The following is a 72,089-nucleotide window of genomic DNA, read 5'->3' as shown; positions in this document are numbered from 1 at the left end:
CACGTCATGGCCTTTTTCGGCCAATGCTTTTAGCAACGGTGAAATAAAAATATATTGCGATGGTCCGGGATAAGGGAATACCGATAAGATTTTTGCCCCATTGCTGGCACCTAACAACAGTAGATTAGTGATTAGCACGAACATTAATTTCATTGTTCCGTCGTTGACAAAGCTACTGTACGTTAGTTGCGAGTACGATTTAAATACTGAAAGCGAGTATGGGAAAATGTTTTGTTTACCGCCTCGTAAGGGGTAAACAATCAGTTTCATCGATTTTAGAATTTGATAAGTTAAAATGTTTCTTATCTCTAGCAGTATTGTTTGTCTAGTGACCAGATATTTTTTATAATACAATGTCACCATCCAATGTCATGACTTGCAAAATTTTGGAAAAGAAAAAAAATTATAATGTTAAATAATTCGTTCACCAAAAATATGGGGTAATGATGACTGAGTAATAATTCAAATGCCAGACAAAGTGACTGAGCCAAAAAAACATGAAATATACAATTGGATTTAATATTGATAAGGAGGGGTGAGATCTTGATCTCGAACAAATTTGGGAAAAGTATATAAATGGTGTATCTGATATATTGTGCCCAATGTCATTCTTATGAAGTGCATCTTACGGATGTGGGGGATTTAAATATCAAATCGTATAAAACATATATATTGGAGATATAGCTATACTTGGATCGATTTTCACCAAATTTGACAAACATTTTTCTAGGCTAAATTCGGTCGGAGCCTATTTGGGCTCATACCACACACAATAAACTTGAAATCGGCTTATGAAGCGATTACAATGAATTTCACTAGGGCTCGACCTTAGGCCAAACAAAAGGGTTGTGTAAATATGTGTGTCAAATAAACAATAAATGTCATTGCTCACAAATATACTTGGACTGACTGACCAACAAGACGGATTGTAGGGTGGACATGCATAAATGAACTTGAAAGTTATGTGTCCATCTCTTGATTGTTGCAATAAAATGCACAAATAAATTTTAAACTGTACTACAGTGAGGTATAAGGTATAACATTTATTCAGAAAGTAGTTCAAAAAGTAGAAGAATAAACTAAATAAGCCTAGTAAGAATAGAGCTAATATTTGGATTGAGGGCACAAGTGGCAAAGTGTAGCAAAGATGTTTCAAAGAGTTGTTAGGAAATAGGAACTTGAGAAATCCAGTGGCTTTAGTGTGATTTTATGTTTTTATTGAGGAATAAACTTATACTATGATTATTATATGGTAAATAAAAAATGATCCTAATAGTCTGTGGTCTTAGATGGGAAGTGGGTCTTCAATTCGAGACCTGGATAAGTACTCTAGACACGGGACAGGAACATAAGATTTGGGTGCTCAAGAGTCGGGATGGATTCAGTGCAAGGGACCTTAATAAGTAGTCAAGCAGGCGGTTGTAAGATAATAAGTACTCAAGCAGACTACAAAGATCTAGGATACGGTTGCAAAATACCCTAGTAAGTACTCAAGCGGACTACAGGATATTCAAGGATACGTTTGCAAGAGACCTTAACAAGTATTCAAGCAGACTACAGGATATTCAAGGATATGGTTGCAAGAGACCTAAATATTCGGATATTGTTGCAAGAATCCTTAATAAGTTCTCATGCAGTCTGCAAGGATACGGTTGCGAGAGATCTAATAAATACTCAAGCAGACTACAAAGATCTAGGATGCGGTTGCAAATACCATAATATGTATTCAAGCAGACTACAGTAAATTCAAGGATGCGGCTTTTCATGGACATGGTTGCACAGACCTTAAAAAGTACACCAGCAGACTACAAGGATATTCAAGGATACGGTTGCAAGAGACTACAAGGATATTCAAGGATACGGTTGAAAGAGACCTTAACAAGTACTCAAGCAGACTTCAGGATATTCAAGGATACGGTTGCAAAAGACGTTAATAAGTTAATAGGCACTTGGCGGCTCGATCCTGCCATCGCGGTACGGTACGCGACCAATGGTGGTCATGTGTGAAGTTGTCTGTTGTTGTGATAACGGTTCACCTTTATTGAGTGTGTTTGCTCGCTAGAATTAAGCTTGGTGCAAGCAAAAATGCAATTTATCATAACCTTTCGTTGAAATTGATACAAATAGTTTAAATGGGGCTTCTCTCCCGCAAGGGATCAAACATTTGAATAATTTAAAATCTCATCTTGTAGTAGTACTAATATCTGTCAAAGCTCAGGAACAATGATGGATACAACTGGTCCACTTGTTCTTGTACCTCTCCTACAAAGGGTCAACGTTTTGAATAATCAAAACACACATAAAATGGAAAAATATATGCGTTTGTCTTTGTTGCAGTTTTTTTTTTATCTCACCCTGATTTAGATACACCAAGTTGTAAAGAGTCGCTGATTTGTTTCGCAAGTTATGCCAGATAAAAGTATTGGAAATTGTAACCCTTTGTGGGTGAGGTACCAGAAGTGGTTCGTAGATATATACCATCATCACAACAGATCTTGTGTTAGCAAAAATGTGAAATTTGAATGGAATCGGATTTTAATTACGCATGAATTTTCAAAATGTTGACCCTTTTGGGGAGAGGTACGAAAGGAGTGGACCGATATCTACCATCTTCACACCATACCTTTTGATAATAAAAGTATTGTGATTTGTATAATTTGAAGACAATCGGACTCTTGCATTACATTTTATGAGAGTTATAATTATTCAGAATGTTAACCCTTTATGTGGAAGGTACTTGATGATAGACCGATATTGTCCATTTTCGCAAATGTTTGGGTTTGCAAAGTTGGAGCAAAATCGGATTATCCTTTCTCTTTCTGTTAAGTTTTTTTTTTATGAAAATTTCGGAACTCGACATAAGTTTGATAATAATATTCCGATGTACCAAGTTTGGATCAAATCGGATACTCCCTTCGAGACTTCGCGCACCAGCCAGCCATCGCTAGATCGACTCCAAATGTCCTGAAACCGATTTGATCCAAAGAGATCTAGGATCTAAACCCGTTATTTCGAACAGGCGTGTTTTGGCCGTATCAAATGATACCCTATATAGCCACATTATTAAGGGTATAAAAATGTTTCACAATAATTCGCGAATGCATTTATCTAATGCATTTCTTCAAAAAAGAAAAAAAAACAGTGCAACCGACTTACCATCATACATTTGGGCATTTTCCATAACAGCAATATCGCGGAAATTTTTAAACGGCTTCTATTGGGGAAATGTTGAAATCGACGTCACGTCATGGCCTTTTTCGGCCAATGCTTTTAGCAACGGTGAAATAAAAATATATTGCGATGGTCCGGGATAAGGGAATACCGATAAGATTTTTGCCCCATTGCTGGCACCTAACAACAGTAGATTAGTGATTAGCACGAACATTAATTTCATTGTTCCGTCGTTGACAAAGCTACTGTACGTTAGTTGCGAGTACGATTTAAATACTGAAAGCGAGTATGGGAAAATGTTTTGTTTACCGCCTCGTAAGGGGTAAACAATCAGTTTCATCGATTTTAGAATTTGATAAGTTAAAATGTTTCTTATCTCTAGCAGTATTGTTTGTCTAGTGACCAGATATTTTTTATAATACAATGTCACCATCCAATGTCATGACTTGCAAAATTTTGGAAAAGAAAAAAAATTATAATGTTAAATAATTCGTTCACCAAAAATATGGGGTAATGATGACTGAGTAATAATTCAAATGCCAGACAAAGTGACTGAGCCAAAAAAACATGAAATATACAATTGGATTTAATATTGATAAGGAGGGGTGAGATCTTGATCTCGAACAAATTTGGGAAAAGTATATAAATGGTGTATCTGATATATTGTGCCCAATGTCATTCTTATGAAGTGCATCTTACGGATGTGGGGGATTTAAATATCAAATCGTATAAAACATATATATTGGAGATATAGCTATACTTGGATCGATTTTCACCAAATTTGACAAACATTTTTCTAGGCTAAATTCGGTCGGAGCCTATTTGGGCTCATACCACACACAATAAACTTGAAATCGGCTTATGAAGCGATTACAATGAATTTCACTAGGGCTCGACCTTAGGCCAAACAAAAGGGTTGTGTAAATATGTGTGTCAAATAAACAATAAATGTCATTGCTCACAAATATACTTGGACTGACTGACCAACAAGACGGATTGTAGGGTGGACATGCATAAATGAACTTGAAAGTTATGTGTCCATCTCTTGATTGTTGCAATAAAATGCACAAATAAATTTTAAACTGTACTACAGTGAGGTATAAGGTATAACATTTATTCAGAAAGTAGTTCAAAAAGTAGAAGAATAAACTAAATAAGCCTAGTAAGAATAGAGCTAATATTTGGATTGAGGGCACAAGTGGCAAAGTGTAGCAAAGATGTTTCAAAGAGTTGTTAGGAAATAGGAACTTGAGAAATCCAGTGGCTTTAGTGTGATTTTATGTTTTTATTGAGGAATAAACTTATACTATGATTATTATATGGTAAATAAAAAATGATCCTAATAGTCTGTGGTCTTAGATGGGAAGTGGGTCTTCAATTCGAGACCTGGATAAGTACTCTAGACACGGGACAGGAACATAAGATTTGGGTGCTCAAGAGTCGGGATGGATTCAGTGCAAGGGACCTTAATAAGTAGTCAAGCAGGCGGTTGTAAGATAATAAGTACTCAAGCAGACTACAAAGATCTAGGATACGGTTGCAAAATACCCTAGTAAGTACTCAAGCGGACTACAGGATATTCAAGGATACGTTTGCAAGAGACCTTAACAAGTATTCAAGCAGACTACAGGATATTCAAGGATATGGTTGCAAGAGACCTAAATATTCGGATATTGTTGCAAGAATCCTTAATAAGTTCTCATGCAGTCTGCAAGGATACGGTTGCGAGAGATCTAATAAATACTCAAGCAGACTACAAAGATCTAGGATGCGGTTGCAAATACCATAATATGTATTCAAGCAGACTACAGTAAATTCAAGGATGCGGCTTTTCATGGACATGGTTGCACAGACCTTAAAAAGTACACCAGCAGACTACAAGGATATTCAAGGATACGGTTGCAAGAGACTACAAGGATATTCAAGGATACGGTTGAAAGAGACCTTAACAAGTACTCAAGCAGACTTCAGGATATTCAAGGATACGGTTGCAAAAGACGTTAATAAGTTAATAGGCACTTGGCGGCTCGATCCTGCCATCGCGGTACGGTACGCGACCAATGGTGGTCATGTGTGAAGTTGTCTGTTGTTGTGATAACGGTTCACCTTTATTGAGTGTGTTTGCTCGCTAGAATTAAGCTTGGTGCAAGCAAAAATGCAATTTATCATAACCTTTCGTTGAAATTGATACAAATAGTTTAAATGGGGCTTCTCTCCCGCAAGGGATCAAACATTTGAATAATTTAAAATCTCATCTTGTAGTAGTACTAATATCTGTCAAAGCTCAGGAACAATGATGGATACAACTGGTCCACTTGTTCTTGTACCTCTCCTACAAAGGGTCAACGTTTTGAATAATCAAAACACACATAAAATGGAAAAATATTGTTCGATCTTTTTCAAAATTTGCACATAGCAACTTTTCTTGTAACGTAAGAGTGCCCCTCCAAAGTTTGAATAACCATAACTCCGCGAAAAGTATTAAAAAATACTATATTTGGTACAGTTTGCTATTAGCTTAGCAGATTGTGCCTACACATATGTAGGTGGTTTCGGAAATGTGTACTATTATCGTACGAAAAGTACTGAATCCATTTCAGGACATTCATTCAGTGTGTATCTTATTTGATACAACTTGTTACATTGTAATGTTATTGATCGTGTTCGAGATGGGCACTTCCCGTCCACTCCTTCTATTACCTCCCCCACAAAAAGTCGAAATTAAAAAAAATATATATTTTTCTGCACAGAAAGAAAAAGGATAATTCGATTTTGCTCCAACTTTACAAATCCTAATATTTATATCAGTGCTAGGTCAGGTGTGAAAATGGAAAATATCGGTACAAAGGGTCTAAATTTTTAATATCCATGGAGTTCATAAAACGCAAAGCTAACATCCGATTCCATTCAGACTTGGTACATCTCAATATTTCCATCAACACAAGATCTGTTATAAAGATGGTAGAGATCGGGCCGTTCCTTCTGGTGCTCGCCCACAAAGGGTCAAAGTTTTAAATAACCAAAACAATTATAAAATCCGAAATAAGCATCCGTTTCTCTTAATATTTCACACGTGCCATTATTATACCCTCCAACATAGTATGGAGGGTATATTAAGTTTGTCATTCAGTTTGTAACACCTCGAAATATATATTTTAAACCCCACAAAATATATATATTCTTGATCAAGTCGCTATGTCGATTTCGCGGTGTCCGTCCGTTTATCCGTCAGTGGAAACACTCTAGCTTCCGAACGAAATGAAATAGGTTGATACAATTTTACTCAAATGTGTATTATGTTCGCAGGACTTTTTGTCTTGAAAATGAGTCATGTGGGTCCACGATTTGGTGTAGCCCTTATATAATGGTACCTCCATTTTTTGGTGGCGATTTAAGCGATATTATTCACCGGAATTGTTTCAAATTTAGTATTTGAAGTTCGTAATGGGTACTACAGCCTATGACAGAAAATTGTCTGTGCAGGTCCACGTCTTCGTATAGCCCCCAAATAATTGTTCGTCCCTGTATTTGGTATTTTGATGATTTTAGCTACGTTATTCACCCAATTTTTTTTCAAGTTTTGTATTTGAACGTTCTAATGGCTTATGACAAAAGTTGTCTATGAAGGCCCACGTCGTCGTATAGACCCTAATATAACGGCTACATTCTGTATTTTTAAGATTTTAACAGAATTTTTAACGAATTTTATTTTTTTTTTTTGAAAATTGACAAAGTCTTCCATATATTGGAAACTATTTAAAGATCGGCCCGGCCGAACTTACAGCTTTTTACTTGTTTTTATAAAATATGAAAATATTATCAATGAAAAAATGTCAGCAAACCGACTCATAATTTTTAAATTGTTTTTCATTTCATTTCGAAAAATCAAGATTGAATGCACTCATCCGAACCTATGAGCAATGACAATATTAACTTTCCTTAAATTAAAACAAGTAAGCAAAGGTTATAGTCGTGCGGGGCCGACCATGTGATACCCTACAACACTACCATATGTTAGAAGCCCCCTTATATGCAGATCGATTTTTGAAGATTTCGCTTTTGAAATTATGTCACGGAGCACTGACCTGACCGGGGACATTTGCCCAATATTTAGGCAGTCCGTCATGCAGTTAGTTGTTGTGGTCCATTTTCCATCCAAAATGCTTGAATCCTTCCCTATCCTAAACTCTCTTCTCAAGTGTGTCGATTGGCTTCAAATGTGTGATCTAGCATTTTTTTCTGTATTTTGGTTCATTTGAACCCCTAAATATTTTGCGATCATCTCCAAAAGCAAGAGTCCCCTCTGTATCTCTAAATTAAGACTCATCTACATGATTCTGTATGATTATATTCGTCAATGAAATCAGCATAAAAAAGCCAAAAGTTCGGCTTTTGTGTATTTCGGATATCACTTGTAAGTAGTGCTGGTATTTTTCACACAAAAGTAGTGGTCCATTCTACTCGCTATCCTAAACTCTAATTTCATGCGATATTTCGTGTCCTTTGGTTTCTATTTGTGACCTTTATAACGGCTGCAAAATCAGGAAAATTTTTAGTTGTCAGTCCATTTCAACCCCCAAATATATTGCGGACATCTTTAAAACCAATAGGCCTATCCCTTCTGAGCCATACCCAACCGGTGTTGTAATGTGAAAAAATGTTACAAAATATACACTTCAATATTTTAAGTCAAATTGAAAAAATCGCATGCGATAAAAAATATGAAAAAAATATAAATATGTTACAAAATACCAACAAATCTGCGATGCGATTTTTTTAGATTTTATTCTTTTATGCCAAGAGGGCATTCTGAATTGACAAAATTTGTCAAAATCGCAGCAGCCATTCTTAAGATATAAGATATCTAGCTAACATCCCCTTCCTTTGTATATATACATTGCATATATTTCGCTATATATATCCGATATATTTATTATCGGCATCTACGTAACGGTCAGAATTGACCTGTTCGTCCATTTTTTGATTTTGTCGGGATTAAAAATATTCGCGATTTAATGGAAAATTTGACTTTTATTTAACACAAATGTTGTGGCCTATTTCACCCACTAAATATTACCCGATGACCATCAAAATTGGAAGACTTCTGACCACCCCTAAGCTCTAGCCCCATGCTAACTTCCGCTTTGGTTGGTCCATAATTGCGACCTGTAGAGCAACTGCAAAATCAGGAAATTTTTCAGTTTTTGGTCCATTTCAACCTCTAAATATTATGCGATCATCTCCAAAAGAAATAGGGTTCTATTCTGACCTTAACCCCACATCCATTTTCAATTTCGTGAGGATCGGACCCTAATTGCGATCTGTAGAGGGATTACAAATTAACATGGACAGACGGACAGACGGACGGACGGACATACATAGCTAGATCGACTCAGCTCGGCGAGATAGGAAGATCCATATATACTTTCCTATGTGGGAAAACAATATTTCGAGGTGTTACATAATTTTTGGCCCAATCAAACTTATAATACCCCCAACGAATAGTGTTGTAGGGTATAAATAGATATAACCCTAAAGAACCAAATAAAATTTCCTTCACTTTGTATTATTTAATTCCCATCAAACTCCCAATTTAAAGGCTCTATCAATTTAGTTGGTTGAAACCGAATATTCAATGTCAAATAAAGTTGACCTTTGATGTTGACACGCGCTAAAAATGTTTTTGTAAAAAAGGGATCAATTCCACAATAACGGTATGTAACCAGATATTTTGGCTATAATTGAACAAATGGCAATGACAGTATACAACCAAAAAAAGAAAAAAATACCCACCAAAAATCAGTGAGAGAAAGGTAATCCAAAGTTGACATAGGTTTGTGTTTTTGTAACACCAAGTTTCCAATAACATTTTGTTGGTCTTTGAACGGCAATTACCATTTATTTTTGGGGGTGGATGGGAATAGTTTTTTCTGTTTTTGCTGCTGTCATTTTACCTGACATCTGGGATTTGGTTTATGAATTCTTTTGTTCGATTTGTTTGTTGTTCTTTCTTCAATTTTATTATCCCAATCTCCTCCACTTTCCTCTGCACGTTGATGTGCGGTGGTGACCATCGTTGACTTACTTTAATGGTTGGATTAAGACACGACACGACAAGGTCCAACATCGCTTATAGTCAATAAATTCCTTTGGCAAACATTTTTTCAGAAATGTGTTGAACATGAATTCCCGACTTCATGTGGCTGTGGAGATGTGTGTGGTGACATCTTCCACTTGAGTGCCCACACGCACACACACTTACCATACACGCTAAGTAAAGGTCTTTTCGCATCCTATTGACATAATTCCGCAGAGAGCGAGAGCGTCTATGTTCGTTGCGTTTGTGTGTGTGTGTGTCATCTTCCTTTAATGTAACGAATAAATATTTGTTGATGGAATTCAAAGAAATGTTTTTTGGTTTTCGTTATATTTTTTTTTCTCTTTTTTTGGGAGGATATCAAGTTGCCGGAAGATATCCTTAAGGTATTTAGCAAGTGTCGTTGTTGGCATTTATTTGTAGTTTATGCGGCAAAATGTACCTTTGTATGGCATTAGGTTTGTGTAGTTTCATGCATTTAAGGTATTTTGTCTTGTGTTTGGGATATATTACTTTATGCGGAAACTTAAGGGAAGTTAGTTTAACATCCTATAAATTTATAACAAGACACTGGGAATAATTTTGTGTTTAAAAATTAATGCAAACGTCTTGCATATCTTTCGTAATACGGGACTGGCTAATAAATTTATTGGGGCTTACTTAGAAATTATGTTGTTTATATCCTTCAAACAGGTAGATAAAATGTGTGTAATGTAATATATTCAAATAAAGCTATAATAGAATAAAATGTTGTTATGTGTATTCTCGATGAGAGTAACTTTTAATGCCAGTAAGGTATGTCCTCATCTATTACAATAACTTATGTGAATGCTAATTCCATTATTGTCCCCTGGCAGTATTTTGTTGGGCATTTTGAGGGTATCTTTAAAAATACATATTTTTTATCCTCCACCTTACAATGGAGGGCATATTAAATTTGTCATTTCATATGCAATACCTCGAAATATTCATCGGAAACCCCAAAAAGTAGAAATACTTATAACGAGTGGTTTTATCTGGTGCTGATAAGAATTCGGTCTTTTCCAGAATCAACCTTACCTATTATTTTAGGGGTTTTATTATAATCCTCTGGTATTTATATTACGACTAATACAGCTTGAGATAAAAAACTGCAACAAAGTCAAACATCATAATTTAATTAATTTTTTTTTTTATTAAATGAAAGCAAAAAATGTCGGCACGACGAATTATGGCCTTCAAACGGCCACGCTGCCCGAGTGTTGCTCAGCGGTATTTTGACCCATTCCCGGCGAAGCGCTTGCATTGAGGTGATCGACACTTTGGTATTTTTTAGTTCAGTATTTTGCAGTTTTTCATCTCACCTTGTATATACCCTCCACCACACAGGGGAGGTCATATTACGACTAATATGTGATGAACATGGGGTGATTTTGATGTTGGCTGGTCAGTGTTCGTGAGGTTGTCGTTTCAGGAGTATTTGGGTCCTCTGAAGTTATCGTAAGTATTCAGGTTGATGTCGGCTCGAAAGTATCCGGGTTGATGCCGACTTGGAAGTTGTTGGATTGCTGTCGACTCAAGAGTACTCCGATTGATGGCGATTCGGGTTCTCCGAAGTTTTCGGGTTGTTGTCGATAGAAAATTTGAATAGCGTGGAGCTTGCTATGAGCATGGTCGATGTGTTTGCTAACGGGTACCAGTTTCCGCGGATTCTAGCTCTATGCGAAGATCCAATCCCAACTTTATTACCATTCTTTTCGTGCAGTGTAAACGCAACACACCCACAGTGACCTCATTACCAAATTTCAGAATTCCATCTCTAACCTAACATATAACGGTACATTTTGTGACATTTTGCACACTGATGTTAAAATCAAATTTCAAGATTAAAGGTTAGGATTTTAGTGGATTTGATACTCAAATCCAAAACTGGCTCCTTCTTTCAACCAATGATATTAATGTTAAATTTCAGGATTTCAGCTTTATTCCTTCGCCCAATACTAAGTTTAGTACTTTTCGTACACATTTCCAGAACCACCTGCATATCTCAATTCCTGATACCAACAGAGACTTTAATATCAAATTTGAAAAATCCAGCCCTATCCATTTACTCAATTCCCAATTTAGTACCCTTTAGTATTTTTTGTACAAATACTGAAGCAATTCGCTCAGGTAGTATGTATTTCCCACACCACTTTAATATATCAAATGTACTTTACAACCCGGATTCTCACACAAAATGTTAAGTTTTTAGGGCTATCCGTTCACATAATACCAAATGGTACCAAATGGAGTACACATAATACCAAATGGTAAAATTTTAGAAATTTAGAACATTTCGTAAATTTATAGTTCGAATTTCCAACAACCCTTTGCACAATTTTCCTGCACTCCTTCGGTGTCTCTCATTCTAAATTTCAGAATTCCAGCTCAATTCGTTTGTCCAATAAGAAGTACTCAATTTTAAGTACATTTTAGTACTTCTCGTAATAATTTAACTCGAATTTCCAAAAACTCAGCCTTATCACACGCCTACATAGCAAGACTGACCCTCGAGCATAATTCAAAGATTCTAGCTTCAGTCGTTTTTTCGGAGCAATGATTCTAAATCGGTCAGTCAACCAATTATTTCAATACTCTTTTTATACCCTTATGGTTAGAGATGGTATGATTCGATACCGCCAAAGTGAGCCTCGTCGAAATAACTCTTTTAGACTCCAGTTCTCCTTGGACCAAATCCGTTTTAGGACATTTCGAGGGAGTATCACAATATTTTTTATTAACCCGAGGTCTGGTGTGAAGGTGGGTTATATCGATCCACTCCTTCTGGTACCTCATCCACAAAAGGGTCAATGTTTTGAAAATAAGCATTCGATTCTCTTCACATTTCACATATTCCAATATTCCTACTAATGCAAGATCTGCTGTGACGATGGGATATATCGGTCCACTCCTTCTGGTATCTCCACCACAAAGGGCCAAAAGCTCATAAAACGCGAAATTAACATCCGATTCTATTTAGACTTGACACATCTCAATATTTCAATCTTTTAAAAAAATCTTTTAAAACTAAATATTTCTCTCAATTAGAAACTTGGGATGAATATGGAATTTATGATTTAACATAAAATTGGATATAAATGTTCGATTCTTTTGTAATTTTGCCCCAACCAAAGGTTTTATTAGTATTAGACGAAGTATGAAAATGGAACACTCGGCGATTATATCAAGTACCTCACGCATATTTTAATATTTTCTAGAAATTATAACATATCTCATGTAAAGTGAAGGAAGTAACCAATATAGTCGAAACCGGGCACGTCCCAATGTGTATATATATTATTTAACTAGGTCCGATACGAAAAGGACAATATTGGTCCATTCCTTCGGAACGTACTCCATAGAGGGTCAACAATTTGAATAATCATAACAGAAGTCAAAATATATTTAAACCAGTAAAAAAAGTCTTAAAGTCGGGCTTTATGATACCCCACCCCACTTTGCTAATTTAGCAGAGCTCCACATAACAATTAAAAGTTTTTATGGGAGAATTCAATCATACACGCTACGATTATAATTATAATTTAAAGTTCAAAAGACTCAATATGCCGAAGCATTTGTATCTTTTAAATTCGGACTTGTATTGCCCATTTGGTGCACAATTAATTTGAAATCGGATAAAGATATATATGGGAGCTATATCCAAATCGTAACCGATCTCGATAATATTTGGCAAAGATATTTCTGAGCTGTATTTGATGCATTTCCCTGAATATCGTTGTTACGGAGTGCATATTACGGATGTGGGTAACAAATATGACAAATCGGATGAACATTATATATATGCGAGGTATAGCTATATCTGAACCGATCTTCACTAGCTCCTAGACTCAATTCGGTCGTAAGTGCCAAAATCCATCCCATTTGGACAAATATTAGACGTTTGGTGCACAATCAAAGGTAAATCGGACGTAGTTATATATGGGAGCTATATCCAAATCTGAACCGATCTCGATAAAATTTGACAAAGGTATTACTGAGCTGCATTTGATATACTTCCCCAAATATTGTTGTTACAGAGTGCATATTACGGCTGCGGAGGACAAAAATAACAAATCGGATGAACAATATATATGGGAGCTATGGCTATATCTGAACCGATTTCGATCAAATTTGGCATACTTATTTTCAGGGCTAATTTGGTTGTATGTGCAAAATTCCATACTATTTGGGCAATAATTAGACGTTTGGTGCACAATAAAAGGCAAATCACACGAAGATATATATGGGAGCTATATCTAAATTTTTACCGATTATCTCCAATTTCAATAGGGTTCGTCCTTGGGCCAAACAAATGATATGTGCAAAATTTCATCTGGATAGGGCAATAAATGCGAACTGTACTTTGTTTACAAAAATACGTGGACAAACAGACGGACGGACGGACGCACGGACATGCATAAATCGACTCAGAATGTGATTCTATGCAGATCATCAAAAGGAACTATGGGTCTATCTCGTTTCCTTTTGCCTGTTACAAACAAATGCACAAAGACATAATACCCTGACCACCTTGTGGTGTAGGGTATAAAACTTTAAAATTGGCTGACAGTCGACCGATACTTTTTAACTTGTTACATATAGATGTTGTCCTTCAGATTAAATTCCTTCGAATTCTAAATTCCTTCCATATTATTTTTTGGGCCGCATTAAAAGTTGCGTACAATAAAGTTATTTGAGACGGAAATATTCTACAAGACAATGTTCTAAATTTTTTTTATATTTCAATACATTAAATATAAGAAATCAATGTTGTCATGCTTTCATTGTCTTTTCTCACTTTTATCTGAACTTTACTCAAAGTTTAAAAGAACTTTACTCGTGATTTACATAGTTTAATATTCTGTTTATTGCATGTAAATATTGAAAACATATCTTTGTGTACGTAAAAAATCCGATTCTCTTTGAAGCAATCACTTCTATTTGATTTGGCTTTAAAGAGCATATGTTACCAAATTTTCCGCTCTTCTCATAATCTGATTCCCTTAGGTACCCATTGAAGACACGTTGTGGGATAATAGTTTTTTTTTTCGTTTTCTTTTTCCTCATTTTCTGCCTTTTTGGTTTGGTAAATATTACATTTATAAGTTAACAAGTTGTAGTCGTAGGTATATGCTATCTGACAATTATGGGGTAAATGTCAATAACAATTATCCGGACACACAAAGTAAAAAAAACGGCAAAGCAACAGAACCTATATTTACTGGCATGTGTACGTTTGTTTTATGAAACAAAGCCAGAAGAACAAAGACATTTGGAAATGCTAGGATTACAGTTGTTTTTTACATTTATGTGTGTAGGCAGAAGAGTTGTGACGAAGACAAAAGGAAGATATTTTTGGGATATTTGTGTACCGCTTTGATATTGACTTTTACGGTTCATAATTGCAAACGAGATACTCTTGAGAATATTAGGAGATAATTGAATAGTTTCGTATGTATCAATTTAGTATTTTCGGAACATTTTGATATTCCATATGTGAATGATGGCATTTTGGTAGATAGATAATTTCTAATTGAAGAATAACTCATGAAGCTTTTTTAAATTTCACTGATGAAAAATACAACTTAAGGCATAAAGTAAAAATCTATCTATCACAATCAGCATAAAATTCTAAGTCGATTTAACGATGTCCGTCTGACTGACTGTCTGTTGAAATAACGATACAGCCCACATTATTTGACGTAAAGCTTAAAAATTTGGCACAAAAATTTGTATTGTGTCTAAGATGGTTGGTATTGAAAATGAGATACATCAGTCCACGTTTTGCAATAGCCGCCATATAACGTTACCTCCCAATATTCGGTATTTTAATGATTTTTGCCACATTTATCCACCGATTTGTCTAAAAATTGGTATTTGTAGTTCGTAATAGGTTCTAGCTCCGTTGGCGTAACGTTGTATGCATAGGTCCAAGATTTTGATATGTGACAAGGATACATTACCCACGAAATTGTTTCAAATTTGGTATTTAAGGAGATTTGGTAGAAGTCAAACCTTGATGTATAAAACTGTTTGTGGAAGATCCTGTTTAGGTATGACACCATACAACGGCCTCACCCACTTTAAGGATTTTTTAAAAAGTTTAGCAGCATTATCCAAATGGTCTTACTGGTATTTATCGTTTAAAGTAAAATTCAGATACTTTATATATAAAATTGTTTTCTTTACCCAAAGGTGGAGATTATTAAAAGTTCGGCACGGCCGAACTCAATTTTTTTATACCCTACACCACAAGCCTGTCAGTGTTTTATGTCTTTGTGCATTTGTTTGTAACATGGAAAAGGAAACGAGATAAACCCATCCTTTTGATGACCTGCATAGAATCATATTCTGAGTAGATTTATGCATGGCCGTCCGTCCGTCCATCTGTCCATGTATTTTTGTAAACAGAGTTCAAGTCGCATTTATTGCTCGCTCTATATGATATTTTGCACAAATCATTCGTTTGGCACAAGTACGAACCCTATTGAAATTGGAGATAATCGGTCAAAATGCAGATATAGCTCCCATATGCCTTTTATTGTGGACCAAACATATAATATCAGCTCAAAGAGTATGGAATATTGCACATTCGATCAAATTAGGCCTGAAAAATTCCCATGAAGATAAATTAAAAAATATAAAAGCAAAGACACAAACCACTTGCATTTTGTGTTGGAACGCAAGCGCTTAATTGAAAAATAGTTTTTTAATAATTATGATTTTTACCATTTTTTGGATAAATCAACGTATTTTTAATAAGTATTAAGATAATAACAATTCTCCTAAATGAATTTAACAGGAAAATGACACAATTTCCCGACGAGGACGAATAACCAGAGTGGTGTTGGCGGTAGGGAAACTGCATGGAAAATGCTAAATTGCACAAAAACAATGCTAGCTGTGTCATTGAGGCTTGAGATTCAGCATTTTCCATGCAGTTTCACTACCGAAACCGCCACTTTGAATAGAAAATCGGAAAAATTCGATTATCTGAAATCAGTTGGGAATATAAGGTATATACAGCCAGAAAGTACTCCTCGAGACCTTTCATTTAAGCCCCGTCTCAATGACGCAGCTAGCATGGTTTTTGTGCAATTCAGCATTTTCCATGCAGTTTCCCTACCGAAACTGGCATTTTGGTTGGAAAATCGGAAAAATTCGATTATCTGAAATCAGTTGGGAATATAAGGCATATTTAGCCAGAAATTAAGGCATATATAGCCAGAAAGTACTCCTCTACACCTTTAATTTAATCTCCGCCTCAATGACGCAGCTAGCAGCTATGTTTTTTAAAATTTATCTTCACGGGCATGCCAGAAATAAGTATGCCAAATTTAATCGAAATCGGTTCGGATATAGTGGTTTTTCTTGTTCCAATGTAGTTCATAGATCAGTACACCGGTACCTAAGTATATGATTGATTTCATATATTTCATATAACTCATACGCAGAGTTTTCATAGAAATGACCGAAGTCCATTGAACTAGATAAGGAACTAGTTCGTTTGATCGAACTAGACTGGAACAACTCTACCTATCATCAAAAGAACGAGTGGAGGTATCAGAAGGAGTGTACGACCGAGGTGTACCTTACAAGATAGGCGAGGTTTCATCAATTTTAAATATCCTGAAATTATTTTTTTTTCAAAGAAACAAAGGATTTGAAAACGTTCTTTTGATGAGACTCATTTTTAAAACATTAACCCAGGTGTGGTCGCTTTTTAATGGTTTTTTATAGTCACGCAATTTAATCTTTGAAAGTGTTCAGGAAGAGTTTATGTTTTTTTTTTTTGTGATAATCACTGTTGGCAGATGTGGCCCAGTGGCGAATGGTTTCCCATCTTCCCCTTCCTCCATTTATAAATTATGTTTGGTTTTGTAATAAATTCTTTAATGTCTCTATGTTGTGCAACTTAGTTTGAGATTATATACAGGGTGAGATAAAAAAAAAACAGCAACAAAGTTTTTTTCTTAAATTTTATTGGATGAAAGCAAAACATGTCGGAATTAGAATCAATTTTAAGAATAATTTTAGATTTGTTCGATTTGGTCACCTTTGGCACGAATTATGGTCTTCAAACGGCCAATGAAACCGTCACACGCTTCCCGAATGTTGATCTGCGGTATTTTGGCCCATTCCCGGCGAAGCGCTTGCTTGAGGTGATCCACACTTTGACACTTTTTAGTGCCACTCTTGCTTTCCAAAATACTCCAGACACAACCGATTCGTATCCGGAGATTTTGGTGGCCATTGTGCACTGGAAATGAAGCGAGGAACCTCATTTTGTAACCATTCTTCCAAGGTCTGCGGCCAAAGTATTTGCGTGCCCAAGGCTTTAATACACCCTCCAGAATATTTTCGCGATAATATTCGGCATTTATTCTGATGCCACGGTCGATTAATACGAGCGGAGATCGATCCTCGGCTGTTACGGCACCTGAGTTCTGGTGGCCAACCGAAGGTGTACATTTTCAGCTGACCTCTTTGGCATGTAAACACGATCATTTTGTTTGTTTACAAACTGCTAGACAACGAACGTTTTCTCATCGGAGAAACCCAAATTCGGCAGTTCACCACTTTCGGCCAAGCGAAGCAACTCTTTAGCTCTTTTGAGTATTTTTTCTTTCTGCTGCCTTTTTGGAATTTCAATGGCTTTACCCCGAGCTATTTTTAAATATGTGTCGAATGGAATATTGCGATATGTTGAGCTCAACTGAACCCAATTGGATGCTCCCTTTAACCAAGAGAAGGACTAACGGACATTGGTAGATCGGCTCCAAATGCCAAGCAAACGGATTTCAACCAAAGAGACTTAGGATCTAAAACCGTTCATTAGATGATACACATTTTGGCCATATTATATGATTTATGCCCCCAGTAACAATAAGTCTAAGGATATATTTTTTTTGCTGAGTTTCCAAAAGCACAGAACCACGTGTGATCGCCATTTTATGCTTTTTTATGCTCATACAATTTCATCTTTGACAGTGTTCAGGAAGCTTTTATGGTTGTCGTAATAATCACAATTTGCAGATGAGACCTAGCGGGAAATGGTTTTCCTCCTGGCCTACCTCCCATTATTAATGATGTTTGGTCTTGTAATAAATTCTTTAATGTCTGTATGTATGCTTGCAACAAATTTTAAGATTATATATGTTGATATAAAATCCTTAGTAACATTCTACCTCCATGTGACACACATCTGTGTAACAATATTTTTAAATTTAAAACATTTTTTTTTTTTTAAACAACATGTTTTGTTGTGTCTGGAAATTCAATTACGTTTAGGACCACAAGTTGTCAACCTTTTACTGTTTAAATATTTAACGTATATATTTTCGTATATGTATATGCATGTGTGTGAGATCCATGCCTACCTTCTGTGTGTGTTTCAAACAAAGCATTTAGAATGCCTTCATACATGTATGTCGGTTTTATGGTTGTAATATTTTATAATGTGTTATGGCTTCGCACGCATTATAAAGACAAATTGATAAATTAACTGTAATGGTTTCTTCGGTTTTATTTTTCTCATAAAAAATCTTATTTATCTCTATAAATTGCACATTATACTAAGTTATATATATATGTATATACATATGATTTGCAATCTATCTTTGGATTTTAAAGATACATTAAACTGAAAATTGATGATATTTAAATTCACTCAAGCGTATATATATTTATCGAGACACGGAAAAATGCCATCAAAAAAGATGTTTGCCCTAATAGCTCATGTATAAGGGAATACGGTTTGTTGTAGATTTTTCACAAATACATGGATGTATCTACATATATACGAAGATTTGGCGTTATGTGCATATAATACGTAGGTTTGAACACACAAAGGCACTATTGATTCTAAGGAATTGAGAGCATATTTCCCCCATTTAATTGTGGAGAAAATGTAGAAAACCTGTGAAAATACTAAAAAAGGTATGGTATGGCGTCATATTGTTTTGTTTTATACCCTCCACCATAGTATGGAGGGTATATTAAGGCTGTCATTCCGTTTGTAACACCTCGAAATATACATTTTAAAGCCCTCAAAGTATATATAGGGTTGCCCATATTCGACGGACCCATCTGGCAACGCCATAACTTTTGACAGAGATGTCACATCGCTTAATGACATACCGCGTTTGAAGCGTCAGTCCAAGCAGATTTTTACCACGAACCAACACACGCCACGCGAGCGCTCTGAAATAGTTAAAATTTACATTCAACAGAAGAAGTCAATTTTGAAAAAAAATGTGAGAAATGCTCCTTCTAAGAACACCATTAAGCGTTTATACGAAAAATTTTCGACTGGTAAGGCTCTTTCTAAACCGAAGAGGCCATATAAAAGTCGACCAAGGCGATCGGCCGAGAATATCGCTGCCGTACGAGCCAGTATTAAGAGGTCCCCAAGAACATCTTAAAAACGCAGCAGTTGGGCATGGCTTGGTCCACTTTACAACGGATTATTCGCATTGATTTGCATTTGTTCCCGTACAAAATTCAATTGACGCAAAGAATGTTGCCTGCGGACAAGCCTCGTCGATTGGAATGGGCCCAAATGGACCAAAGGTCCGTCGAATATGGGCAACCCTGTATATATTCTTTATCAGCATAAAATTCAATGTCCGTCCGTCTATAGAAATCACTCTAGCTTCGAAACGAAATGAAGTAAGTTGATAAAAATTTACTCAAATATATATTATGTCTGCAGGACTTTTGGTATTGAAAATGGGCGGAAGATGTGGACCTAGTCTTCGTATAGCCCCCATATAACGGTACCTCCCGATATTCGGTATTTTGATGATTTTAGCGACATTATTTACCGGAATTGTTTCAAATTTGGTATTTGAAGTTTATAACGGATACCTTGGCCTGTGACAGAAAATGGTAAATCCAGGTCCACGTCTTCGTATAGCCCCCATATAACGGTACCCCCGATATTCGGTATTTTGATGATTTTAGCAACATTATTTACCGGAATTTTTTCAACTTTGGTATTTGAAGTTCATAACGGATACTTAGGCCTGTGACAGAAAATGGTACATGCAGGTCCACGTCTTCGTATAGCCCCCATATAACGGTTCCCCCCGATATTCGGTATTTAGATGATTTTAGCGACATTATTTATCAGAATTGTTTCAATTTTGGTATTTGAGGTTCGTATTAGATACTACAGCATAAAACAGAAAATGGGCAATGTAGGTCCACGTCTTCATATAGCCCCCATATAACGGTTCCCCCCGATATTCGGAATTTTGATGATTTTAGAGACATTATTTACCGGAATTGTTTAAAATTTAATATTTGAAGTTCGTAATGGTTACTACAGCCTATGCAAGAAAATTGTCTGTTCAGGTTCACGTTTTATAAACCCTATGGTACCTCCCTATATTCGGTATTTTGATGATTTTAGCTACATTATAAACAGATTTTTTTTTTCAAGTTTCGCATTTGAATATTGTAATAGTTTGCTACAAAAGTAGCGTGTGCAGGTCCACGTCGTCGTGTAGACCCTAATATACTGCTACGTTCGGTATTTTTAAGATCTTAACAGAATTTTTAATGGATTTTAATTTTTTGAGAATTAACAAATTTGTACCAAATGGTGGAGGGTATTCAAAGTTCGGCCCGGCCGAACTTACAGCTATTATACTTGTTTTGTTATTACTCTTCCCATTAATTGTCGAATGCGACGCTAAGGATATTGCCGTCAAACATATAAAAAAAAAAAACAATTCCAAACACTAATAAGGAAACAAAAGTCCTGAAAAAAATATTTTCTTTTCATAATTTCGACATAAATGCTATCTATGGAATAAAATTCTAATGCCTACTTGTTGACAGTTTTTATGGCCACGCATAAACTCTAATCGTCCAATTTGTTTGAATTTACGACACATTTTCTTGCAGAAAACATTTCTATTTACCTCTATTGATGTCAACACAACATAAAAAATGTGTCTGTTTCCATTTCAGACCGTTTTCCATGTAATTGTCACATACATTTAGACAATATACGTATATTTGATAAATTTATTCAATTTATTAAAAGGGAAGAATGTGAGTTGTTTCGTACAAAATTAAGTAAAAAGAACAAAAATAGTAAACAAAATATCAAAAAGTAGTAAAAAGAGAGATCTATACTCTACAAAAACTGCAACAAAGTCACACGCCATATTTTTACCTTTTTTTAAAATTGTATTATATGAAAGCCAAAAATTTCGGAAATAGCATCAAATTTTAGAATAAGTTCAGATTTGTTCGCATTGGTCACCTTTGGCACGAATTATGGCCTTCACACGCTGCCCGAATGTTGCTCTGCGGTATTTTGGCCCATTCCCGGCGAAGCATTTGCTTAAGGTGATCGATTTATTTTAGTGCCAACCTTGCTTTCCACAATACTCCAACGGATTGGTATCCGGAGATTTTGGGGGCCATTATGTGCTGGAAATGAAGCGAGGAACCTCATTTTGTAACCAATCTTGGGTGGCGCGAGCTGAGTTTGATGGTGCTGAGTCCTGTTGGAATGTCCAAGGTCTGCAGCCCAAATGTTTGCATGCCCAAGGCTTTAATACACCCTCCAGAATATTTTCGTATAATATTCGGCATTTATTCTGATGCCACGGTCGATTAATACGAGCGGAGAGCGAATATCGGATTTAATGGCGGACCACACAATCACCATGGCCGTCGCTTAAATTCTGGTGGCCAACCAAAGGTGCACATTTGTTTATCATTTTGTTTATTTACAAACTGCTGGACAACGAATATTTTCTCATCGGAGAAAACCAAATTCGACATTTTTCCACTTTTGGGCAAGCAAATCAACTCCTTAGCTCTTTTGAGTCTATTTTATACCCTACACCATACTATGGAGGGTATATTAACTTTGTCATTCCGTTTGTAATTCCTCGAAATACTCATGTCAGACCCAACAAAGTATATATATTTTTGATCAGCGTAAAACTCTAAGTCGATTTAGCCATGTCCGTCTGTCTGTCTGTATGTCTGAGATAGAAGAATGAATTGAGATAGAAGGCTAAAAATTTTGCACACGTGTTTATTTTTCCAGTAGGCAGGTTAAGTTCGTAAAAGGGCCATGTAGGTCCATGTTTTCCTATAGCCCCCATATATAAGTACCTCCCAATATTCGGTAGTTTGATGACCTTAGCGACATTATTCACCGGAATTGTTTAAACTTTGGTATTTGAAGTTTGAAATGGATACTACAGCCTATGACAGAAAATTATCTGTGCAGGTCCACGTCTTTGTATAGCCCCCATACAACGGTACTTCCCGATATTCGGTATTTTGATGATTTTAGCAACATTGTTCATCGGAATTGTTTCAAATTTGGTATTTGAAGTTCATAATGGCTACTACAACCTATGACAAAAAATTGTCTGTGCAGGTCCAAAATTCGGTATTTTGATGATTTTAGTGTCATTATTTAACGGAATTGTTTCAAATTACGTATTTAGAGTTCGTAATGGAAACTACAGGTCTTTGTATAGGCCCCATCTATCAGAACATCCCTATATTCGGTAGGTACAATACCCACCGAAATTTTTTGAGATGTCGTATTTGACGTTCGTAATGGATGCTATAGCCTGTGACAGAAAATTGTCTACGCTGGTCTTCGCACAGCTCCGATATACGATATTTTGATGATTTTAGCTACATTATTCACCGCTTACTTCAAGTTTCGAATTTGAAGATGGTAATGGCTTATGACAAACAATGCCTATGTAGGTCCACGTCGTATAGACCACAATAAAACGGCTATATTTGGTTTTTTTTTTAAATTTTAACAGAATTTTTTAAGGACTTAATTTTTTTGAAAATTTTCAAATTCGTTCCAAATGGTGGAGGGTATTCAAAGTTCGGCCCGGCCGAACTTACTGCTGTTTAACTTGTTCTTTCTGTTGCGGTGTAAGATCTTGTACTTCTTGAAATTTCAATGGCTTTACCCTGAGTTTACTTTTCAATATTTGCTGAATGGAATGTTGCGATATTTTCAGCTCACGAGCTATTTTTCGGCCACTGCGAAGCGGGTTTTTATCAAGTCGCTTCTTTACTTTTCGAACCATTTCTGCTGACGTTGCTGTTTTCTTCCGATTTATTCACATTTAACTGCTGGAGAGCTGTAACGATAGCCACTAGTTGTTTTCCAGCCAAATATAAAGAAATCACATTATCGCGCTTGAATTCGATCACGAATAACTTTTTTCTGGAAAATTCTTACCAAAATGCTTTTGTACGCGTGTAAATAATATAATGAGCTGTCATTGGAATAATTGTAACAGCTGTCGGACGAGTAGCTTAGAAATGACAGCAGTTTGAAATTGGTTGCAGTTTTTTCATCTCACCCGTAAATTTTCTTGGAACTACCCATATTGATTAAATTTGAACAATGTCAATTTATATAATCCCTTATTTATATACTTGAATTTATTCTGTTTATAAATGATTTATGTGTGTGTGTGTGTGTGGATTTTGGCGACTTTGTTTGATGTTTCTTTGTCGATATGGAAATATTAATATACAGTAGAGTTAACATAAAACGCTATTAAACTGAATCTATACTTTATTACGTATCAATTTTTCGTTAACATATTTGCATACATAATACATGGTTAGATGAAACCATAAATGAAAAGACATTAAAAAGACACTTGTGTACGTTTCGTAATAAGAAAAATGTAATTATTTTAAATCTTGCAGTCAAAGGAGGATGAAGGATTTTTGAAAATATTGACATATTTCTACATTCTCTCTCCTTCTGGCAATACTAGATTTAAATTATGGCGGCTTTTGTGATTTTATTTTTTTATATTGTTTTTTAAAAATACCAAATCTCTTCCGTTTTTTTTCTAATATTCAAATTTAACGTAACTTCTCTATACAATTCCATTTTAACTTTCCCTTTTTTAAACAACATTTCTTTTGTTTAAAATGCAAATCAAGAATGAGAACTTCATCAATCTTGTCGGTTCAACGTAATATTGCATGTTTCAACCTTGTTCCATAAACCCTAATTCACTTACAAAACTTCTCATGCTAACGAGTCATTATACATTTTGTTCGTAGCTTTTGTTTACGTAAATATAATTTAAAGCCCTTTCAACTAGGTAACATAATAACATATACTCAGAGAAGAGAAAACTAATTTTAGTTTTGTAAAAAGTTTTACATGTATATTGTATGCAAAATCATTAAAATGTATTACATTGAACACATATCAAAATAATGTATGCATAAACAAATTGATGAATGTTGATGAAAAAAGGGAGAGAAAGAGGGAGAAAATAAATAAACATTTACATTTAAAACCAAGTTAAAAGGTATCAGTCGATTTTGACTTCTGCTATGATTATTCAAATTTTTGACCATTTACGGGGTAGGTTCCGAAGGAATGAATCAATATTGTCCATATCGTACCGGACCTAAATAAATATGATATAAATATTGGGACGTACCAAGTTTTTGTTACTTCCTCTACACTATATAAGATATGTAATAATTTAAAAAATAAAATATTGAAACGTGCGTGATGTACTCTAAAATGTTCGTGAAGTATTCCATTTACATACTTCATCTAATACAGATATAAATTTTGGTAGGGCAAAATTACAAGAAAATCGAAATATTGATATCCAATTTTATGTGAAATCATATATTCCATATTTATCTCAGGTTTTTGGTTGAGAGTAATATTTAGATAGGGTAAGTGTACCAGTAGTCGGCACTTTTAGGATTTTCGATTTTTCAATCCTTCAACATTCTGAGTGAAATCTTTCAATTGCAAAAAATAAAGTTGTTCAGATTTCAAATTTTGTTTAGTTTTCGAAATAATAAACAAAAATTGAATTTGTTTTTATTAAATTGACAAAATTTGCAATTTTAATAAAATAGTAGTTTTTTGCCAGTAGTCGGCACCATTTTCCAATGCTCGGCATGTCTATTTGCCAGTAGTCGGCATATGGTATTTGAGTAACAAAAATATTATTTTGTATATTTTGTTATTTCAAATAGTATATATAAAACTGAATTAGTAATACAATTCACAGTTTAATCTACAATTTGAAATTAATTTCGTTTTTGAATAGTGTTTTATTTAATTATAATTTTAAACCAAATATAGGTAGAAAATCATGAATAGTATGGTTACCTTCAGTAACGTATGGATTTTCAATTAAAATAAAAATGAGATAAAAAAAGAAAAAAGTACCTTTCTTATATTTGGAATTTGTGAATTGATATTTTCCCTTAAGATAGCCAATTTTTTTTTTCAAAAATGCCACCGCTATCTAAAACGTCAAATAGCTGATATAAAAAAACCTGCTTAATTTAGAAAAGTTTGTCAAAAAGCTCAAATAAAAGCAACTGTCGACTAAAAATTATTTATTTGAGTAGTTTTTGGATTATTTTTTAATACTTTTCTCAATTTTTGGTGAAATTGTTGAAAAATAGGCACCCCCTGCCGACTACTGGCAAATCTCTTTTTTTTTGTTCCTAATGTCGGCATTAAATAATATAACAGAAAAATGCTTGATTTGTATGTTTTTAAGTTATATAAGTGATCTTCAGACTATTATAAAATATTTCTGATTCCAAGAGTATTAAATTTAATTTACTTAAATCGATTAATAAGTTGACGCCACCACTAATTTTTTCTTTACAAACAAACACTATCTCACGCGTTATAAGACACTCACTGACGAAAACCGTTATTCTCTCGTAATAAATGATCGGAGCTCATTGTTTTTTACAGAAAGAGTTTTTGTTGACGTTTTTTTTTGCAATTATTTCATTATTTGGTCAATTCTATTCTTAGTTATTTAAGTTTAAATTTCAAAACTGCCGACTACTGGGACATGCCGAACTTAGGCATACTTACCCTATAGCAAGTTGTAAAAAAACGCTGACTAGCTTTGCAAGTTACAACCGTTTGTGGGTGCGGTACCGGTTTCTTTGAGTGTTTCATTTGTGGGGGAGGTACCACAAGAAATGGTCCGATGTCTGCCATCTTCATAACAGATAATGTGTTGATGAAAATAATGAGATATACCAAGTCCGAATGGAATCGCGAAACTAACGCGTTTTATGAGCTTTATTGATATTTAGAATGTTGATACTTTGTGGGGAGGTACCAGAAGGAATGGTCCGATCTATACCGCCTTTATGTATAATTTGTAATATTGTGATGTGTGTAACCGTACTCTTACATCACATTTTATAAGACCCTTTCCGTGGGAGAAGGGAGTGGACCAATATTGTTCGTTTTCGCACCTGGCCTAGTGCTGATGCAAATATTAGGATTTGCAAAGGAGGAGAAAAATTAGATCAGATCATTCCTGTCCAGTAAAATATTTTTTGAAAATTTCAAACTTTTGTGGAGGAGGTACCAGAAGCAGAACTCGATCTAAGTTTGATAATAATATTCCGATGTACCAAGTTTGAACCAAATCGGATACTCCCTTCGAGAGTAATCGTGCGCATCCGCCAGCCAGACAAATGGACATCGCTAGATTCACTTCAAGTGTCCTGAAACGAATTTTTTTCAAAGAGACCTAGGGTCTGAAACCGATATTTCGATGAGGAACTTTTTGGCCGTATCAAATGTTTTTTCCCCTTTCTAGCCAAGGTAATGACGTTGAATGAGAAGCATGGCGACAACCAGCAAGTATTCAACATTTAAGAGGCGAACGAAGGATATTGAGGCAAAACTTGCTCTTACTTCGGCACTGTGCGAACATGGCTGGTGAAAAGCTCAGGGAAGCCATTTTCATTGATATCAAAAAATGGCTTATTATCGACAGGTTAACCACTGGTGACCCATCTGCTAAATATTCATTTACTTTCTGAATATCGGGGGAGCCGGTCACCATGGAATACTACGAAAACTCTTCATATATATATATATTCGCGAACTGCTTCATACATCATTTAAGTCAATAAAAAATGCTATGTCTGGCCACACCTTTTTGTATATTTTGTATAGAGGTTCAAATTGGTAAGGACTTCCAAAATTGGAACCTCTTCAATATTTTACTCTTGCATGTTTCTGTTTCAAATCGTAAAATTTTGAAAAAAAAAACTCTCATTTAAAGTGAAATATGTACTATGGCTGAACGTGATTGTTTCGAAGATTTTAAAACGAAATAGCCAACTCAATATATCATATGTTGTATGGTTCAGGCATTTTTCGTAGGTCAGGTAGGTAAATCAAATACCATTTTTTTAAATAATCGTGACTCTTATATGAGAAATGAGGAACTGGCTGTTAAACTATTGCCTTGAATTCCACAGGTTTTTGTGATGAAAATAATCTTGATCTACATACTACATTATATACGACGAATTTTTAGAGTGGTGTGACAAATGTAATATACTCTCGTTTACCCTCCCCCAATGGGGCATGAAAAATTGTATTTATTGTAAAAAAATAATTTTTTTGCTTGCCAGCAATTTTAAAGATAATATACTTCCATATTCGTCTCGTATGACTGCAGGTTCTAATCTCTCACCCCCTTAAATAGTTATCAGAAATGAAAAATATATACAACTTTTATGGTGCAATAAATAGGTGAGTGCTTTTACTACGAGCAATATCATTAGACGGCATGTGAAAGTATGCTATTTGGGCTCTTAAGATGATGCAATTTGAATGACAAAATTAATCATATGGTTAAGGGTATAAAGGAAAAAATTATTAAATATACATATTTGCAAAAGAGATTTGTCGTTTATTTTGCGAAAAACGTAGTATTTCGAAAATTCAAAATGGTCTAATTTGTTACCTAATTTTAGTTACATTATTCAACGGATTGGTTTCAAATTTTATATTTGACCTTCGTAACGAGTACTACAGCCTGTGACAGAAAATTGCCTATGCAGGTCCAGATATTCGTATAGCCCTCATATATCGGTACCACCCTATATCCGATATTTTGATGATTTTATACTACACTATTTACCGGAATCGTTTCAAGTTTCGTATTTCGGAATCGTTTCAAGTTTCGTATTTGATTACTATAATGGCTATGACAAAAGTTGCCTATGCACATCCACGTTTTCGTATTGACCCCAATATAATGGTAACTCCATATATTTTTATACCCTCCACCATACTATAGAGGGTATATTAATTTTGTCATTCCGTTTGTAACTCCTCGAAATACTCATGTCAGACCCAACGAAGTATATATATTCTTCATCAGCGTAATATTCTAAGACGATTTAGCCATGTCCGTCTGTCTGTCTGTCCGTCTGTCTGTTGTAATCACGCTATCTTTCGAACAAATTGAGATAGAAGGCTAAAATTTTGCACACATGTATATTTTGTCAGTAGGCAGGTTAAGTTCGTAAATGGGCCATGTAGGTCCCAGTTATCATATAGCCCCCATATAACGGTACCTCCCGATATTCGGTATTTTGATGATTTTAGCGACATTATTCACCGGAATTGTTTCAAATTTGGTATTTGAAGTTCGTAATAGTTACTACTACATCCTAAGTCAAAAAATGAGCCATGTAGGTCAACGTCTTCATATAGCTCCCATATAACGGTACCCCCCGATATTCGGTATTTCGATGATTTTAGCGACATAATTTAACGGAATCGTTCCAAATTTGGTATTTGGAGTTTGTAATAGATACTGCAGCATAAAACAGAAACTGGGCCATGTAGACCCACGTCTTCGTATAGCCCCCATATGTTTTATTATTTCTATACCCTCCACCATAGTATGGAGGGTATATTAAGTTTGTCATTCCGTTTGTAACACCTCGAAATATACATATTAGACCCCAGAAAGTATATATATATTCTTGATCAGCATTAAATTCTATGTCGATTTATCAATATCCGCCCGTCTGTGGAAATCACTCTAGCTTCCCAACAAAATGAAGTATGTTGATAAAATTTTACTCAAATGTGTATTATGTCTGCAGGACTTTTGGTATTGAAAATGGGCCACGTTTTATAACGGTACCTCCCGATATTCGGTATTTTGATGATTTAAGCGACATTATTTACCGCAATTATTTGGAATTTGAAATTCGTAACAGATACTACGGCTAAAGACAGAAAATGGGTCATGTAGGGCCACGTCTTCGTATAGCCCCCATATAACGGTACCTCCCGATATGCGGTGTTTTGATGATTCAAGCGACATTATTTACCGGAGTTATTTCTAAAGTGTTCATAAAGTTCGTAATAGATACAGCATAAAACAAAAAATGGGCCATGTAGGTCCACGTCTTCGTATAGCCCCCAAATAACGGTACCTCCCGATATTGGGTATTCTGATGATTTTAGCGACATTATTTTCTGGAATTATTTCAAATTTTGTATTTGAAGTTTGTAATTGATACTATAGCCTATGACAGAAAATTGTCTGTGCAGGTCCACGTTTTATAAGCCCCATGGTACCTCCCTATATTCGGTATTTTGATGATTTTAACAGAATTTTTAACGGTTTTTTTTTGAAAATTGTTTAAATTTGTACCAAATGGTGGAGGGTATTCAAAGTTCGGCCCGGCCGAACTTACAGCTTTTTGCTTGTTATTTTTACTTTTTAATTTATTTTTTATCTTTATTATTATTTTTATTTTTTTTTTTTCTGAAAATCTCCAAATTCGTTCTATTTGGTCGAGGACATTCAAAGTGCCTCCCTGCCGAACTTACTGCTTTTTTACCTGTTTATTTTACTTGAGGAACATTTTCTAAAGCTTTTTTTACTTTCAGTATTAATTTATTAGTTGAGGTGTAATATAAAATTCGTGGCACATATTCCAAATAAGTTTTTATTCCAACACATGAAATAATTTTCAATTTAATATTTTGTCAAATTTTCAACCTAAACTTCCTTCACACATTACAATTTATATCCTCTCATCCAAATTATGATCACTTCCCCACATTATTTCAATAATAATAAAAAAATTACCTATAAAATTTTAACTTTTCCACATAAACATTTCGTGCCTTAAGTCAGTAATTCAAAGAATTATCATAATCGTTTTATGTGAACAGTAAAAAATGAGAGGTTTAGTGCTTCTCCACCTACAGAATATAAATCCTCGAATATCCCATTTAGATTCACACGTATAAACGTTAAATTTGTTATAAATTTAATATTTATTACCCATACGTAAAGAAAACACTTCTTTGGTGAACACATTGAGTTGTTAGAAAATGTTGCAATGTGACAAATTTGCCGTGCAAAGTGTTTATGTGTCAAAGAAAATTTATTGAAAAATTCAATTCAATCTCTTATTTATTACGTATAAACTTTTATATTTATGGGATTTTTATTTTAATTGATTTCAGATGGAGGAGAATGTATAAATTGCCCTGGGCTGATATACAATTGTCCTGGGCTGATACACAGTGAAGCTGAATGAGAAGCATGGCGACAACCAGCAAGTATTCAACATTTAAGAGGCGAACGAAGGATATAAAGGCAAAACTTGCTCTTACTTCGGCACTGTGCGAAAATGGCTGCTGAAAAGTTCAGGGAAGCCATTTTCATTGATATCGAAAAATGGCTTATTACCGACAGGTTACCCACTGGTGACCCATCTGCTAAACATTCATTTACTTTCTGAATATCGGGGGAGCCTGTCACCATGGAATACTACCAAAACTCTTCATATACATATATATTCGCAAACTGCTTAATATTCCGGTATTTTCATGCAAGTAAGTATTTGATTAGAATTAAAGTCAATAATAAATGCTATGTCTGGCCACACCTTTTGGTATATTTCCTTTAGAGGTTAAAATTTTTAAGAATTCCCAATATTTCACACTTGTTCCTGTTTCAAATCGTAAAATTTAGAAAAAACTCTCATTTAGTTTAGGAGTGAAATATGTATTTTTATTTTTATAAATGAAATATGTAATTATTAAGAAGTCATCAAAAATCTCGAAGATTCGAACAAGTAAAAAAGATGCCACCATTTGGAAAGAACTTCAAAATGTTCAAAAACTTTTGAAAAATACCGTATAAATGGGGGTTAGAAGGGAAGTTCGGAAACTTCTTAGCCTAGCACAAAAAGTGCTGTATAAATGTAAAACAGCTGTATGTTCGACCGGGCCGAACTTTGAATACCCTTTAGCATTTGGAATGAATCCGGTGAATAATGTAGCTAAAATCATCAAAACTACGAATATAGGGAGGTATTAAGGTACCTCGGGACTATACGAAGACCTCGACCTGCACAGACAATTTTCTGTTGTAGGCTGTAATAAACATTAAGAATTTCAAATATCAAATTTGAAACAATTCCGTTGAATAATGTCGCTAAAATCATCAAAATATATATATGGGGGCTATTCGAATACCTGGCATAAGTAATGTTTGTCATAGGCTGTAGGACCCTTTAAGATCTTCAAATACGAAATTTAACACAATTCCGTTGAATAATGAACCTACAATCATGAATATACCGAATATCGGGGGCTATACGAAGACGTGGACCAGCATACATAACTGTCAATGGCTGTAGTACCCATTACAAACTTTGAATACGAAATTTGAACCAACCTCGGTAAATAATGTCGTTAAAATCATCAAAATGCCGAATATTTAGAGGAACGGTTATATGGGGACATGACCCATTTTAGAACATAGCAGCCTACTGACAAAATACACATACAGGGTGAGATGAAAAAACTGCAAATAACTTCAGACTGCTGTCATTTCTAAGCCATTCGTCCGACAGCTGTTAAAATTATTCCAGTGACAGCTCATTATATTGTTTACAAGCGTACAAAAACATTTAGGTGAGAATTTTCCAGAGAAAATGTTATTCGTGATGGAATTCAAGCGTGATAGTGTGATATCTTTATATTTGGCTGGAAAACCACAAGTGGCTATCGTTAGAGCACTCCAGAATTCAATTGTGAATAAATCTTTTGTGTCTCGTACCATCAATCGTTACCGTGATACTGCTAGCGTAGCCCGACGTCAAGGAAGTGGACGGAAGAAAACGTCAGCAACATCAGCTGAAATGGTTGGAAAGGTAAAGAAGCGACTTGATCGAAACCCGCGTCGCAGTGGCCGAAAAATGGCTCGTGAGCTGTACATATCGCAATATTCCATTCGGCAAATATTGAAAAATGAGCTCGGGGTAAAGCCATTGAAATTCCAAAAAGTGCAAGAACTTACACCTCAACGGAAAGAAAAGAGACTCAAAAGAGCTAAAGAGTTGCTTCGCTTAGTCAAAATTGATGAACTGCCGAATTTGGTCTTTTCCGATTAGAAAACATTGGTTGTTTGTAAATAAAAAAAAAATGATCGTGTTTACTTGCCAAAGAGGTCAGCTGAATATGTGCACCTTCGGTTGGTCATCAGAACTCAAGTGGCAATGGTGATGGTGTTGGCCGCCATAACAGCCGATGGTCGCTCTCCGATCGTATTAATCGACCGTGGCATCAGAATAAATGCCGAATATTATCGCGAAAATATTCTGGAGGGTGTATTAAAGCCTTAGGCACGCAAACATTTTGGCCGTAGATCTTGGACATTCCAACAGGACTCAGCACCATCGAACTCAACACCGGCACCCAAAAATGGTTACAAAATGACGTTCCTCGCTTCATTTCCAGCGCACAATGGCCACCAAACTATTATATCAACGTGTCGATCACCACAAGCAAGCGCTTCGCCGGGTATGCAACATTAGGGCATCGTGTGACGGTTTCATTGGACGTTTGAAGGCCATAATTCGTGCCAAAGGTGGTGACCAATTCAAACAAAATTTAAACTTATTCTAAAATTTAATGCTATTTCCGACATTTTTTGCTTTCATTTAATAAAAAAAATGTAAAAATTATGGCATTTGACTTTGTTACAGTTTTTTTTTATCTCACCCTGTGTGTCAAATTTTATCGAAATCAGTTCAGAATAGCTTTAGCTCCCTTATATATTGTTCATCCAAGTAGTTAATTTTGTCCTCCAGAGCTGTTATATGCGTAACAACGATATTCGGGGAAATATATATAATACATCTGATAAATACATTTCCAAAATTTTATCAATGTCGGTTCAGATTTGGATATAGCTCCCATGTATATCTTTATCCGATATCAAGTTTATTGTGCACAAAATAGTTAATATAAGCCCGGATTGAATGCATTTTGGCACACACGATTTGATTAACATCGGTTAAAATATAGGTATAAATCATATATATATATATATGTTTCATCCGATTTTGTATTTAAGTCCCTCACACCCATTTGGTGCCAGCTATCAGATACAGCGTAAAAATATCTCTGCTTAATATTACAGAGATCGGTTCAGATTTGGATATAGCTCCCACACATATCTACATACGATGTCACGTTTGTTGTGCCTAAAAATTTAATATCAGCCAAATAGGATGGTTTTTGATGAATATCAGTTAAGATGCAATTGCTTCTGCAAATTTTGAGTATAATTCGATTCAGAGGAGGATATACATCCCATTTATTAGTTCCTTTCGATTTTAAATTATAACTATACTTACAGTTGGTATGATTTAACTCTCACAAATTCCACATAAAAACGTTTATTCGTTATGGGTAGCTCTACTAAATATGAAAAGGGGTAGGGTGTAGGGTGTCATAAAACCGACTTTTGACTTTTCTCTACTGGTTTTATTTATTATTTTTTTTTTTTTTTGGAGAACATTTTTTTAAGTGCCAACTGCTACAATATTTTAGAGTTTATGTATAAATTTTGGCAGTACTCTATTTTAATAAAATTACAAATTTATGTCCCTTACTTTATTAATTTCACCTCTTCCTTAAAGCAACTGAAATGATACCGTAAGACAAAGTTCATGCTAAGGGCAGATATTTCCCACAAAACTATCCATTTTGCAAAATTAATATTTCACCAGAAGTGTATTACACCCGGCGAACATTGACCTCCCCCACTTTCCTTTTTTTTTTTGCGAAATGCAATCTTAGATATTGTGCGTTGTATTTCATTTGCATTTTATTCCCCAACGCAGAAGAATTTCTTGCAAAATATGCTGCTCTCTGTGGGTAATATAACGATTCGTTGTCATTAGAATTGCAAAAATTCTGCGAAGATTTTTCGCAAGTTTCATTTTATGATAAGTTTTTTTCATCGAATCTTCATCAACATCAAGGGAGGATGAATGCAGTCTACTCCCTTGAGACAATATGTTCCAACTGCGAATTATTATTCAAGTGCAATTTTCATAATGAATTGCAAATGCAAGTTGGTTGGTGGTGGATATCCTAACCATGGAATGTCATCGGATATCACCCGATATTGTTACAAGTTAACTAAAACAAATAATTTGGATTTGTAGGCATTGGAATGTGTTGAGTCATATAATAAAATGCAAAGCATATTCAGTTTAGCTGAGCAACAAATTGGCATTGCATTTTCATGGCTTAGTGTGGAGTCCCTAGAATGAGACCGCAAATAATAAAGAATTTCTCAATAGATAAGTTCTCTATTGTCCATAATATTGTTGGTTTTGTTTTTTACTTAAAGAAGTTTGTCTAACGTCTAACAATGGAGTAAGGATATAAATTGGCAAGAATACCAATGGTTATTTTGTAAGAAAAATTATCCTTACCCTGTCCAAAAATCATTGAATTTTAAAGGTATTTTTGAGGAGGTCTTTCTTAACAATTAGTTAGCTTAAAAAAAAAACAACGAATAAAAAAAAGATTTCAAGTGATTTTGAAAAATAGGGTTACCTGACCAAAAAATCATAATTTGTGTATGGTCTTCCTAGACAAAATCAAAATCGACCAAAATTTGATTTTTTATTTTGATTTAATTAACTTTTTAAAGAACCTCCTGACAAAAAGGTGTGTATTTTTCTATCTAGCCAAAAATATTTTTACTAAATCTTCCTGTACGAATTTCATATATTTCTATAAATTTCTTTCAGAAGCCTCCTATTCATTAAAGTTATTTTTAAGAACATTTCTGCACAAGGACTTTCAGAAAGAATGGCGAATTATACATGAACTTCCTGATTTAGATTTTAAAAAATTTTTTTACTACAAATCTTCTTACACGACCATTGTTGGGAAAAGATTCTTACTTGCAATGTAGTTTTCCCAAATTTATCTTCCTTAATCCTAGATTTCAATTTTCAATGACAGCTGCTTAGGCTATTATAAGCTCAATCCGCAAGAGAAAATTATCAAACACCTATCACAAAGCAACCTTCGCCCTAATGATGCAATATCTCAAAAGTTGTTGTCGAATTCTTGATTGAAAATCCTTGATTTTTAAGAACACTTTAAGTAGACTTCCCGGATAAAATCACGATTCGGCCGGGCCGAAATCTTAATACATTTGGGTAAATAAAACATTTTTATATAAAATTATTTGAACTCAAACGTATTCCGTTTTAAACTACAAATACCAGTAAATCCATAAAGTGGATGAGGCCGAATACCGAATTATGGGATGTGGAGGAGGAGGTGGACCTATACATACAACGTTTCGCCACCGGAACTAGACCCCTTTATGAACTACAAATACCAATTTTTAGACAAATCCGTGAAAAGATGTGGCGAGAATCATCAAAACACCGAATATCGGTAGGTACCGTCATATGGCGGCTATTTCTAAAAAATGGACCGATGTATCTCATTTTCAATAACAACCATCCTAGACACAATACGAATTGTTCTGCAAATGTTTAAGTTCTAAGTCAAATAATGTGTGCTGTATAGTGATGTCAATAGACAGACAGACGGATATCATCGTTATCGTATCGTTAGCGTAGCCCGACGTCAAGAAGTGAACGGAAGAAAACAGCAACATGAGCAGAAGAGGTTCGAAAAGTAAGTAAGGCCGAAAAATGGCTCGTGAGCTGAACATATTGCAATATTCCGTTCGGCAAATATTGAAAAATGAGCTCGGGGTAAAGCCATTGAAATTCCAAAAAGGGCAAGAACTTACACCGAAACAGAAATAAAATATACTCAGAAGAGCTAAAGAGTTGCTTCGCTTGGCCGGAAGTGGTAAACTGACGAATTTGGTTTCCTCCGGAGAGAAAACATTCGTTGTCCATCAGTTTGTAAACAAACAAAATGATCGTGTCTACATGCCAAAGAGGTCAGATGAAAATGTCCACCTTCGATTGGTCACCTGAACTCAAGCGCCCAAGAGGTTCCTCGCTTCATTTCAAGCGTACAGTGGCCACGAATATCTCCGGATAGCAATCCGTTTGGAGTATTTTGGAAAGCAAGGTTGGCACTAAAAAATACCAAAGTGTTGATCACCTCAAGCAAGAGATTCGCCGGGAATGGGGCAAAAAACCGCAGAGCAACATTCGGCCATCGTGTGACGGTTTCATTGGCCTTTTGAAGGCCATAATTTGTACCAAAGGTGACCAATTCGAACAAATCTAAACTTATTCTAAAATTTCATGTTATTTCCGATATTTTTTGCTTTCATTTAAAAAAATTGAAAAAAAAATTCAATTATGGTGTTTGACTTTGTTGCAGGTTATTTTTTTCTCATCCTCTATATCTTCCCCGATTTCACATTTATTGTGCTTAACAAGTATAATATCAGCTCATATAGAATGGATTGGTTTAGAAACAAATGTCGCCTTTAAATTTAGTAGAATACTATAGAAGGCTGTCATTTATTAATTCATTTCGGCTTTAAAATATAACTGTTTTAAAGCCATAATATGCGTTCAAAAACGATCATAGTTGGTATAAATTTCCCATAAAAACATTTATATCTTATATTTAGCATTACAATATATATGCAAAGTGGTGTAGGGTGGTATCATAAAGTCGACCCAGCCTTTCTTTACTATTTGATATTCCAATTTGGAGTTGAGTTGCTATATTTTATTAATTTTCCATGATATATCATTCTTTAAAAAAATTTACGAAAGACAGTAATGTCCCACTAATTGTAACCAGAATCTTTAACATTTTCAGGGTCTACATAAATTCAATGTCTTTAAAATTCATGTTTAATCTGGCAAAGTTGTCCGTCTGCCACACAATCTATTCAGCTCATTTGCAAATAATGGCTCTTTATAGCCGTAGTCGAACTTATCCACAGTCAATTAGTTTACTTTACTAGTTGAAAAAGTGAAAGTTTACAAAGAAGCTTTTGGTAGCAGTTAATTAAGCGTGTGTGCGTTTCTGTGTGTGTTTGTTATGAGTATCTGCTTATGATATTGATAGCCATTATTGTGCAAAAAAAAAAAGAAAACCCATTACAGATTCATAATCAATGAGGTATTTTGTAACATCGTTGGAACTTGTCAGCTACAGGATAATGAGATTGTCGGTAATGGCTTTAAAATATGGATAGAAAGGAAGAATGTAAGGTTGTGTGTGTGTGTGTTTTTTTATGTAACTTGTTGTTCGCTGTATGGAAAATATTTAATTAATAATATGATTTCTTATGAAAAGAAATCGCATGCGATAAAAAATATAAAATAATAAAAAAAAAATGGCAGAAAATACTACAAAATCTATATTGACATCATTATTGGCATTTTTTATGCGATTTTTTTAGATTTCATTCTTTTATGCCAGGAGGGCATTCAGAATTGACAAAATTTGTCAAAATCGGTCCAACCATTCTTGAGATATAAACATTTAACTAACATCCCCTTCCTTTGTATATACACTTTGTATATACTTCGCTATATATATCACCGATATATTTACTATCGGCATCTACGTAACGTTCAGAATTGACATGTTCGTCCATTTTGTGATTTCGCCGGGATTAAAAATATTCGCGGTTTAATGGCAAATTTGACTTTTATTTAACACAACTGTTGTGGCCTATTTCACCCACTAAATAATACCCGATGACCATCAAAATTGGAAGGCTTCTGCCCAGCCCTAAGCTCTAGCCCCTGCTAACTTCCGCTTTGATTGGTCTATAATTGCGACATGTAGAGCAACTGCAAAATCAGGATTTTTTCCAGTTTTTGGTCTATTTAATATTGTTCGATCATCTCCAAAAGAAGTAGGGTTCTATTCTGCCTTTAGCCCCACCTACATTTTAAATTTCGTGAAGATCGGGGCATAATTGCAACCTGTAGATTGATTACAAATTAACATGGAAAGACGGACGTACATACATAGCTAGATCGTCTCAGCTAGGCGAGATAGGAAGATCCATATATACTTTCCTATGTGGGAAACATAGGAAAGTATATATCGCTGACGAAGTAGCGAGCATTTTTTTTTTTTTTTATATATAAGTTAATTAATTTGTGTCACTGTCGTTTTGCAAATTTTTTTGACAAAGCTTTATGATGAAACAGAGATGATAGAAATACATTTATGAAAGCTCACCGGGTCCTGTTTGCCACTTAAAATAGCTTTTATAGAGCAAATATAGATTTCTTAATGAGTTTGTTGTGTATATGTGTACCATTTGCAGAATTTTCACCAACAAATCCTTGTCGTAATATAGTATAAATTTTAATATTTTATCATTGAGTTTGGTTTTTTTTTCATGTTTAAAACTGAAAAACTTGCATACTTCGCCGGCATATTAAATTTAGGTTAAATAAAATGTAAAAGTTTTAATCCTCCTGCTGCTGCTGCTGTTGTTGCACGCAACATCCTATCCCATCCCACCCTCGGTAATTTGTAATGAAATATAAAACCACAACTTCATTTGTACAAATCAACAACGTCCTGGTCTCACCCACACGTGCAGGGTAAATGTAATTTTTGCCGTGGTGATATCGAAAACGAAGGGAGGACAAGGTGTAAGTAAAAAGTTACAAACTTCTGATATCAATCTGAAAGAAAAAAACGAAAGTTGTTAGAGCAAAAGAAAATGCGAAAGTACAAATTATGAAATATACAGTTACACGACGCGATGGTGATTATTGTAGCAGTAAATGATGCGATATGTGGATAAAATAAACATAAGGTACAATCCGTATTCTGAAGTTGCTGCCGCCATGGAACTCTACCTGAGTGTGGACAATATTTGGCATGTGATACCTGAGAGTATTTCACCTGCACGTGTTTACAATATTGGCAATATTTTGATGTAAAGTTTTTGGCTTCAAAGTTACACGTGTTATGGTTTTTGCTGTGAAAACCAAAGGTATTTCCTTGGGTAATTTTTATAAATAAATCGAGTATTATATATCAAAAAAACCAAAAAGGCACCATAACTGTATTTGCAGAATTAATTGAATAATAACATATTTTAAAGACAAAATGTTAAAAAGTATCAGTCGGTTTTGCCGACAGATGTATACCCTCAGCCAATGTTTGATTATTAAAAAATATATTTTGACTTCTGTTAGACAATTCAAATTGTTGACCTTCTATGGAGTAGGTTCCGAATCAATAGGCCAATATAGTCCATTTCGTATCGCACCTAAAAAAATATGATATAAATATTGCGACGTGCCATGTATGAACTATATCGGCTGCTTCCTTCACTTTAAATGAGGTATGTGCTAACTTTAAGAAAATATTAAAAGTGTGTGCGAGGTGCTACATATAGTCGACCGAAGTATTCCATTTTCATACCTCATCTAATCCAGATAAAAATATTAGTATGGGCAAATTACAAGAAAATCTAAAATTTGTATCCAATTTTATGCAAAATCATAAATTCCATATTCATCTCAGGTTTCTGGTTGAGAGGAATATTTGATAGATAGCAAAAATCACAGACTTGTTTCGCAAGATAAAAGTATTGAAAATTATGACCCTTTATGGGTGAGGTACCAGAAGGGGTTCGCAGATACTTATCATCTTCACAACAGATCTTGTATTAGCAAAAATTTCTGTATGTGTGAAATTTGAATAGAGTTTAATGCTTTTTTCGTTTCTTTGAGCATTTTGTTTTCCAAAATCTAGAACCCTATATGGGGCAGGTAGAAAATAAATGGTCCGATGTCTACCATCTTTATAACAAATATGTTGTGTTGATGGAAATATTGAGATGTAACAAGACTGGAATTAATTCGGATGTTAATTTTACTTTTTGTGAGCTTCATGGATATTCCAAATGTTGAGCCTCTGTGGGGGAGGTACCAGAAGGAGAAGACCGATATATCTCGTCTTCACAACAGATCTTGTGTTAGTAGAAATATAGGGATGCGTGAAATATAAGGAGAACCTGATGCTTATTTCGGAATTTATAAACGTTTTGGTTATTCAAAACGTTGACCCTTTGTGGGGAGGTACCAGAAGGAATGCTCCGAGCTCTACCGTGTTTTTGTACCCTACACCACAAGGTGGTCAGGGTATTATGTCTTTGTGCATTTGTTTGTAACAGGCAAAAGGAAACGAGATAGACCCATAGTTCCTTTTGATGATCTGCATAGAATCACATTCTGAGTCGATTTATGCATGTCCGTCCGTCCGTCTGTCCATGTATTTTTGTAAACAAAGTACAGTTCGCATTTATTGCCCTATCCAGATGAAATTTTGCACAAATCATTTGTTTGGCCCAAGGACGAACCCTATAAATTGGAGATAATCGGTCAAAATTTAGATATAGCTCCCATATATATCTTCGTCTGATTTGCCTTTTATTGTGCACCAAACGTGTAATATCAGGCCGAAAATTATGGAATTTTGCATATCAACCAGATTAGGCCTTAAAATAAGTATGCTAAATTTGATCGAAATCGGTTCAGATATAGCTATAGCTCCCATATATATTGTTCATCCGATTCGTTATTTTTATCCTCCGCAGCCGTAATATGCACTCAGTAAAAACAATATTTGGGGAAATATATCAAATACAGCTCAGAAATACGTTTGCTAAATTTTATCGAGATCGGTTCCGATTTGTATATAGCTCCCCTTTATAGAACTTCGTCCGATTTACCTTTGATTGTGCACCAAAGGTCTAATATTTGCCTAAATGGGATGAAATTTGGCACTTACGACCGAATCGAGTCTAGAAGCTAGTATGCCAAGTTTGGTGAAGATCGGTTCAGATATAGCTACAGCTCCCATATATACTGTTCATCCGATTTATCATATTTGTTACCCACAGCCGTAATATGCATTCCGTAACAACGATATTCAGGGATATATATCAAATACAGCTCAGAAATATATTTGCCAAATTTTATAGAGATCGGTTCCGATTTGGCTATAGCTTCCATATTTATCTATATTCGATTTCAAATAAATTGTGCACCAAATGGGCAATACAAGTCCGAATTTAGAAGATACAAGTGCTTCGGCATATTTAGTCCTTTGAACTTTAAATTATAATTATAATCATAGCGTGTATGATTGAATTCTCCGATAAAAACTTTTAATTGTTATGTGGAGCCCTACTAAATTAGCAAAGTGGTGTAGGGTATCATAAAGTCGGCCCCGCCCGACTTAAAGTCTTTCTTTACTGGTTTAACATATCCTGCGTTGATAGAAATATTCAGATGTATCAAGTCTATCATAATTGATATTCTGATCATAATTGATATTCAAAATTTCGACCATTTGTGAGGGAGGTACCAGAAGGAGTGGAGCGATATATTCCATCTCAACACCAAACCTTGGGTTAATAAAATATTGTGATCGGACTCTTACATCACATTTTATAAGAGTTATAATTGTTCAAAATTTTGGCCAGAGGTGTGGTGTGATGTGATGGCTGAGGGTATTAAAATTGAGAAATAATTCCACCACAATCCCCATTTTTATACTCTCCACCATAGTATGGAGGATACATTAAGATTGTCATTCCGTTTGTAACACCTCGAAATATACATTTTCAATCCCATAAAGTATATATATTCTTGATCAGCATAAAATTCTATGTCGATGTCCGCTCGTCTATCGGTCTGTGAAAATCAATCTAGCTTCCGAACGAAATGAAGTAGATTGATAAAATTTAACTCAAATGTATATTATGTCTGCAGGACTTTTGGTATTAAAAATTGGCCATGTAGTTCCACATTTTGGTATAGTCTCCACATAATAGTACCTCCAAATATTCGGAATTTTGATGATTTTAGCGACATTATTCACCGGAATTATTTGAAATTTGACATTTGAAGTTCGTAATGGATACTACAGTCTATGACAGAAAATTGTCTGTGCAGGTCCACGTCTTCGTATAGCCACGATATGACGGTACCTCCCGATATTCGGAATTTTGATGATTTTAGCGACATTATTCACCGGAATTGTTTCAAATTTGGTATTTGAAGTTCGTAATAGATACTACAGCCTATGACAGGAAATTATCTGTGATGCACAAGGTATTAAGTTTTTGTTGGGATTTATTAGAAGTGTGTGACGCGTTTGCCTGCAATAATTTTACCCAGCCGATACTACACTGCAAATTAATCTGCAAATTTGCACATTAATGACATTAAAATAAAATCATCACCACATTGCGTTCATGACTTGCACTTCTACAAGCCGTTTCAATGCCATTCCGTTTTTGTTGTTGTTTTTAATTTAATAAAATACAATAACCTTCAACGCTGATACTGAACTTGAAATTGTGAAAGCGGCGTATAGCTTCTAGGTTAATATTTAGATTAGAGAGAACGATAAGTGGTCTCGATCATCAATTCAATTGCGAATTTACATTATTCAGATAAAGAACACACAGATGGTTGAAGTCAACTTAAACTGATGAAATGTTTACCCTCACAGTAGTCAATTGACCGGCAACGCATACACATCACTCAAAATGGAAATACGTTCCATTCTAATTGTTGCTCTATTTATGAGCTTTGCAATATTCAAGTCTGGAGAGGGAGCAAAAATTCTTTCCGTCTTCCCCTACTCGGGGCCATCGCAGTATATTTTTATTTCGCCACTGCTAAAGGCATTGGCGGAAAAGGGCCATGAAGTCACATCCATATCGACATTTCCCCAAAAGAAACCGCTGAAGAATTTCCGTGATGTTGTTGTTATGGAAAATAGCTAAATTTTCGATGGTAAGTTTACTATTATGCCTTGGAATTTGAAAATAATATCAAGAATACTGTTTTCTAGAGATGGTAACCGAGTTGGCGGCCGGTGAGGGTGCAGAAAAATCATTTTTCGAAGAATTTATAGAGCTCAACACTCTTGGAGTCACGGTCAGCACCAATGTCATGGAAAATGTGGAAGTGAAGAAACTAATGAAAAACGAAAAATTTGATTTGATCATCATCGAAGTTTTGGGTACCGAATCGTTACTGGGTCTTGGTGAATATTTTCAAGCTCCAATGATTGGCGTCTCCACTTTTGGCACCATTGGTTTTATTGACTACTTAACAGCCAATCCATCACCAGCTTCTTATATACCCCACATGAGTTTGGAATACGACAGTCATATGTCGCTGTGGCAACGTACTGTCAATGTCTTGGCCAATGTGGTGGATGATTTGTGTACAAATTTCCTTTTGATGCCGGGCCAAGAGAAAGTCTATAGGAAATATTTCCACAATGCCAAATTGTCGTTTGATGAGGCCCGTCGCAATGTCTCCCTGGTGTTGCTGAATGACCACTTCTCGTTGCGAGCACCACGCCCTTATGTCCCCAATATGATTGAGGTTGGTGGTTTGCATATTAAACAAAAACCCGATCCTTTGGAAGAAGATTTACAAAAGTTCCTAGACAACTCACCGGAGGGGGTAATATACTTCTCCATGGGCTCGAATGTTAAGAGTAAAGACTTACCCCCACAAACGCTGAAGGACATTTTGAGTACCTTTGCAGAATTGAAAATAAAAGTTTTGTGGAAATTTGAATTGGAAGAATTGCCGAACAAACCGGCCAATGTTGTCATACGCAAATGGTTTAATCAACCCTCCATATTGGCCCATCCCAATGTGAAGCTCTTCATTTCCCATGGTGGATATTTAAGTACCACCGAAACAATATTTCATGGAAAACCCATTCTGGGTGTACCAGTAATGGGAGATCAATTTATGAATGTTAAAAATTCGGTAAAAGCTGGTTTTGCCTTGCGTCTGGATCTAAGGTCTCTTACAAAGGAGAAATTCAAGCAGAACATCCAAGAGTTGTGGACGAATCCCACGTATTCGAATGCTGTTAAGAAATTGTCGAAACGTTTCAGAGATCAACCTTTGACACCCATGGAAACTGCAATCTTTTGGGTGGAATATGTTCTGAGACATGATGGCGCTTCGCATATTCGCAATGCCGGTCAAGATTTGTCATTTTGGCAATATCACAATATTGATGTGTACGTAATCTTATCAAGTTTTGTTGTTGTTGTGTTTGTACTGATGGCTGTTTTTATTAGCTTCGTAAAGAAAATTATTTGTGGTAGTTCGAAGAAATCTAAAATAAAGAAAACTTAAATATATGATAAAAAAAAAAAAAATATTGAAGAATTGAATGTGAATGTAATTAAGAAAGTGTTATAGTTCAGAAGACTCCAAGAAAACAAAAGTCAAATGGTGTTCCTCTCCGGAAAACAAATGTCAGACATTGAGTATTTAATAGATCGAGTTCTATTAGTAAATAACGCATAAATTTGACTGTGAAATTCCTTGGAACGAACGACGTCTCAAGCCATTAAAATGTGTTCACTGTTAAGAGAGGGTACGTAATAATTTTCGAAGCACTGCAAATTTTAGCTATGTAAAGAAAGACCAAAAATCATGCGGCGCTAACATTAAGTGGCGCAAAAGTAAACTTCCAGCGTTTTTATACCTTCAGCCATATGGCTAGAGAGGGTATATATCATTTGAAACGGTTAAAACTTGCCTAGTCAAAATAACGGTTTTAGACCCTAGGTCTCTTTGAACCAAATCCGTTTCAGCATATATTTGGAGTCAATCAAGCGATGTCCGTCCGTCTGTCTGGCTGGTGCGCACGATAACTCTCGAATGGAGTATCAGATTTGGTCCAAACTTGGTAAATCCTAATATTTTTGTTATACTTAGATCGAGTTCAGAGATGGGCAATATCGGCCCACTCCTTCTGGTACCTCCCCCACAAAAGGTCGAAATTTAAAAAAAAAAAAATATTTTCTGCACAGAAAGAGAAACGATAATCCAATTTTGCTTCAACTTTACAAATCCCAATATTTGCATCAGTGCTATTTCAGGTGTGAAAATGGACAATATCGGTCCACTCCATCAAGTACCTTCCCCACAAAGGCTCAAAATTTTGAATAATTACAATTCTTAAAAAAAAGTGATGTAAAAGTCCTATTGTTTTCAAATTTCACACATCCCAATATTTTTATCAACCCAAAGTCTGTTGTTAAGATGGAATATATCGGTCCACTCCTTCTGGTACCTTCCCCACAAAAGGCCGAAATTTTCAAAAAATATTTTGATAGGCATACTCTCTATTCTAATATATGCTCTATTTGTGAGCTTTACAATATTCAAGTCTGCAGATGGAGCTAAAATTCACTCCATATTTCCCTATTCGCGGCCATCGCAGTATATTTTCATTTCACCACTGCTAAAGGCCTTGGCGGAAAAGGGCCACGAAGTCACATCCATATCGACATTTCCCCAAAAGAAACCACTGAAGAATTTCCGTGATGTTGCTGTTATGGAAAATAGAAAGATTTTCGATGGTAAGATTACCGATATGCCTTGGAAAAACTATGGTTATAAAAGCATAGAAAGAGAAACGATAATCCGATGTTGATGCAACTTTTCAAATCCTAAAATCTAAAATGGACAGTATTTTTATTCTACTTTCCATCACTTTGGTCAAAACTTCCGGGGATAGGTCCTCACACTCTTGACGGATATTGTATTTAAGACCTGAAAGAATCTGAGGCTTGCTGACATAAACCCGCGACTTGAAAAAGTCAAACAGAAAGATGTCTGGAACGGTAAAATCCGGCGATCTTGCAGGCCAGTGCAAATCGCCAAAACGGAGATTAGGCGCCCAGTAAATGCATCCTTCATCGATTTTGGCACGTGCAGTATGCGCCGTTGCACCGTCCTGTTGGAACCACATGTTTTCTTATCCCAACTCATTAAGTTACGGCAAAAAGAAGTCGTTGATCATTGCTTTGTACCGCCTACACTCACAGCACACCATACAGTGACTTTGAGCGGGTGTAATAGGCTCTTCATGGGTTTCTCGCGGATTTTCAGTGTTCCACTTTGCTTATTTACGTATCCGCTAAGATGGAAATGGCCCTCATAACTCATGATTATTTTTTATTAAAAATCTTCTTCCTCTTGGTGGTGATTGAGGATAGCTTAAGCGCATGTTAGACGCGATTAGCGGTCAACAGCTAACAGGTGATTCACCATCTGGACTTTGTACGGACACCTCTTCAAATCTTATACAAAAAATTCTCTATAAAGACCGTCGACTGATACCAATTTCCATAGCACGTCGTCTGTTCGATGTCGACGGCGCTTTCGTGACATCCATGGCTACAGCAGCAATATGCTCTGTAGAACGGATACTCCGAGGTCTGCTACGCCTGGTAGGATCTTTTGTTGTGCCAGCCTCTTGGAGGCGAGCGGCTAAATGTCACAGTGTTTCACCAGTAGGCATGGAACGGCCAGGAAATTCACGTTGTGCCAAAGTCACCGACTGATCATTGGTCAAATCAATAGTCACCAATACTCCATGTCTGGAGTAGCAGTAACATTGTTTATTAACGAGTATTACTCATGTATTTACTACAAAAATGTCACAACAGATCTGACCTTAGGGGCCAATCGTAAATTTTATAAAATTTTCTTGTAGTGCGCAAAATTGGAAAACTCATACCCAAAATTATATTTAATTATCAAAGCTAGAATATAAAAGTATATAAAATAACGCTTTGTTACTAAAATTGTATTACATCTTTACGTTTTGAAAGCTAAGGCAAACAAAGCCACGGCCACTTGTCAGTATTCATAGATAAAGGGTCTTAATGGCCGATAACTTCATGTCCATTTATGATTGTACTCAATTGACTTTATACCATCAACATAACCCCCCATTGAAATATTCCCAGCTAAAATTTTTCCACGGTGTTATCAATCATTTACTTATCACGCACAAAATTCAATGTTTGGATTTCGTTCACCTAATTATACCCTACAACACTATGTGTTGGGGGTATTATAAGTTTGATTGGGCCAGAATTTATGTAACACCTCGAAATATTGTTTTCCCATATAGGAAAGTATACATGGATCTTCCTAGCTCGCCAAGCTGAGACGATCTAGCTATGTATGTCCGTCCGTCCGTCTGTCCATGTTAATTTGTAATCACGCTACAGGTCGCAATTATGGCCCGATCCTTACGAAATTTTGCACGAAGGTCGGGTTAGGGTCAGAATAGAAGCCTATTTCAAATGTTTAGGGGTTGAAATGGACCAAATACTGAAAAAATGTCGGATTTTGCAGTAGCTATACAGGTCGCAATTATAGACCAATCGACGCGGAATTTCGCATGTAGTCAGAGTTTAGGGCGGGGAAGAAGCCTACCAATTTGGATAATATTTAGCGGGTAAAATAGACCATATACTTTGTGTTGAAAAAATTCAAATTTTTTGATTAATCCGCAAATATTTTAAATCCCTGCGAAATCACAAAGCCATGGCAAGGTTACTTCTGACCTTTACATTGATGTTAACATCCAACAAATCGGATATATACCAAAATATGTGCGATATATATGTCTATCAAAGAAGATATGCTTGAAAGATCTCTTATATGTCGAGAACGGCTGAACTGATTTCGACAGTTCTCATTAATTCAGAATGGCCTCCTGGCACTAAAGATAAAACGTTTAAAAAAATCGCATAAAAATATCCCTCTAAAGATGAAAATATTGATTTTGTAACATTTTCTCATATTTTTTCAATTTTGTCATATTTTTGGCATATTTTCATTTTTAATCAAACATTTGGTAATGTTTCTACAACTAATAAAACTAAGTAGTTAGGATATCAGGATATCATATACAGATCGCATTTACTGTCCGATCCTTACGAAATTTTGCATGGGGATAAGATGAGGGTCAGAATAGAAGCCTACTCTTTTTGGAGATGATCGCCATATATTTAGGGGTTGAAATGGACCAAAAAACTGCAAAATTGTCAGCAGGTCGTAATATACGCCCGATCCTCACGGGTTGCTATTATTCGAAAATTGGAGAACGAATCCTGATGGTTTTCTTTTATTATTTGCCATAATATCTTGTGAAAATCTTTCGAGTATCTCGCCTATATAAACTGTATCGTTTATTATAGTGTTGTAGGGTATTCAACGGTCGGCCCCGCTCGACTGTAGCCTTTGCTTACTTGTTTTTCTTTATTTTTGATTTCTTGGATTTTTTCATCGATTTTGAAATAGCACAAATAAGTTTCTTTCCAAATCTAATTAAACTCGCTATTAATGTAAACACAACAACAATACAACTTGCTAAGAGTAGATACACATCAATATTGTGATATTGCCAAAATGACAAATCCTGGCCAGCATTACGAATATGGGGAGCTCCATCATGTCTCAGGACATATTCCACCCAAAAGATTGCAGTTTCCAAGGGCGTCAATGGCTGATCCCTATAACGTTTCGACAAGGTTTTCACTGCATTCGTATAACGGGGATTCGTCCATAGCTCTTGAATGCTCTGCATAAATTTCTCCTTTGTAAGGGATCTTAAATCCAAACGCAAAGCAAAACCAGCTTTCACGGCGTTTTTAACATTCATAAATTGATCGCCCAACACTGGAATGCCCAGGATGGGTTTACCATGGAATATCGTTTCAGTGGTACTCAAATATCCGCCATGGGAAATGAACAGCTTCACATTGGGATGGGCCAATATGGAGGGTTGATTAAACCATTTGCGTATGACAACATTGGCTGGTTTATTCGGTAATTCTTCCAGTTCGAATTTCCACAAAACTTTAATCTTCAATTCTGCAAATGTACTCAATATGGCCTGGAGTGTATGAGGGGCTAAATCTTTACTCTTCGCATTTGAACCCATGGAGAAGTAAATTACACCCTCCGGTGAATCGTCCAGGAATTTTTGTAAATCTTCTTCCAAAGGATCGGGTTTTTGTTTAATATGCAAACCACCAACTTCGATCATATTGGGGACATAAGGACGTGGTGCTTGCAGTGAGAAGTGATCATTCAATAACACCAAGGAGACATTACGACGGGCCTCATCCAAAGACAGTTTGGCATTGGGAAAATATTTCTTGTAGACTTTCTCTTGACCCGCTATTAAGAAGAAATTTGTACACAAATTATCCACAACATTGGTCAAGACATTTACAGTTCGTTGCCACAGCGACATGTGACTGTCATACTCCAAACTCATGTGGGGTATGTATGAGGCTGGTGATGGATTGGCAGTTAGGTAATCAATAAAACCAATGGTGCCAAAAGTGGAGACGCCAATCATTGGAGCTTGAAAATATTCACCCAAACCAAATAACGATTCGGTTCCAAAAACTTCGATGATGATCAAATCAAATTTTTCATTTTTCAATAGTTTCTTCACATCCACATTTTCCATGACATTGCTGCTGGCGGTCACCCCCAAAGAACTGAGTTCCGCAAATTCTTCGAAAAATGATTTTCCTTCAGCCTCACCGGCCGTAGCCTGGGTAAACATTTCTGAAATAAAGTTTTTTGAAATAATTTTTAAAATTCTTAAGTCTCACTACAAACTTACCATCGAAAATATTGCTATTTTCCATAACAACAACATCACGGAAATTCTTCAGTGGTTTCTTTTGGGGAAATGTCGATATGGATGTGACTTCGTGGCCCTTTTCCGCCAAGGCCTTTAGCAGTGGTGAAATAAAAATATACTGCGAGGGCCCCGAGTAGGGGAAGATGGAAAGAATTTTTGCTCCCTCTGCAGAGTTGAATTTTCCAATGCTCATAAATAGAGCAATAAGGAGAATGGAGCGTATGTCCATTTTAGCGATGTGTTCCCGTTGCCGGTCAATGGCTTACTTTGTGGTTAAGTTTTGAGTTAGTTGTTTTTCTGACTTGCCTAACTAAATAATATTCAATTGAATCGATAAGCGAGAATGCTTATCGCAGTTCTTTGGTCTAATATTAATGTGGACTATTGACCCATTTCGCTATCTTGCTTCTAATCAGCTGTAATCTACTTCGTGTGCCTACAATGCAGGTCATTGGTTGATTGAATTAAGAACTGCAAGTTGATAGGTTGTAAATAACATCTCGTACCCAATATCATTGATATCGGAAGCATATTACAGCTTATTAGCAGCTCGGGCTCAATAGCTACAGGGTGATATGAAAAAACTGCAATCAATTTCAGACTGCTGTCATCTGCTAAGCCACTCGTCCGATAGCTGTTAAAATTATTCCAGTGACAGCTCATTATATTGTTTACAATCATACAAAAGCATTTTGGTGAGAATTTTCCAGAAAAAAAGTTATTCGTGATGGAGTTCAAGCGTGATAGTGTGATTTTTTTATATTCGGCTGGAAAACCCCAAGTGGCTATCGTTCGCGCACTCCAGCATTTAAATGTGAATAAATCTTTTGTGTCTTGTACCATCGCTCGTTACCGCGATACTGGTAGCGTAGCCCGACGTCAAGGAAGTGGACGAAAGAAAGAAAGAAAAAAGCGACTTGATCGAAACCCGCATCGCATTGGCCGATGGCTCGTGAGCTGAACATATCGCAATATTCCATTCGGCAAATATTGAAAAATTAGCTCGGGGTAAATCCATTGAAATTCCAAAAATTGCAAGAACTTACGGCGCAACCGAAAGAAAATAGACTCAAAAGAGCTAAAGAGTTGCTTCGCTTGGCCAAAGTGGTGAGCTGCCGAATTTGGTTTTCTCCGATGAGATAACATTCGTTGTCCAGCAGATTGTAAACAAACTAAATGTTCGTGTTTACCTGAGTTACCAAAGAGGGCAGCTGAATATGTGCACCTCCGGTTGGCCACCAGAACTCAAGGGCCGGCCATGGTGATGTTGTGGACCGCCATAACAGCCGATGGTCGGTCTCCGCTCGTATTAAACGACCGTGGTATCAGAATAAATGCCGAATATTATCGGGAAAATATTCTGGAGGATGTATTAAAGCCTTGGGCACGCAAACTTTTTGGTCGCAGACCTTGGACTTTCCAACAGGATTCAGCACCATCGCACTCAGCACGTGTCACCCATGAATGGTTACAAAATGAGGTTCCTCGCTTCATTTCCTGCTAAAAAATGCCAAAGTGTGGAGCACCTCAAGCACGAGCTTCGTCGGAAATGGATCAAAATACCGCAGAGCAACATTGTGGCAGCGTGTGACGGTTTAATTTGCTATAAATCGTGCCGTAGGCAACCAATTCGAACAAATCTAAACTTATTCTGAATTTTGATGCTATTTCCGAAATTAAAATGTAAAAAAGAAGGAAAAATTATGGCGTTTGAATTTGTTGGAGTTTTTTTATCTCACCCTGTATATCATCTTCACAACAGATCTTGTGTTAGCAAAAATGTTTGTGTGTGTCAAATTTAAAGAGAGCTATGATATATGAGCTTCAAATTTTTAACCCTCGGGGAGTTACTAAAAGAAGTGGACCGATATGTTCCATCTTCATAGCAGACCGTGGGTTAATAAAAATATTGTGATGTATGTAATTTGAAGACAATCGGACTATATCACATTTTATAAGAGTAATAATTTGTTCTAAATTTTGACCCTTTGAATGGGAGGTCCGGTTTTGTCGATTTTGGTATCCGACTTTGCATTGATGCAAATATTAGGATTTGCAAAGTTGTAGCAAAATCGGATTATCCTTTCTCTTCTCTTCTCTTCTTTTTTTTTTTTTTTTTTTTGAAAAAGTCGCACTTTTGTGGGGGAGATACCAGAAGGAGTGGACCGATATAACCCATCTCCGAACTCGATCTAACTTTGATACTAATTTTGCAATGTACCAAGTTTGAACCAAATCGGATACTACTTTTGAATATTATCATACGCACCAGCCAGCCTGACAGACTGACACTCCTAGATAGACTCCAAATTTCGTGATATGGATTTGGTTCAAAGAGACCTAAGGTCGTTATTTCGATTAGGCTATGTAATTCCTTAAAAGTTATTTATTAATATTAGGTTTTGATATAATCATCACCACCGTGCGTGAGTCTAAAATCTACCATTCTTGCCGATTCATTGCAGTACTTAACTCAATAAAACAATGACCTACAACGAAGACACACGACATAAACTACCGTTAATTAGAATGTTGATAGTGAACTTGAAACTGTGAAATAGGCGGGTAGTTTCTAGGTTCATATTAAGATAAGACAAAACAACTGCGATAAGCGTTTTTTGGTTATCAATTCAATTGCTAATTTATATTATGTATTATTTAGTTGGGGAACACTCGGTCTAATGATAAGGCAAGTCAACAAAACGACTAATTCAAAACTTATCCGCACACAGTAGGCCATTGACCAGCAAGGGGAACACATCACTAAAATGGGCATACGCTCCGTTTTAATTATTGCTCTATTTATGAGCCTTGGAATATTCGAATCAACGGAGGGAGCTAAAATTCTTTCCATCTTCCCCTACTCGGGGCCATCGCAGTATATTTTTATTTCACCACTGCTTAAGGCCTTGGCGGAAAAGGGCCATGAAGTCACATCCATATCGACATTTCCCCAAAAGAAACCGCTGAAGAATTTTCGTGATATCGCCGTTATGGAAAATAGCAAGATTTTCGATGGTAAGTTTGTAATGAGGACTATGAATTTGAATTTTTATTTCAAAAAATGTATTCTTTAGAAATGTTAATTGAAATGGCGGGCGGTGAGAGTGAAGAAAAATCATTTTTCCAAGAATTTGTGGAACTTAGCGCTTTGGGTGTGACGGTCACCACCAATGTCATGGAAAATTCGGAAGTAAAAAACCTATTGAAAAATGAAAAATTTGATTTGCTAATCATCGAAGTTTTGAGCACAGAATCATTGTTGGGATTGGGAGAATATTTTCAAGCTCCAATGATTGGAGTCTCCACATTTGGCACCATTGGTTTTATTGACTATCTAACAGCCAATCCATCACCAGCCTCATTTATACCCCACATGAGTTTGCAATATGGCAGTCATATGTCGCTGTGGGAACGAACTGTCAATGTCTTGGCCAATGTTGTGGATGATTTGTGTTTGAATTATCTCATGTTACCTGATCACGAGAAAGTCTACAAGAAATATTTCCCCAATGCCAAACTGTCAATGGATGAGGCCCGCCGTAATGTCTCACTGGTGTTATTGAATGATCACTTTTCGCTGCGAGCACCACGTCCTTATGTTCCCAATATGATTGAGGTTGGTGGTTTGCACATAAAACAAAAACCTGATCCATTGGAAGAAGATTTACAAAAGTTCCTAGACAACTCACCGGAGGGGGTAATATACTTCTCCATGGGCTCGAATGTCAAGAGTAAAGATTTGCCCCCACAAACTCTTCAGGCCATATTGGGTACATTTGCAGAATTAAAAATTAAAGTTTTGTGGAAATTTGAATTGGAAGAATTGCCGAATAAACCAGCCAATGTTGTCATACGCAAATGGTTTAATCAACCCTCCATATTGGCCCATCCTAATGTAAAGCTGTTCATTTCCCATGGTGGCTATTTGAGTACCACCGAAACCATTTTCCATGGTAAACCCATCTTGGGTATTCCAGTGTTGGCCGATCAATTCATGAATGTTAAAAACTCCGTGAAGGCAGGTTTTGCTTTGAGTATGGATTTGAAAACCCTCAACAAGGAAGAATTTAAGCAGAAAATCGAAGAGCTGTGGACAAATCCTCGTTATTCGAATGCTGTCAAGACATTGTCGAAACGTTTCAGAGATCAACCTTTGACACCCATGGAAACTGCAATCTTTTGGGTGGAATATGTCCTGAGACATGATGGAGCTCCTCATATTCGTAATGCCGGTCAGGATTTGTCATTTTGGCAATATCACAATATTGATGTGTATCTACTCTTAGCCAGTTGTATTTTTGTTGTGTTTACATTAATAGCGAGTTTAATTAGATTTGGAAAGAAGATTATATGTGCTTCTTCAAAATCGACGAAAAAATCCAAGAAATCAAAAATAAAGAAAAATTAAGTGAGCGAAAAGAAAATATGAAAACGGTATGCGATAACAAAGTGGCTGATAAAACGCTGGCATAGTTTTGGTGTAATGGTCTTCAGTGTTGGGTTGGTTTAATAGTATAATATCTATAGAGCGCAATCACAAATAAAGGTTGAGTTATCGACGCTTAAGGCTCTTAATCTATGAATACTATCAATGGCTGCAACGAATCGAATATGTTGGTTACAAAATTGTAAATGTGATTTCAAACGAGTAATAAAACGATCAAAATTCCCTTTCATCCGCCAAAATTTATTGATGCTAAAATCCCTCCGACCAGTAGCTAACAGTTGGATAATACGTTGGGTGATTTTGAAAATCCTGAATCTACATTGATAATATTTTGCGTGAGTTCTCCCCATTACTAATTCAGAAACCAGTAAGGAAAAATCAAAAGTCGAGCGGGGCCCACTATATAATAATAACACTATGCATATTTAGTAGAGCTCCCGTAACAAAATAGTTTATTTTAAGTAGATCATACCACCAAATACAGGGTTGCCCATATTCGACGGACCCATGTTTTTTTTTAAAAATCAAAGAAAAAAATAAAAATTTGGCGGTTGGCAATGTTAATCATTTAATTTGTTCCAAGTAGATTTGTTTACATCAATTTTTGAATATGATATCTCTCAAATGGCCGCCTCTGGCGTTGATGACGTATTGTGCCCTTTTTGCTGCATTTTCCATCATTTTTGCCAACATTTCGGCCGGAATAGCGGCTATTTCTTCACGAATGTTGTCCTTGAGCTCTTCTACGGTCCTTGGCTTGTTAACGTAAACCTTTGACTACAAATATGCCCACAAGAAGAAGTCAGGCGGCGTCAAATCGGGCGAACGCGGTGGCCAGTCCAAATCACCACTTTTCGACATCAAACGGCCCGGAAACAAATTCTTCAGAAAATCGATTGTTATGCGACTTGTGTGCGGTGGAGCGCCGTCTTGTTGAAACCAGAACTGCCTCATACGCTTTCGACGAATAATTGGCATCACAAAATTGGTCATCATGTCGCGATAACGCTCCTGATTGATGGTAACAGCATGGCCATTTTCATTTTGGAAGAAAAACGGCCCAATGACCGTTTTCGCACTAACGCCGCACCAAAGACTTTTTCGTCATGAAGAGGCACTTCTTGAATCTCCTGAGGATTTTCAGTGGCGTAAAAACGGCAATGTTGCTTATTTACGGTCCCATTCAATGTGAAATGGGATTCATCGGACATGCTAATTTTGTTCCAAAATTGCTCGTCATCTTCGGCCATTTCGATGACTCTTTGGGCCCATTCCAATCGACATTCTTTGCGTCAATTGAATTTTGTACGGGAACAAATGCAAATCAATGCGAATAATCCGTTGTAAAGTGGACCGAGCCATGCCCAACTGCTGAGAACGGCGTTTTTGGGATGTTCTTGGGGACCTCTCAAACTGGCTCGTACGGCAGCGATATTCTCGGCCGATCGCCTTGGTCGACTTTTATATGGCCTTTCGGATTAGAAAGAGCCTTACCAGTCAAAAATTTTTCGTATAAACACTTAATGGTGTTCTTAGAAGGCGCACTTCTCACATTTTTTAATGTTTTAAAAGCACGTTTTCACAATTGACTTCTTCTGTTGAATGTAAATTTCAACTATTTCAGAGCGCTCGCGTGGCGTGTATTCGTTCATGGTAAAAATCTGCTTGATCTGACGCTTCAAACGCGGTATGTCATTAAGCGATGTGACATCTCTGTCAAAAGTTATGGCGTTGCCAGATGTGTCCGTCGAATATGGGCAACCCTGTAGATCATACCACCAAATAATATGGTGCACAATTAACCCAAAGTCGGTTGAAGATATATATATGGGACCTATATCTAAATGTGAACCGATCTTGATAAAATTTGGTAGAGGTATTTCTGGGCAGTATCTGATACCAAATACCATTGTTTTCGAATGCATATTTCTAATGTGAGGGACTTAAACGCCAAATTGGATGAAGCATCGTTTTTGCCAACATCGTTTTTGCCAACATCGTTTTTGCCAACATTTCGGCCGGAATAGCGGCTATTTCTTCACGAATGTTGTCCTTGAGCTCTTCTACGGTCCTTGGCTTGTTAACGTAAACCTTTGACTACAAATATGCCCACAAGAAGAAGTCAGGCGGCGTCAAATCGGGCGAACGCGGTGGCCAGTCCAAATCACCACTTTTCGACATCAAACGGCCCGGAAACAAATTCTTCAGAAAATCGATTGTTATGCGACTTGTGTGCGGTGGAGCGCCGTCTTGTTGAAACCAGAACTGCCTCATACGCTTTCGACGAATAATTGGCATCACAAAATTGGTCATCATGTCGCGATAACGCTCCTGATTGATGGTAACAGCATGGCCATTTTCATTTTGGAAGAAAAACGGCCCAATGACCGTTTTCGCACTAACGCCGCACCAAAGACTTTTTCGTCATGAAGAGGCACTTCTTGAATCTCCTGAGGATTTTCAGTGGCGTAAAAACGGCAATGTTGCTTATTTACGGTCCCATTCAATGTGAAATGGGATTCATCGGACATGCTAATTTTGTTCCAAAATTGCTCGTCATCTTCGGCCATTTCGATGACTCTTTGGGCCCATTCCAATCGACATTCTTTGCGTCAATTGAATTTTGTACGGGAACAAATGCAAATCAATGCGAATAATCCGTTGTAAAGTGGACCGAGCCATGCCCAACTGCTGAGAACGGCGTTTTTGGGATGTTCTTGGGGACCTCTCAAACTGGCTCGTACGGCAGTGATATTCTCGGCCGATCGCCTTGGTCGACTTTTATATGGCCTTTCGTATTAGAAAGAGCCTTACCAGTCAAAAATTTTTCGTATAAACGCTTAATGGTGTTCTTAGAAGGCGCACTTCTCACATTTTTTAATGTTTTAAAAGCACGTTTTCACAATTGACTTCTTCTGTTGAATGTAAATTTCAACTATTTCAGAGCGCTCGCGTGGCGTGTATTCGTTCATGGTAAAAATCTGCTTGATCTGACGCTTCAAACGCGGTATGTCATTAAGCGATGTGACATCTCTGTCAAAAGTTATGGCGTTGCCAGATGTGTCCGTCGAATATGGGCAACCCTGTAGATCATACCACCAAATAATATGGTGCACAATTAACCCAAAGTCGGTTGAAGATATATATATGGGACCTATATCTAAATGTGAACCGATCTTGATAAAATTTGTTAGAGGTATTTCTGGGCAGTATCTGATACCAAATACCATTGTTTTCGAATGCATATTTCTAATGTGAGGGACTTAAACGCCAAATTGGATGAAGCATCGTTTTTGCCAACATCGTTTTTGCCAACATTTCGGCCGGAATAGCGGCTATTTCTTCACGAATGTTGTCCTTGAGCTCTTCTACGGTCCTTGGCTTGTTAACGTAAACCTTTGACTACAAATATGCCCACAAGAAGAAGTCAGGCGGCGTCAAATCGGGCGAACGCGGTGGCCAGTCCAAATCACCACTTTTCGACATCAAACGGCCCGGAAACAAATTCTTCAGAAAATCGATTGTTATGCGACTTGTGTGCGGTGGAGCGCCGTCTTGTTGAAACCAGAACTGCCTCATACGCTTTCGACGAATAATTGGCATCACAAAATTGGTCATCATGTCGCGATAACGCTCCTGATTGATGGTAACAGCATGGCCATTTTCATTTTGGAAGAAAAACGGCCCAATGACCGTTTTCGCACTAACGCCGCACCAAAGACTTTTTCGTCATGAAGAGGCACTTCTTGAATCTCCTGAGGATTTTCAGTGGCGTAAAAACGGCAATGTTGCTTATTTACGGTCCCATTCAATATGAAATGGGATTCATCGGACATGCTAATTTTGTTCCAAAATTGCTCGTCATCTTCGGCCATTTCGATGACTCTTTGGGCCCATTCCAATCGACATTCTTTGCGTCAATTGAATTTTGTACGGGAACAAATGCAAATCAATGCGAATAATCCGTTGTAAAGTGGACCGAGCCATGCCCAACTGCTGAGAACGGCGTTTTTGGGATGTTCTTGGGGACCTCTCAAACTGGCTCGTACGGCAGTGATATTCTCGGCCGATCGCCTTGGTCGACTTTTATATGGCCTTTCGTATTAGAAAGAGCCTTACCAGTCAAAAATTTTTCGTATAAACGCTTAATGGTGTTCTTAGAAGGCGCACTTCTCACATTTTTTAATGTTTTAAAAGCACGTTTTCACAATTGACTTCTTCTGTTGAATGTAAATTTCAACTATTTCAGAGCGCTCGCGTGGCGTGTATTCGTTCATGGTAAAAATCTGCTTGATCTGACGCTTCAAACGCGGTATGTCATTAAGCGATGTGACATCTCTGTCAAAAGTTATGGCGTTGCCAGATGTGTCCGTCGAATATGGGCAACCCTGTAGATCATACCACCAAATAATATGGTGCACAATTAACCCAAAGTCGGTTGAAGATATATATATGGGACCTATATCTAAATGTGAACCGATCTTGATAAAATTTGGTAGAGGTATTTCTGGGCAGTATCTGATACCAAATACCATTGTTTTCGAATGCATATTTCTAATGTGAGGGACTTAAACGCCAAATTGGATGAAGCATCGTTTTTGCCAACATCGTTTTTGCCAACATTTCGGCCGGAATAGCGGCTATTTCTTCACGAATGTTGTCCTTGAGCTCTTCTACGGTCCTTGGCTTGTTAACGTAAACCTTTGACTACAAATATGCCCACAAGAAGAAGTCAGGCGGCGTCAAATCGGGCGAACGCGGTGGCCAGTCCAAATCACCACTTTTCGACATCAAACGGCCCGGAAACAAATTCTTCAGAAAATCGATTGTTATGCGACTTGTGTGCGGTGTAGCGCCGTCTTGTTGAAACCAGAACTGCCTCATACGCTTTCGACGAATAATTGGCATCACAAAATTGGTCATCATGTCGCGATAACGCTCCTGATTGATGGTAACAGCATGGCCATTTTCATTTTGGAAGAAAACGGCCCAATGACCGTTTTCGCACTAACGCCGCACCAAAGACTTTTTCGTCATGAAGAGGCACTTCTTGAATCTCCTGAGGATTTTCAGTGGCGTAAAAACGGCAATGTTGCTTATTTACGGTCCCATTCAATGTGAAATGGGATTCATCGGACATGCTAATTTTGTTCCAAAATTGCTCGTCATCTTCGGCCATTTCGATGACTCTTTGGGCCCATTCCAATCGACATTCTTTGCGTCAATTGAATTTTGTACGGGAACAAATGCAAATCAATGCGAATAATCCGTTGTAAAGTGGACCGAGCCATGCCCAACTGCTGAGAACGGCGTTTTTGGGATGTTCTTGGGGACCTCTCAAACTGGCTCGTACGGCAGCGATATTCTCGGCCGATCGCCTTGGTCGACTTTTATATGGCCTTTCGGATTAGAAAGAGCCTTACCAGTCAAAAATTTTTCGTATAAACGCTTAATGGTGTTCTTAGAAGGCGCACTTCTCACATTTTTTAATGTTTTAAAAGCACGTTTTCACAATTGACTTCTTCTGTTGAATGTAAATTTCAACTATTTCAGAGCGCTCGCGTGGCGTGTATTCGTTCATGGTAAAAATCTGCTTGATCTGACGCTTCAAACGCGGTACGTCATTAAGCGATGTGACATCTCTGTCAAAAGTTATGGCGTTGCCAGATGTGTCCGTCGAATATGGGCAACCCTGTAGATCATACCACCAAATAATATGGTGCACAATTAACCCAAAGTCGGTTGAAGATATATATATGGGACCTATATCTAAATGTGAACCGATCTTGATAAAATTTGGTAGAGGTATTTCTGGGCAGTATCTGATACCAAATACCATTGTTTTCGAATGCATATTTCTAATGTGAGGGACTTAAACGCCAAATTGGATGAAGCATCGTTTTTGCCAACATCGTTTTTGCCAACATTTCGGCCGGAATAGCGGCTATTTCTTCACGAATGTTGTCCTTGAGCTCTTCTACGGTCCTTGGCTTGTTAACGTAAACCTTTGACTTCAAATATCCCCACAAGAAGAAGTCAGGCGGCGTCAAATCGGGCGAACGCGGTGGCCAGTCCAAATCACCACTTTTCGACATCAAACGGCCCGGAAACAAATTCTTCAGAAAATCGATTGTTATGCGACTTGTGTGCGGTGGAGCGCCGTCTTGTTGAAACCAGAACTGCCTCATACGCTTTCGACGAATAATTGGCATCACAAAATTGGTCATCATGTCGCGATAACGCTGCTGATTGATGGTAACAGCATGGCCATTTTCATTTTGGAAGAAAAACGGCCCAATGACCGTTTTCGCACTAACGCCGCACCAAAGACTTTTTCGTCATGAAGAGGCACTTCTTGAATCTCCTGAGGATTTTCAGTGGCGTAAAAACGGCAATGTTGCTTATTTACGGTCCCATTCAATGTGAAATGGGATTCATCGGACATGCTAATTTTGTTCCAAAATTGCTCGTCATCTTCGGCCATTTCGATGACTCTTTGGGCCCATTCCAATCGACATTCTTTGCGTCAATTGAATTTTGTACGGGAACAAATGCAAATCAATGCGAATAATCCGTTGTAAAGTGGACCGAGCCATGCCCAACTGCTGAGAACGGCGTTTTTGGGATGTTCTTTGGGACCTCTCAAACTGGCTCGTACGGCAGCGATATTCTCGGCCGATCGCCTTGGTCGACTTTTATATGGCCTTTCGGATTAGAAAGAGCCTTACCAGTCAAAAATTTTTCGTATAAACGCTTAATGGTGTTCTTAGAAGGCGCACTTCTCACATTTTTTAATGTTTTAAAAGCACGTTTTCACAATTGACTTCTTCTGTTGAATGTAAATTTCAACTATTTCAGAGCGCTCGCGTGGCGTGTATTCGTTCATGGTAAAAATCTGCTTGATCTGACGCTTCAAACGCGGTATGTCATTAAGCGATGTGACATCTCTGTCAAAAGTTATGGCGTTGCCAGATGTGTCCGTCGAATATGGGCAACCCTGTAGATCATACCACCAAATAATATGGTGCACAATTAACCCAAAGTCGGTTGAAGATATATATATGGGACCTATATCTAAATGTGAACCGATCTTGATAAAATTTGGTAGAGGTATTTCTGGGCAGTATCTGATACCAAATACCATTGTTTTCGAATGCATATTTCTAATGTGAGGGACTTAAACGCCAAATTGGATGAAGCATATATAGCTATATCTGAACCGATTTTCTTTTGATTTACTTTCTTCTATACTGAATTCGGAGGGATGTACCAAAATACAGGTCATTTGGACTTATATTAGACATTTGGTGCACAGTTAATCCGAATCCGTGTGAGATATGTGGGAGCTTTATCTAAATCTGATCCAATTATTACCGATTTCAATAGAGTTCGTCCTTGAGTAAAATAAATATTGTTTGCAAAATTTCATCTTAATCGGATAATAAATGCGACCTGTATTTTGTTCACAAGGAAACATGGACTGACGGACGGAAGAACAGACGGACGGACATGCATAAATCGACTCAGAAAGTGATTCTACGATAATCCTCAAAAATAACAAACAAATGCAGATAGACATAATACCCTTACCACTATGTGGTGTGGGTTATAAATACTGAATTAAAGCTATGTCATCCATCAAATGTGAAAAGAGTTGGGATAATGTCAAAACCTATTTTTTACCAAATGATAATTCCAAATTATAAATTTTTAAAAATTAAATCTAAAAATTGGGACTGGAATCTAATTGGAATTTTCAGCATCGTTTTGATTGCAGTTTTTTAAAGACGAAAAATAGCTTATATTAAAATGCTCATAACTCCTTAAATATTGACATTTCGGGGTTTTTAGCATCGTTTTGATTGCAGTTTCTTAAAGAGGAAAAATAGCTTATTTTAAAATGCTCATAACTCCTTAAATATTGACATTTCGGGGTTTTTAGCATCGTTTTGATTGCAGTTTCTTAAAGAGGAAAATAGCTTATTTTAAAATGCTTATAACTCCTTAAATATTGACATTTCGGGGTTTTTAACATCGTTTTGATTGCAGTTTCTTAACGAGGAAAAATAGCTTATTTTAAAATGCTCATAACTCCTTAAATATTGACATTTCGGGGTTTTTAGCATCGTTTTCATTGCAGTTTCTTAAAGAGGGAAAGTAGCTTATTTTAAATTGCTTATAACTCCTTAAATATTGACACTTGGGGGTTTTTAGCATCGTTTTGATTGCAGTTTTTTAAAGAGAAAAAATAGCTTATTTTAAAATGCTCATAACTCCTTAAATATTGACATTTCGGGGTTTTTAGCATCGTTTTGATTGCAGTTTCTTAAAGAGGAAAAATATCTTATTTTAAAATGCTCATAGCTCCTTAAATATTGACATTTCGGGGTTTTTAGCATCGTTTTGATTGCAGTTTCTTAAAGAGGAAAAATAGCTTATTTTAAAATGCTCATAACTCCTTAAATATTGACATTTCGGGGTTTTTAGCATCGTTTTGATTGCAGTTTTTTTAAAGAGGAAAAATAGCTTATTTTAAAATGCTCATAACTCCTTAAATATTGACATTTCGGGGTTTTTAGCATCGTTTTGATTGCAGTTTTTTAAAGAGGAAAAAAAGCTAATTTTAAAATGCTCATAACTCCTTAAATATTGACATTTCGGGGTTTTTAGCATCGTTTTGATTGCAGTTTCTTAAAGAGGAAAAACAGCTTATTTTAAAATGCTCATAACTCCTTAAATATTGACATTTCGGGGTTTTTAGCATCGTTTTGATTGCAGTTTCTTAAAGAGGAAAAATAAAATGCTCATAACTCCTTAAATATTGACATTTCTGGGTTTTAGCATCGTTTTGATTGCAGTTTTTTAAAGAGGAAAAATAGCTTATTTTAAAATGCTCATAACTCCTTAAATATTGACATTTCGGGGTTTTTAGCATCGTTTTGATTGCAGTTTTTTAAAGAGGAAAAATAGCTTATTTTAAAATGCTCATAACTCCTTAAATATTGACATTTCTGGGTTTTTAGCATCGTTTTGATTGTAGTTTTTTAAAGAGGAAAAATAGCTTATTTTAAAATGCTCATAACTCCTTAAATATTGACATTTCGGGGTTTTGAGCATCGTTTTGATTGCAGTTTCTTAAAGAGGAAAAATAGCTTATTTTAAAATGCTCATAACTCCTTAAATATTGACATTTCGGGGTTTTTAGCATCGTTTTGATTGCAGTTTCTTAAAGAGGAAAAATAGCTTATTTTAAAATGCTCATAACTCCTTAAATATTGACATTTCGGGATTTTTAGCATCGTTTTGATTGCAGTTTTTTAAAGAGGAAAAATAGCTTATTTTAAAATGCTCATAACTCCTTAAATATTGACATTTATGGGTTTTAGCATCGTTTTGATTGCAGTTTTTTAAAGAGGAAAAATAGCTTATTTTAAAATGCTCATAACTCCTTAAATATTGACATTTCGGGGTTTTTAGCATCGTTTTGATTGCAGTTTCTTAAAGAGGAAAAATAGCTTATTTTAAAATGCTCATAACTCCTTAAATATTGACATTTCGGGATTTTTAGCATCGTTTTGATTGCAGTTTTTTAAAGAGGAAAAATAGCTTATTTTAAAATGCTCATAACTCCTTAAATATTGACATTTATGGGTTTTAGCATCGTTTTGATTGCAGTTTTTAAAGAGGAAAAATAGCTTATTTTAAAATGCTCATAACTCCTTAAATATTGACATTTCGGGGTTTTTAGCATCGTTTTGATTGCAGTTTCTTAAAGAGGAAAAATAGCTTATTTTAAAATGCTCATAACTCCTTAAATATTGACATTTCGGGATTTTTAGCATCGTTTTGATTGCAGTTTTTTAAAGAGGAAAAATAGCTTATTTTAAAATGCTCATAACTCCTTAAATATTGACATTTATGGGTTTTAGCATCGTTTTGATTGCAGTTTTTTAAAGAGGAAAAATAGCTTATTTTAAAATGCTCATAACTCCTTAAATATTGACATTTCGGGGTTTTTAGCATCGTTTTGATTGCAGTTTCTTAAAGAGGAAAAATAGCTTATTTTAAAATGCTCATAACTCCTTAAATATTGACATTTCGGGATTTTTAGCATCGTTTTGATTGCAGTTTTTTAAAGAGGAAAAATAGCTTATTTTAAAATGCTCATAACTCCTTAAATATTGACATTTCTGGGTTTTAGCATCGTTTTGATTGCAGTTTTTTAAAGAGGAAAAATAGCTTATTTTAAAATGCTCATAACTCCTTAAATATTGACATTTCGGGGTTTTTAGCATCGTTTTGATTGCAGTGTTTTAAAGAGGAAAAATAGCTTATTTTAAAATGCTCATAACTCCTTAAATATTGACATTTCTGGGTTTTTAGCATCGTTTTGATTGCAGTTTTTTAAAGAGGAAAAATAGCTTATTTTAAAATGCTCATAACTCCTTAAATATTGACATTTCGGGGTTTTTAGCATCGTTTTGATTGCAGTTTCTTAAAGAGGAAAAATAGCTTATTTTAAAATGCTCATAACTCCTTAAATATTGACATTTCGGGGTTTTTAGCATCGTTTTGATTGCAGTTTCTTAAAGAGGAAACATAGCTTATTTTAAAATGCTCATAACTCTTTAAATATTGACATTTCGGGGTTTTTAGCATCGTTTTGATTGCAGTGTTTTAAAGAGGAGAAATAGCTTATTTTAAAATGCTCATAACTCCTTAAATATTGACATTTCGGGGTTTTTAGCATCGTTTTGATTGCAGTTTCTTAAAGAGGAAAAATAGCTTATTTTAAAATGCTCATAACTCCTTAAATATTGACATTTCGGGGTTTTTAGCATCGTTTTGATTGCAGTTTTTTAAAGAGGAGAAATAGCTTATTTTAAAATGCTCATAACTCCTTAAATATTGACATTTCGGGGTTTTTAGCATCGTTTTGATTGCAGTTTCTTAAAGAGGAAACATAGCTTATTTTAAAATGCTCATAACTCCTTAAATATTGACATTTCGGGGTTTTTAGCGTCGTTGTGATTGCAGTTTCTTAAAGGGGAAAAATAGCTTATCATAACTCCTTAAATATTGACATTTCGGGGTTTTTAGCATCGTTTTGATTGCAGATTTTTAAAGAGGAAAAATAGCTTATTTTAAAATGCTCATAACTCCTTAAATATTGACATTTCGGGGTTTTTAGCATCGTTTTGATTGCAGTTTTTTAAAGAGGAAAAATAGCTAATTTTAAAATACTCATAACTCCTTAAATATTGACATTTCGGGGTTTTTAGCATCGTTTTGATTGCAGTTTCTTAAAGAGGAAAAATAGCTTATTTTAAAATGCTCATAACTCCTTAAATATTGACATTTCGGGGTTTTTAGCATCGTTTTGATTGCAGTTTTTAAAGAGGAAAAATAGCTTAATTAAAAAATGCTCATAACTCCTTAAATATTGACATTTCTGGGTTTTTAGCATCGTTTTGATTGCAGTTTTTTAAAGAGGAAAAATAGCTTATTTTAAAATGCTCATAACTCCTTAAATATTGACATCTCGGGGTTTTGAGCATCGTTTTGATTGCAGTTTCTTAAAGAGGAAAAATAGCTTATTTTAAAATGCTCATAACTCCTTAAATATTGACATTTCGGGGTTTTTAGCATCGTTTTGATTGCAGTTTCTTAAAGAGGAAAAATAGCTTATTTTAAAATGCTCATAACTTCTTAAATATTGACATTTCGGGGTTTTTAGCATCGTTTTGATTGCAGTTTTTAAAGAGGAGAAATAGCTTATTTTAAAATGCTCATAACTCCTTAAATATTGACATTTCGGGGTTTTTAGCGTCGTTGTGATTGCAGTTTCTTAAAGGGGAAAAATAGCTTATCATAACTCCTTAAATATTGACATTTCGGGGTTTTTAGCATCGTTTTGATTGCAGATTTTTAAAGAGGAAAAATAGCTTATTTTAAAATGCTCATAACTCCTTAAATATTGACATTTCGGGGTTTTTAGCATCGTTTTGATTGCAGTTTTTTAAAGAGGAAAAATAGCTAATTTTAAAATACTCATAACTCCTTAAATATTGACATTTCGGGGTTTTTAGCATCGTTTTGATTGCAGTTTCTTAAAGAGGAAAAATAGCTTATTTTAAAATGCTCATAACTCCTTAAATATTGACATAGCTTATTTTAAAATGCTCATAACTCCTTAAATATTGACATTTCGGGGTTTTTAGCATCGTTTTGATTGCAGTTTCTTAAAGAGGAAACATAGCTTATTTTAAAATGCTCATAACTCCTTAAATATTGACATTTCGGGGTTTTTAGCGTCGTTGTGATTGCAGTTTCTTAAAGGGGAAAAATAGCTTATCATAACTCCTTAAATATTGACATTTCGGGGTTTTTAGCATCGTTTTGATTGCAGATTTTTAAAGAGGAAAAATAGCTTATTTTAAAATGCTCATAACTCCTTAAATATTGACATTTCGGGGTTTTTAGCATCGTTTTGATTGCAGTTTTTTAAAGAGGAAAAATAGCTAATTTTAAAATGCTCATAACTCCTTAAATATTGACATTTCGGGGTTTTTAGCATCGTTTTGATTGCAGTTTCTTAAAGAGGAAAAATAGCTTATTTTAAAATGCTCATAACTCCTTAAATATTGACATTTCGGGGTTTTTAGCATCGTTTTGATTGCAGTTTTTTAAAGAGGAAAAATAGCTTAATTAAAAAATGCTCATAACTCCTTAAATATTGACATTTCTGGGTTTTTAGCATCGTTTTGATTGCAGTTTTTTAAAGAGGAAAAATAGCTTATTTTAAAATGCTCATAACTCCTTAAATATTGACATCTCGGGGTTTTGAGCATCGTTTTGATTGCAGTTTCTTAAAGAGGAAAAATAGCTTATTTTAAAATGCTCATAACTCCTTAAATATTGACATTTCGGGGTTTTTAGCATCGTTTTGATTGCAGTTTTTTGAAGAGGAAAAATAGCTTAATTGTAAAATGCTCATAACTCCTTAAATATTGACATTTCTGGGTTTTTAGCATCGTTTTGATTGCAGTTTTTTAAAGAGGAAAAATAGCTTATTTTAAAATGCTCATAACTCCCTAAATATTGACATTTCGGGGTATTTAGCATCGTTTTGATTGCAGTTTCTTAAAGAGGAAAAATAGCTTATTTTAAAATGCTCATAACTCCCTAAATATTGACATTTCGGGGTTTTTAGCATCGTTTTGATTGCAGTTTTTTAAAGAGGAAAAATAGCTAATTTTAAAATGCTCATAACTCCTTAAATATTGACATTTCGGGGTTTTTAGCTTCGTTTTGATTGCAGTTTCTTAAAGAGGAAACATAGCTTATTTTAAAATGCTCATAACTCCTTAAATATTGACATTTCGGGGTTTTTAGCATCGTTTTGATTGCAGTTTCTTAAAGGGGAAAAATAGCTTATTTTAAAATGCTCATAACTTCTTAAATATTGACATTTCGGGGTTTTTAGCATCGTTTTGATTGCAGTTTTTTAAAGAGGAGAAATAGCTTATTTTAAAATGCTCATAACTCCTTAAATATTGACATTTCGGGGTTTTTAGCATCGTTTTGATTGCAGTTTTTAAAGAGGAGAAATAGCTTATTTTAAAATGCTCATAACTCCTTAAATATTGACATTTCGGGGTTTTTAGCATCGTTTTGATTGCAGTTTCTTAAAGAGGAAACATAGCTTATTTTAAAATGCTCATAACTCCTTAAATATTGACATTTCGGGGTTTTTAGCGTCGTTGTGATTGCAGTTTCTTAAAGGGGAAAAATAGCTTATCATAACTCCTTAAATATTGACATTTCGGGGTTTTTAGCATCGTTTTGATTGCAGATTTTTAAAGAGGAAAAATAGCTTATTTTAAAATGCTCATAACTCCTTAAATATTGACATTTCGGGGTTTTTAGCATCGTTTTGATTGCAGTTTTTTAAAGAGGAAAAATAGCTAATTTTAAAATACTCATAACTCCTTAAATATTGACATTTCGGGGTTTTTAGCATCGTTTTGATTGCAGTTTCTTAAAGAGGAAAAATAGCTTATTTTAAAATGCTCATAACTCCTTAAATATTGACATTTCGGGGTTTTTAGCATCGTTTTGATTGCAGTTTTTTAAAGAGGAAAAATAGCTTAATTAAAAAATGCTCATAACTCCTTAAATATTGACATTTCTGGGTTTTTAGCATCGTTTTGATTGCAGTTTTTTAAAGAGGAAAAATAGCTTATTTTAAAATGCTCATAACTCCTTAAATATTGACATCTCGGGGTTTTGAGCATCGTTTTGATTGCAGTTTCTTAAAGAGGAAAAATAGCTTATTTTAAAATGCTCATAACTCCTTAAATATTGACATTTCGGGGTTTTTAGCATCGTTTTGATTGCAGTTTCTTAAAGAGGAAAAATAGCTTATTTTAAAATGCTCATAACTTCTTAAATATTGACATTTCGGGGTTTTTAGCATCGTTTTGATTGCAGTTTTTAAAGAGGAGAAATAGCTTATTTTAAAATGCTCATAACTCCTTAAATATTGACATTTCGGGGTTTTAGCGTCGTTGTGATTGCAGTTTCTTAAAGGGGAAAAATAGCTTATCATAACTCCTTAAATATTGACATTTCGGGGTTTTTAGCATCGTTTTGATTGCAGATTTTTAAAGAGGAAAAATAGCTTATTTTAAAATGCTCATAACTCCTTAAATATTGACATTTCGGGGTTTTTAGCATCGTTTTGATTGCAGTTTTTTAAAGAGGAAAAATAGCTAATTTTAAAATACTCATAACTCCTTAAATATTGACATTTCGGGGTTTTTAGCATCGTTTTGATTGCAGTTTCTTAAAGAGGAAAAATAGCTTATTTTAAAATGCTCATAACTCCTTAAATATTGACATAGCTTATTTTAAAATGCTCATAACTCCTTAAATATTGACATTTCGGGGTTTTTAGCATCGTTTTGATTGCAGTTTCTTAAAGAGGAAACATAGCTTATTTTAAAATGCTCATAACTCCTTAAATATTGACATTTCGGGGTTTTTAGCGTCGTTGTGATTGCAGTTTCTTAAAGGGGAAAAATAGCTTATCATAACTCCTTAAATATTGACATTTCGGGGTTTTTAGCATCGTTTTGATTGCAGATTTTTAAAGAGGAAAAATAGCTTATTTTAAAATGCTCATAACTCCTTAAATATTGACATTTCGGGGTTTTTAGCATCGTTTTGATTGCAGTTTTTTAAAGAGGAAAAATAGCTAATTTTAAAATACTCATAACTCCTTAAATATTGACATTTCGGGGTTTTTAGCATCGTTTGATTGCAGTTTCTTAAAGAGGAAAAATAGCTTATTTTAAAATGCTCATAACTCCTTAAATATTGACATTTCGGGGTTTTTAGCATCGTTTTGATTGCAGTTTTTAAAGAGGAAAAATAGCTTAATTAAAAATGCTCATAACTCCTTAAATATTGACATTTCTGGGTTTTTAGCATCGTTTTGATTGCAGTTTTTTAAAGAGGAAAAATAGCTTATTTTAAAATGCTCATAACTCCTTAAATATTGACATCTCGGGGTTTTGAGCATCGTTTTGATTGCAGTTTCTTAAAGAGGAAAAATAGCTTATTTTAAAATGCTCATAACTCCTTAAATATTGACATTTCGGGGTTTTTAGCATCGTTTTGATTGCAGTTTTTTGAAGAGGAAAAATAGCTTAATTGTAAAATGCTCATAACTCCTTAAATATTGACATTTCTGGGTTTTTAGCATCGTTTTGATTGCAGTTTTTAAAGAGGAAAAATAGCTTATTTTAAAATGCTCATAACTCCCTAAATATTGACATTTCGGGGTATTTAGCATCGTTTTGATTGCAGTTTCTTAAAGAGGAAAAATAGCTTATTTTAAAATGCTCATAACTCCCTAAATATTGACATTTCGGGGTTTTTAGCATCGTTTTGATTGCAGTTTTTAAAGAGGAAAAATAGCTAATTTTAAAATGCTCATAACTCCTTAAATATTGACATTTCGGGGTTTTTAGCTTCGTTTTGATTGCAGTTTCTTAAAGAGGAAACATAGCTTATTTTAAAATGCTCATAACTCCTTAAATATTGACATTTCGGGGTTTTTAGCATCGTTTTGATTGCAGTTTCTTAAAGGGGAAAAATAGCTTATTTTAAAATGCTCATAACTTCTTAAATATTGACATTTCGGGGTTTTTAGCATCGTTTTGATTGCAGTTTCTTAAAGAGGAAAAATAGCTTAATTGTAAAATACTCATAACTCCTTAAATATTGACATTTCTGGGTTTTTAGCATCGTTTTGATTGCAGTTTTTTAAAGAGGAAAAATAGCTTATTTTAAAATGCTCATAACTCCTTAAATATTGACATCTCGGGGTTTGAGCATCGTTTTGATTGCAGTTTCTTAAAGAGGAAAAATAGCTTATTTTAAAATGCTCATAACTCCTTAAATATTGACATTTCGGGGTTTTTAGCATCGTTTTGATTGCAGTTTTTTGAAGAGGAAAAATAGCTTAATTGTAAAATGCTCATAACTCCTTAAATATTGACATTTCTGGGTTTTTAGCATCGTTTTGATTGCAGTTTTTTAAAGAGGAAAAATAGCTTATTTTAAAATGCTCATAACTCCCTAAATATTGACATTTCGGGGTATTTAGCATCGTTTTGATTGCAGTTTCTTAAAGAGGAAAAATAGCTTATTTTAAAATGCTCATAACTCCTTAAATATTGACATTTCGGGGTTTTTAGCATCGTTTTGATTGCAGTTTCTTAAAGAGGAAACATAGCTTATTTTAAAATGCTCATAACTCCTTAAATATTGACATTTCGGGGTTTTTAGCGTCGTTGTGATTGCAGTTTCTTAAAGGGGAAAAATAGCTTATCATAACTCCTTAAATATTGACATTTCGGGGTTTTTAGCATCGTTTTGATTGCAGATTTTTAAAGAGGAAAAATAGCTTATTTTAAAATGCTCATAACTCCTTAAATATTGACATTTCGGGGTTTTTAGCATCGTTTTGATTGCAGTTTTTAAAGAGGAAAAATAGCTTATTTTAAAATACTCATAACTCCTTAAATATTGACATTTCGGGGTTTTTAGCATCGTTTTGATTGCAGTTTCTTAAAGAGGAAAAATAGCTTATTTTAAAATGCTCATAACTCCTTAAATATTGACATTTCGGGGTTTTTAGCATCGTTTTGATTGCAGTTTTTAAAGAGGAAAAATAGCTTATTTAAAAATGCTCATAACTCCTTAAATATTGACATTTCGGGGTTTTAGCATCGTTTTGATTGCAGTTTTTAAAGAGGAAAAATAGCTTATTTTAAAATGCTCATAACTCCTTAAATATTGACATTTCGGGGTTTTTAGCATCGTTTTGATTGCAGTTTCTTAAAGAGGAAAAATAGCTTATTTTAAAATGCTCATAACTCCTTAAATATTGACATTTCGGGGTTTTTAGCATCGTTTTGATTGCAGTTTTTGAAAGAGGAAAAATAGCTTATTTTAAAATGCTCATAACTCCTTAAATATTGACATTTCGGGGTTTTTAGCATCGTTTTGATTGCAGTTTTTAAAGAGGGAAAAATAGCTTATTTAAAATGCTCATAACTCCTTAAATATTGACATTTCGGGGTTTTTAGCATCGTTTTGATTGCAGTTTTTAAAGAGGAAAAATAGCTTATTTTAAA

The 72,089-nt window shown here is 35.5% G+C and overlaps 4 protein-coding genes across 4 annotated transcripts in view; 2 read left to right on the top strand and 2 right to left on the bottom strand.

Moving 5' to 3' along the window:
• The window catches only part of LOC101889147 (UDP-glucosyltransferase 2), a 3,937-nt gene extending 3,846 nt beyond the window's left edge, over positions 1-91 (bottom strand). Inside the window, exon 1 of the mRNA XM_005188859.4 lies at positions 1-91. This exon is cut by the window's left edge and continues 85 nt beyond it. The gene's annotated coding sequence lies outside the window, so the exon portion shown is untranslated.
• Positions 92-43,082: 42,991 nt separating this feature from the next.
• LOC109613634 (UDP-glucosyltransferase 2-like) lies at positions 43,083-44,605 on the top strand. The gene is made up of 2 exons (XM_020038689.2): positions 43,083-43,222; positions 43,281-44,605. Exon 2 carries the CDS (start codon positions 43,283-43,285, stop codon positions 44,594-44,596), a length of 1,314 nt encoding a protein of 437 aa, XP_019894248.2. The 5' UTR covers positions 43,083-43,222; positions 43,281-43,282; the 3' UTR covers positions 44,597-44,605.
• A 3,850-nt stretch (positions 44,606-48,455) lies between these two features.
• On the bottom strand, positions 48,456-50,233 carry LOC131801104 (UDP-glucosyltransferase 2-like). The gene is made up of 2 exons (XM_059119204.1): positions 49,911-50,233; positions 48,456-49,852 (listed from the first exon to the last, which is right to left on the bottom strand). The coding sequence occupies exons 1-2, from the start codon at positions 50,158-50,160 to the stop codon at positions 48,516-48,518; spliced, it is 1,587 nt and encodes a 528-aa protein (XP_058975187.1). The 5' UTR covers positions 50,161-50,233; the 3' UTR covers positions 48,456-48,515.
• A 2,415-nt stretch (positions 50,234-52,648) lies between these two features.
• Positions 52,649-54,493, top strand: LOC131801105 (UDP-glucosyltransferase 2-like). Its single transcript, XM_059119207.1, has 2 exons — positions 52,649-52,949; positions 53,009-54,493. Exons 1-2 carry the CDS (start codon positions 52,700-52,702, stop codon positions 54,340-54,342), a joined length of 1,584 nt encoding a protein of 527 aa, XP_058975190.1. The 5' UTR covers positions 52,649-52,699; the 3' UTR covers positions 54,343-54,493.
• The last annotated feature ends 17,596 nt before the right edge of the window (positions 54,494-72,089 follow it).

The sequence above is a fragment of the Musca domestica genome, unplaced genomic scaffold (genome assembly GCF_030504385.1).
Source record: "Musca domestica strain aabys unplaced genomic scaffold, Musca_domestica.polishedcontigs.V.1.1 1, whole genome shotgun sequence".
NCBI lineage: Eukaryota > Metazoa > Arthropoda > Insecta > Diptera > Muscidae > Musca > Musca domestica.
This window is presented reverse-complemented; position numbering and strand designations above follow the sequence as displayed.

Coding starts and splice junctions, on each gene's coding strand:
- LOC131801104 (XM_059119204.1), bottom strand. CDS start 50,160: ATGGACATACGCTCCATTCTCCTTATTGCTCTATTTATGAGCATTGGA. Junction 49,853..49,910: donor AAATAGCAATATTTTCGATG/GTAAGTTTGTAG, acceptor ACTTTATTTCAG/AAATGTTTACCCAGGCTACG.
- LOC109613634 (XM_020038689.2), top strand. CDS start 43,283: ATGGTAACCGAGTTGGCGGCCGGTGAGGGTGCAGAAAAATCATTTTTC.
- LOC131801105 (XM_059119207.1), top strand. CDS start 52,700: ATGGGCATACGCTCCGTTTTAATTATTGCTCTATTTATGAGCCTTGGA. Junction 52,950..53,008: donor AAATAGCAAGATTTTCGATG/GTAAGTTTGTAA, acceptor TGTATTCTTTAG/AAATGTTAATTGAAATGGCG.